The 72,089-nt window shown below is 40.3% G+C and overlaps 2 protein-coding genes across 2 annotated transcripts in view; one reads left to right on the top strand and one right to left on the bottom strand.

The window, feature by feature from the left end:
- The window catches only part of LOC110477952 (sulfotransferase 6B1-like), a 5,928-nt gene extending 3,280 nt beyond the window's left edge, over positions 1–2,648 (bottom strand). Inside the window, exons 1-3 of the mRNA XM_021544215.1 lie at positions 2,447–2,648; positions 872–1,011; positions 91–180 (exon numbers count right to left, since the gene is read on the bottom strand). Of these exons, the coding sequence (XP_021399890.1) occupies positions 91–180; positions 872–1,011; positions 2,447–2,648 (432 nt within the window). The remainder of the gene's footprint in view (positions 1–90; positions 181–871; positions 1,012–2,446) is intronic.
- Positions 2,649–38,096: 35,448 nt separating this feature from the next.
- DACT2 (dishevelled binding antagonist of beta catenin 2) lies at positions 38,097–51,150 on the top strand. The gene is made up of 4 exons (XM_021544197.3): positions 38,097–38,467; positions 44,322–44,454; positions 45,888–46,175; positions 48,576–51,150. Exons 1-4 carry the CDS (start codon positions 38,228–38,230, stop codon positions 50,369–50,371), a joined length of 2,457 nt encoding a protein of 818 aa, XP_021399872.3. The 5' UTR covers positions 38,097–38,227; the 3' UTR covers positions 50,372–51,150.
- Positions 51,151–72,089: the final 20,939 nt, after the last annotated feature.

Genomic DNA, 72,089 nt, shown 5'->3' with positions numbered 1-72,089 from the left:
GATTCTGAAAATTGGCAATAAAGTACTAAATTTGCTTTAAACAAAAATCTGTTGAAGTGTTTGCTTTAATACATTAAAATGAGCACTCACCTTGGCATTGTTTTTGAAGATAGACTTGGGAAGGTTTTCAGGACGGAGATGAGAAGCCAGAAATCTTGGAGAAGGTAATCTAGTCATTCGCTTGAAGATTTGGAAGGAGGAAAATGGCGAGTTCACTTAGTACAAGTATTCTTTTCATTAACCTATGCTAAAATGTTGCTCTGATGAACTTATCAACAGTTATTGGCTGATAGAAATGGTTTTTGGGATTTTTTTGTGAGTGTTGCTCTGGGAGATTAGTGGGCTGTTCTGAATAGTTCTAATTTCCAAAGCCCATGAGCACTTGGAAAAAGACTATCCATTGTTAGTTCTCTTCAGTGATAATTCTCTTCATTTCTGTTAGACAAGGGATAAAATCTAGTGGTAGGATACAGATTAGCTATCTCTGAAAGCTGAAGCCTGTGAAGGACTGAGAGAGGGGATAAGGAGGAAAAGCAAGTAAAAGAGACAAAAGCTAATACTTCATGATTTGACACTTCATGAAGCTGTTCTTAAATACAAAAGATGCTATGTTGAATTTTGGAAATACTTATGTATCTCATGGGTATGTTCCCCTTTCTGTTCCACAGATGTGTTAATTTACCCCTCAGTATTTGACAGTCCAGATAAAGTTATTCCTGAAAAGATGTCACATAAATAGAAGTAACATTCTTATCAAACAATGGGACAATAGAAGTAACATTCTTATCAAACAATGGGACAACTAATACATCATATATTCAGTATTTGAAGCACATAATTTTGATCATTTCCATACATATTCTGTTCCCACCTCATATTTCTTGGCATCTCCAACTTCAAGGTAGGCTATTTCTTTTTGTTCTTCAGCATTCAAACTACTTTCACTTCCTGGTGTTTTCTTTTGAGATATGGCTATCAGGTCAGTTAAGATTTGACTTAGCCAGTTTGTGCCTAAAAGAAGCAAAATACAGAACTGCTGTAAAACTTTCAGAATCAGCAGAAATGAATTTAACAGGGAAATCAAGTGGTGGTAATACTACCAGGTGAGTTACTTGGCCTCCTTTCATATGATGCAATCACATCTGACTGTCTGGTCAATCACCTCCCAGGCTCCTACCTTTGCTCCTCAGAAGGACATATTTCTCCAGCTTGAGCAGTTCAGGACACCATAAATTACCTTGTATATTGTGAACTAACTAATAAAAGAGAAGAACCATTGAGATCCAACTAGGAAAACCTGCATTAAAGTAATAAATTTTATTGTGACATATAAAGGGAAGACTGGGGTGGTAAACCTGTACTTTAAAACCTTAAACATTAAGTGTTTTCTGGTGTGCTGGATTACTTTAGGGAGAAAGATGGATCACACTACTTCAACACAGCAGCAGAACTAGATCTGAAAATTGTGCACTCATTTTCTTTAACAATAGGAAAAAACTCTCTAAAGTGACATTTCCTAGAAACATTTGTTATCTTTTTATTCAAAAGACAACAAAGAGCCTGCATAAACCTCCCATCTCTAATTTACCATTTCCTGACATCTGGACACTGGGTACCTTCATCTTTTTCAATGCAATCTTAGCAACTGCATTCAACTGCATAACATTTCTTCAAAAAGAAAATAAATAAAAAAGCAAAAACTTCACAATCTTGTCAGCTGTGACTATCTGCTGTAAGGCAGTGTTAGCCAATTGCTGGAAGAGAGAAACAGGTAGATTAAAGTGTATATGAGGCCCATCTCATCCAAACTTTGGCTTGCACGTGGACCAGTGCTTTGAGAAAGAAGGAGTAAATATGTGGGGTAAACTTGCAAGCCTAGCAAATATGTCCTCTTGATTTCTCAATGATTAAAGAACACTGCAATCACTTCAAGAACAAAAATATTGTTGGTAACTATTTCCTGACATCTATGGGAAATTAAATAAAGACTATGGAATATTCACCATTTGAAGGTACCAAAAACTCCATTGTGAAAACATAAAGCTCTTAACTTTACAAACATACATGTGGAGGAGATTGTGTAATATCAAGAGATCTAGTTGCCTCTGGTGTAAAAAATTGTATTTAGATTCCCACCTATTTGTGCATATAATATCACAACTATCCAAATAAAAATAACAAAAACCATTGGTTGCTATAGAAAAGAAAATCAGATTGTTTTTCTCAGTCTTTTGGAAAGTTTCCCATATCAAATATTCATAACTAATTTCTTGTGCTTTTTGAGAATTAAATAAGTTTTACAAGATTTGCTGAACATTCTAAAGACTATTATTTAGCATAATATATAATATTGTGAACCATCCAAATATATTGCTTATATTCTGTACAACCCTAGTTACTAACTATTACAGAACCTTGTTAATGCAAAAAATTAAAATGTATTCACCGGATTTTGGGTATCCTGCCAAAATTACATCATCACTTCTGACTTCAAAGGACTCCAAAGCTTTGAATGTTTCAGGACTGCAAATAGTGGTAGGGTAGAGAGTTCCCTTGTAAGAGAAAAGCAGTTCATCACGACGCATTGAGTTGGCAGCTGCCATTGCCTTTTGTATGAAATCTTCAGATATATTCCTGGACTTCTCCATTCTACTTCTCTCTCTCACCACACAGGCTCTGTCGCAGTGTGAACTGCTGTGTAGAAGGAGAAAGCCACAGATTGTCCTTTAAGAGGTGCTTGGTTTGTTGCTCTTTTTTTTTTTTTTCTGGACCCTATGAACAATAATTTACCTCTTTCTGAACCTGCTAAGATATATGCAGCTCCACTCAAAGACCTTACATAATATGAACCTTTGAAATCAATAGAAGTTGAATAAGATAAGCAGCCAAATGCAATTGCATTCCGGGATAAAGGGCTTAGATAATTACTGAATATCATGCTAGAAAATCTGTGATTACAACACAGAGTTTATAAACAGAATATAATAAAAGAGAATGGCATGAATTGCAGACTGGATATTAAATGCCATGATCAAAATCCTCAAAGCAGACATCTCTTTCCAGTACTCACTGCTGGGATTTTATAATTTTTCTTTATTATATAATTTATCATTCTCATCAAAGTTAGATTTAATGTGTTGGGTTTGGGAGAGAAAATGTTCAGTGCACTAGAGACTGAGCTGAGCACAGTCCTGTGAGTGTGGCCGACTGCTGCCTGCAGCTGGTGCCCAGGAGGGCACAGGGGCACAGGCAATCTTTGGGCCACTCATCAGTCTGCACTACAGAGGTCTGTTTTTTTGGTAGCTACAGGAATTTACTCATTTCTACATTTCTTTGATGAACTCAATCATTGTTTAACATCTTATTCTGGTTTGAAAGCAAAACCAGTGAGAAACTTCAAGTCAGAAATACAATTTATTGGGAAAATGGAAAAGAGACAAAGTACATGCAATGATACAAAATGAAGACCACCAAAAAATTCAGAATACAACCTGACACCCCTTTGGCCAGCGTGTTGGTAGCAGTCCAAATTGGAGTGGCTGCGTCCTCTTGGAGTGACAGATGTGGCTTCTGTTTGTGCAGTGGTCCTGTAGAAAAGGTGTAGTCAGTCCAGTGGAAAACCCCAGCTGTGTCCTCTTGGAAACCTGTGGGAAGACTGCTTCTCTGTCTAGAAATCCCAGAATATATCTAGGTGGGAATGCTTAGCTCCTCCCCCCGGGCAGAGCATCTCACAATGGGCTGATGTCATTCTGGTGTGTTCTTGATCACCTGTTAAACAGAACTGGCCTCTGGAGAGTGTTATCTCTGAGTCATGTGGCAAGACATTGAAGGGCTCATTAAGAGGAGATAAGGAAAACTGCCCAGAGGGTAATTGCTACACAGATGGTTCTAGAAAACATCTTGCCTTTCAATCTCAGACATTATGGACCTCTTTTTCTATTTCCATCTGCATCATGATGAAACCGTACACATAGTTCTCACTTAAGACTAGGTTTCCTTGTGGTACACAACGGGTTTCCCCATCCTTCTGCATTACCCACCAAGTGTAACTGGGTCTTTGATCAAAAACAATCCCACGGATGGGTTTGTCTTTGCCTGGGGTGAGATTAATCCAAACTGTCTTTCCTAAAACACCTTTCGTATGTACCACAGGGGTTTTATCTCCATTCACTGACTGCAAGGGTTCAGATTGGGCAGGACCAGCTTGATTGATGGACCCTCGGGTGTTGACCATGCAGGTGGCTTTTGCCAAATTCAATTCCCAATTCCTGAAGGTTCTCCCACCAAGGTGGTCTTAAGCAGTCCTTTTTTGCATCGTTCACTTTTCTGGAAGCTGGTGCATGATAGGGGATATGATATATCTACTCAATCCCATGTTCTCTGGCCCAGGTGTTGATAAGGCCATTCTTAATATGGGTTCCATTGTCCAACTCAATTCTTTCAGGGGTGCCGTGTCTCCACAAGACCTGTTTTTCTAGGCCTAAGATGGTGTTCCGGGCATTGGCATGAGGCACAGGGTAGGTTTCCAACCATCCTGTGGTTGCTTCCACCATGGTCAGTACATAGTGCTTGCCTTGTCGGGTCTGGGGAAGCGTGATGTAGTCAATTTGCCAAGCTTCCCCATACCTGTTTTTCAACCATCACCCACCGTACCACAGAGGCTTCATCCGTTTGGCCTGTTTGATGGCAGTGCAGGTCTCGCAGTCGTGCATGACCTGTGAGATGTTGTCCATAGTAAGGTCCACCCCTTGGTCACGGGCCCATTGGTATGTTGCATCTCTCCCCTGATGACCAGAGGCATCATGGACCCAATGAGCTAGGAATAATTCTCCTTTATGCTGCCAATCTAGAGCTACCTGTGATATTTTCACCTTGGCAGCTTGGTCTACCTATTCGTTGTTGTGATGCTCTTCAGTAGCTGACTCTTGGGTACGTGTGCATCCACGTGTTGAATCTTCACAATCAGCTTCTCTACTCGGGTGGCAATGTCCTGCCAGATCTCAGCAGCCCAAATTGATTTCCCTTTGCACTGCCAGTTGGTCTTTTGCCAGTGACTCAGCCATCCCCACTAAGCATTATCTACCATCCATGAGTCGGTGTAGAGATATAGCTTTGGCCACTTTTCTCATTCAGGAATATTCAAAGTCAGCTGGACAGCTTTAAGTTCTGCAACCTGACTTGATCCACCTTGTCCCTCGGTAGCTTGTGCAAATCCTTGTGTGGGGCTCCATACTTTTCATTCCCAGCTAGTGCCTACAGTTCAGCAGGAATCATGAGTGAAAAGAGCATATTGTCTTTCCGTTTCCAGTAGCTCATTATATAGTGGGGACTCCTCAGCATGCCACTTGCTCCTCCTCTTCAGAAGGCAATCCAAAAGTCTCCCCTTCAGGCCAGTTTGTTATAATTTCCAAAATCCCAGGGCAATTCAGATTTCCAATACGGGCGCGCTGAGTGATGAGTGCAATCCATTTACTCCATGTGGTGTCTGTGGCATGATGTGTGGAAGAAACCTTTCCTTTAAACATCCACCCCAGCACTGGTAGCCAGGGTGCTAGAAGCAGCTGTGTTGCGGTGCAAATTACTTCTGAGGCAGCTTGAACTCCTTCATAGGTGGCCAAGATTTCGTTCTCTGTGGGAGTGTAGTTTGCTTCAGACCCTCTGTAACTCCAGCTCCAGAACCCCAGTGGTTGACCCCAAGTCTCCCCAGGCACCTTCTGCCAAAGGCTCCAGGACAGACCATGGTTTCTGGCTGCAGAGTAGAGCATGTTGTTCACCTCTGGTCCTGGCCTGACTGGGCCAAGAGCTACTGCATGAGCAATTTCCTGCTTGATTTGGGTGAAAGCTTGTTGCTGTTCAGGGCCCCAGTGGAAATCGCTCTTCTTGCAGGTGACCAGGTAAAGAGGGCTCACAATCTGACTGTAGTCAGGGATTTGCATTCTCTAAAAGCCTATGGCACCTAGGAAACTTGTGTCTCCTTCTTGTTGGTAGGTAGAGACATAGCGGTGATCTTGTCGATTACTTCTGTTGGGATCTGACAGCATTCATCTTGCCACTTGACTCCTAGAAACTGAATTTCTTGAGCTGGTCCCTTAACCTTGTTTCGCTTAATGGCAAAACCAGCTTTCAGCAGAATCTGAAGAATCTTCTCTCCTTTTTCGAAGACTTCCCCTGCTGTGCTCCCACACACGATATCATCTGAAATTCCCCACCTCACACAGCCCCTTGAATAATAAGGCTAGCCCAGAGAACCAAGGCTGTGAGGGGAGGAATATCAGGAGATGGTGAAGATTTCCAAAAGAGTCTCTTAACTCTGATATACGTTGGTGCAGCTCTCTTTATTCTGTGATGTCCCAGGGGAGAGTGGGGCAAAAGAGGACGAACAGGAAATGTCAGGGGTCTATATAGCACCTGAGAATGTGTCTATGCTTACATTAACACATTCAAGGCGACCAAAACTTTGAATGTGTGTGATGTCTGTCTGCCATACCTCACAGCTGCTAAGGCCTCTGGGGTTTACCCCCATGCCCAACGATGGCACGGCCTGGAGCTGGAAATTAGGACAGTTGGTCACAATGGCTCGAGCCTGGACCTGTCGAATCAAACCTGGCACATTCTGATGGTAGTGCTGGTGACTCAGCTTTGCCTGTTGGAAGACATCAGGGAGACGTATTTTTTTGACTGGAGCAGCAAGTGAGTCTGCTTTGAGATTCCCTTCTGCAATCTCACCTGGAAAATCAGTGTGTGACCTCACATGCATCACAGAGAATGGATGCTCTCGGTGAGAGATTAAATAAATCAGCCTTGAGAGCAACCTGAAGAGATGTTCATTTTCTATTTCTTTGAGCACAGCCTGCTCCGCCCTGGACACTACTCCTGCCACATAGGCAGAGTCTGTCACCAAGTTGATTGGCTCAGAAAACTTCTCAAAAGCTCTCACCACTGCAGCCAGTTCAGCCACTTGGGAGGATCCCTCCACAAGCTCAACATCAGCTTCCCAGTGCTGAGTCTGTGGATTTCTCCAAGTCGTCACCGACTTGTGGGAAGCCCCAGAGGCATCCATGAACACTGTGAGAGCCTTGAGTGCCCTCTGGCTCCTTTTCTCTTGAGGAATAAGGTGGAATTCTTCATTGAACAACTTGTGAGATGGGGCATGGACTGATATTTGTCCCCTGTAGCTGTCCAGAAATAGCTGGAGACTGGCACTGCTCTGGAGCAAATGCTCAAACATCCCTTTGGTCAATCTCTCAGGAGAGTTCCTTCCTTCTCAGAAAGCCTGACTGGAAGGTGGATACATGCAAAGTCACACCCTGCTAATTCGCACAACCTCACCCTGGCCTTCTGAATCAGCTTTGCTATCAGCTATTGTGGTCTAGTGATAGTTTTGGATCTTTGGAGCGACAGGAAAACCCATTCTATGATTAAGAGGGGATCCTTCTGCTCCTCGATCCATTGGAAAATCAACCCATGCAGGTGTGGCAGCTTTCCTAGAACAATGAACTGGAAAGGCACATTTGGGTCACACCGATGTGCCTGCCTTTCTGACAAGGCCTTCTGTACCTTTTTGATTGCTGTCTTTGCCTCTGGGGTCAGTTCCCTGAGGGAGGCTAGTTCCCTCTCCCCCTTCAATAAATTGAAGAGAGGTTCTAGGTCGTCATTTGTGAGGCCTAGCCAGGGCCTTACCCAATTTAAAGACCCACACAGCGAGTGGAGGTCTGCTAGTGTTCTGGGGTTGCAATTGATCTCCAATTTCTGAGGGACAATAGTCCTTGAAGAGATTTCCAGGGCCAGGTATCTCCAAGGTGGCATTCTTTGAACTTTGTTTTTCTGCAATTGAAATCCAACAGAGAGGTTAAAACTTCAACCACTAGGTCAAGTGTGTATTGGAGTATAGAGTCATTGGGAGTACACACAAGCACATCATCAATGCAGTGAAGGATGATGGCATCCTTTCTCTCTGCAAGTACCAGAGACAGTAGTGCTGCTACATGCTGTTGGTATATGAAAGGACGGGATTTTAGACCTCGGGGCAAAACTTTTCAGTGATAGCGTTTCATCGGGGCTTCCCAATTGATCGGGGCTTCCCAATTGATGGTAGGAACCGAGAATGCAAACCTCGGGGCATCTTCAGAGTGCAATGGAATTTGGAAGAAACAGTCCTTTATATCTAATACAGCTAATTTCCAATTCTGGGGGAGCATAGCTGGACTAGGCATCCCAGGTTGGAGAAGTCCCATGTCCTCTACAATTTTGTTCATTTCTCTGAGATCATGGAGCACTCTCCACTTGTCCTTCCCAGGCTTCTTTATTACAAAGACTGGAAAGTTCCAAGGGCTGTCTGTCTCTTGCAGGTGTCCTTGAGCTAACTGCTCCTTCACAAGTTTCTAAAGTGCCTCTAGTTTCTCACTACTCAAAGGCCACTGTGCTACCCACTTTGGGGTGTTATCCAACCACTTTAGCTTGTGGGCAGGGGGCCCCACAGTGGCTACTTCCAAAAATCCTGCGGTGTCTTAGGAATGATTAACTGGACTCCCCACTGGGACATGGTGTCTCTCCCCCACAGAGGAGCCTTACAGTCTGCCACAAATGGGCAAACGTTTGCCAATTTCCCATCAGGTCCCTCAATTTGCACAACATTTTTTGAAATTTTTGCCAATGTGGTTCCTCCTATGCCCTGAAGTTTGCCTGCCACAGGTTGCAATTCCCAGTGTGGTGGCCACATGGTTTTAGGTATTACCATGATGTCTGCACCTGTGTCCAGAGCCCCTTCCACCTGAAGATGCCCTGACCCATGTGCTAGGTTGCATGCCATAGAGAGTCTATCCTCTCCTACTACCTCTGCCCAGTAGACTTCTGGTGATTTTCCTTCTACTGTTATTTCTACTGGGATGGGAATGGCTTATGCCAGAATTTGCCCCTTTTCTAGGTGAAATGGAGGGTGTAAACAGTGTGCCAACAGCATAAGACTGGATATTTTTCCTTTAGTAGTCATGGGAACTATTTCAGTCTTTGAAGGTGTGTATGCTGTGTTCCCATTAACAAAATACTCACTGTCCAGTTCCATATTGTACGCCTGCAGGTCTTGTGAGCTGTTTGACAGGTCCACTATAATGACTTCCCAATCAGTGGTTCTGAAATGAGATACATTGTTTAAAATATTCCATCCTACTTCCTCATGTCTTCTCCATGCTCCTGAAGAAAAAAACCAGAGGTTACCTCATGGAGTGTATCCTCTCTCCTTGGCTTGGGAATGCCGGCTCCTAATAGCAGAGACTCTTGTTGGTTCTGATGAAATATGGTAGACTTCTTCCTTAAGTTCCTTTTTTAGTTTCTGATGACTGTCATCAATCAAGTCTCAGACTTGCTCAGCCAACCTTGTTTCCAGAGATGAGACATGGGTGTGAAATGGGGTCGTGGCAGTATCCTCGTAAATTCTTAATTTATTGGCAAAGACGCCCACCCTGTCCTCACCTTTTTGCTATTGAAGTGTTGCCAGGTCCAAGCCACGCAAATTTCAACCACATTTGCAATGTGCACTGAACACAATCTGGACTCTTAGGAAATCTCTCGTCTTCTGAGAAAATTATCTCCAACACAGCCAATTCCCTCAGGCATCGGATACCTTGTTCCATGGTGTTCCGTTTTCCTTGGTGCACCTGGAGGTCTTCTTTACAAAGGTATTTGTCCCTCACACTTGCGAGCAGTCACCGCCAGAGGCTGAGAGTTTCTTGGGTTCTCTCGATCCCCTGGTCAATGACCACATCCCGGGATAGTGATCCCAGTTGTCTGGCCTCACTTCCATCCAGAATGGTGTCATTGGCTGCAGCGTCCCAGATGCGGAGTAGCCAGGTGAGGATGGACTCGTTCATCTGGTGGGTGAATTCTCTCCACAGGTCACGCAGCTCACCCAGGGATAGAGAGCGAGTGATGATCTCTGTCTCTTCCACTGGGTGCGAAGGTCCTGCAAGTTGCATTGATAATCCTGATTTGTACATTCAAATTCATATACTGAAAATTAAAGTGCCTTTTTCATTTTGCAAAGGATGTGGCAGGACTAATTATTTTAATGTATCTGGATGACCTATTTCAAATACCACTTTAATCAGCTTAATTTAGCATACTATACGTTTGCATTTTATATTCAGCCTCATTTGTATTGCCACATCACACTTCAAATGATATCATTACTTCTGTACTAAAGGCTCCAGAGCTTTGATTATTTGAGGGACATAGATCAGTATGGGATTAATGACAGGTTTGAAGGTAACAGGACATTAGTGCATTAGCAAGAGTCAGAAAGTCTTCCATAACATCAGTGAGTGTTTTGTGACATTCTTCTTTGCTCCTTCCTCCCCTTCCTCTTTTAACGTCCAGTTGTAGAGCTACACAATGAGGCAAGAGATAATTTCTTGAGGCTTGGGTTCTCACATTTATTCATTATATGAAGTTCTAGCCAGAGACTTCCAGCTTTTAAAATCAATGTTACCAATAGGGTTGGGTAAGATCAGATAAAAAAGCAAGGAAATATTTTTTTTTTTTGGTGTGTCAGAGTTAAATTCCAGCCAGCAACTCAGTATCATGCAACTTCCCATTCAGATCATCACCCTCCTCTTCTACTGGTGGCATGGGGAGGAGAATCAGATAGAGGTTAAACCTGTGTGTTGAGATAAGAGCAATTTTATAATTGAAATAAATTATAATAAAAACAAAATCATATTATTCATAATAACTAATAATTATTCTGAAAAGAAAAAGAGCATAATGCCCAGAAGAAACAAGAGCTGCACAATGTGATTTCTCACCACCCACTAGCCAATGCCCATTCCATCCCTGAGCAGTGATCAGCCCCTCCTGGCCACCTCTCCCAGTTCATTTACTGGGCATGACACTCTATGGGGTATGGAGTATCCCTTTGGCCAGTTTGGGTCAACTCTCCTGGCTGCGCTTCCTCCCAGCTCCTTGTGCTCCTGCCGGCTGGCAGAGCATGGGAAGCTGAAAAGCCCTTGACTTGGGGTGAGCACTAATAGCAGCAACTAAAACATCAGTGTGTTATCAACATTATTCTCATGCTGAATCCAAAACACAGCACTCTACCAGCTACTGGTAAGAAAATTAACTCTGTAATCACTGAGACCAGATAATGGTTGGGGAATTTGTTAGCATATATATGACATCTTTAGGTTGGTATAAGATTATTTCTCAAGCATTGTGTGTCATGACATTATCTGTATCTACTGGCTTATTCTTTCATACTATCTTGTGTAGAATTAATGGGAGGGAGAGGGCAGTTAGCAATTCTTTCTCTTCTTTCTTTCTTTCTTTCTTTCTTTCTTTCTTTCTTTCTTTCTTTCTTTCTTTCTCTCTCTCTCTCTCTCTCTCTCTCTCTCTCTCTTTCTTTTTCTCTCTTTTGTTGTTGTTGTCACAGATGAATGATCAGAGTCTTAAGGTACCTCATTGAGTGGATCAATCTTAATGGAACTATCCAAAAACTGGGCACCAGCTTATTTTAGAGGATTAATTTATGGAAGCCTTCTCCAGAGTTTTACTGAGATAAATGCAGATCACAGAAATAAATATAAAAACATACCTCTTCTTATTTAGCACTTGGGAGCACATGTTTTGAAGCTTTCATTTTCTGAGGTTGTTTCATTTACCAAGGAATGGATCTGCATGAGCAGATCAGTGCAGTATGTAAGGACCAGCTGGCACTGTCCTGTAGCTATCACAGAAATGTCGTCAGCCTGCTTTTGCCAAGCTCCACCATCAGGGAAGACCAGGTCTGGTAAGCATGGGAAGTCAGAAACCTTCAGAGAAACTGTGGTGGCTTGAACAACAAATGCTACCAATCTGGAGATAATCAAATCCTTTAATCTGTTCTTAATCTCTGTATTTTGAAAGCTGCTTCTTAGAAATTTTAAATCAAGTGATGCTTTCTTGTCAGTCTCTGGGTTCACTATTTAGCAGGATCAGAGGGTCGTGTATCACATGGGTGGAGCTAGGTCCACTCCTCCTGAAAGGTAAATTTTAAGGAATTTAGAGATTGTAGAGGAGCTAAGATTTTAGCTAGAAATAAGCCTTACTGGAGTTAATTTAAATAAATGAGTAGGCCTTGATGAAGTTAAGAGTTAGTAGTTAACTAATAATTGATTGCTTGTTAGCACAATGTTTAGTTAGCTGGGTTTATAATGAAGAATATAGAAACTGACAAATAGCTTTTAGGAACATAAGACAATTGTGGGCCTCCTCTGTTCTGAAACCAATTGAAGACAAGGAATGGGAGTTCTACCAAGAGTTCATTTGTCATATTTGCATTGAAAAGGTAGAAAGGTCAGAACAAGGAAGACTTCATTTACTTCCTCATTTTGGGACCCCTCCCCATGAAAGGGACCACTGACCCCTTTCAAGGAACAAACTGCGCATGCGTAATAGCTTTTGAAGTGATTAGTATACAAAGCGAGGAATGGGATGTACCAAAATTATGAATATGTATTTGTATTTTGGGTATTCAATACTTGTATGGATAAGAGGACTCTGTAATCACCTGGAAGGTGTGGTGTGTATTTGGGAGCTATCCCACACGCTGCTCGGCGGCGAATAAACATACACTTTCTAACTTTATACTGTTAGAGAGTTTTTGTCCATCACAGTTGGATATCGGTACTAGATCAATATCCGTATTTTTTTAATAAATCACTGAGTCACTTAAAACTGTCTCACTGACACCATTCCACTTAGAAACCCATAGACTCCAGAGGAAATATAAAGGAATATGTTTTTAATGACAACTCAAAGGACAGCTAGCATGCATCTTATGTTTTTATGTGTCTGGCGTTTATTCCAATCTCATGATTGTTAACATGGCCTCTGACAGATGGTCATTGAACAAGAGATAATTAAGGGAAATTAGGCTTAATACTTTACCTGTAAATGAATATAACATGGCTGACTAACCTGGGAAGAATGTGGGTATTTTTCATACACACTGAGAGAGGAGATTCAGAATACCCCATATGTGACAAACAACGTCAAGACTCTCCATTGATGGTCTTTTCAATTTACTTTTCAGTTTATTTCAGCAACACCAGAGTTTTGGCCTGGGTATGCAGATCAAGAAATAGAGGGTCCAGAAGAAGGGACAAGGCAGCAGAATTATCAGCATGCTGACAGGGTCCTGAAAAGAGATTTGATGACTGATAAAATGGACACTCATTGCAGTGTCACTGAGGGTCAGATCTCTGGGTCAGTGTGATAAAGGAAGCAGATTATTGGACTCTAAAAAAAGTGCTCCTTGTTCCTTTTCAGACATCTGCCTTTTCCTAAAAAGTATTATTAGCCTGAATAATTGGGAGCTGGATTAAATTATCATTAAAGTCCTTTTCCAACCCAAACCATCCTATGAACTAGTCAGCATTTTATTGCCATTTTAGGCAAATAAAATATTAGGCATGGAAAGGTCATGGGAGGTCCTACATACAAAGACGGGTAAGCAGTTCTTTTTTCTCAATGCTTATTTCTGTAAGCAATGATCCATATTTCAGTGTTTTAAATGGTGAACTAACAATATGAACTGGTATTTTATCACTGGAAGCATTACATAAATGAAGATCTGCCATACTAGAAGAGGAGTCATAGCACTTGCTACATTCTAAGAGTATGTAACCAGTTCAGGCAAAACCCTGCTGTAGCACACTGCCTTAAAGAAGCTTTCAAACAGCCTTATGGAGGATAAATTCTTAGAGGGCTGTGAAATATAAGAAAATCCAGATTCAAGATGTCTTTGACTAGGAAACAATTCTGAGTAATTGTCACTAAGTGCTGGATATTCTGTTGTCCTTATACCTAGAACAAATAGCTAAATGCTTGTACCTAGGACTCATGGCTAAATGCTCTATGATCCATAGTCTTTAAAGATGCCATTTTAAGTTGGTCTCATGTCGCAGGAGTCTAGCCAGAATCAATATTTATCCTGGAATGCATAAATAAAATAACTAATCTAAAATATTGCTTAAGCTTCTATATGTGTTCTATTATGCAATGTTTGATTTAAAGTACACAGTTAAGCTCATTCTCAGGTTGCAACTCATGAAAAGATCAGTTTTCAGGCTTTTATTTCACTTTTCTATTTGCTTAGCTGACAGTTATAATTAAAAATAGAGAGGTTTAGCCTGCTCTAGGTGGATGTATTTATAGGGCCTGTGAGTATTTTTTCATATAATTTTATGAAGAATGGATCATGTAAATTCTGTCAATCATTCCAAAGCCTTTCAGGCTAAGAATTTAACTTGTTGCCACAGGCTATATTTTTATGAGTATTTGAGTGAAAATGATCTTGCCACTTTCAAGTATGTGAAAAAATGGTTGGGAAAATAGTTTGTTCCCTCCTTTTTATGGGCATTATGATTTGTACTTAATTACTGAAGTCATGACTGAAGCCTTGACTTACTTAGAGCTTTAATAATCATGGTATAATTCATATGAGTTTATCCAGTTTTATTTTTTTCTGCGTCCTCAACAAAAAATTTTAAGCTTCACCCTAGTTAGAGATTTAATGAGCATAGTATAAAGCTCATGAGTTTTATCCAGTTTTATTTTGTTCTCCATGCTTTAAAGAGTAAAATAACATTAAAATTTCCTGTGCATGAAATGGTATCATTATTTGTTATCTAAATTACACAAATTTAGCAGAATGGAAACAACAGCTACCACCAGCCTGCTGTTGCCTTACTTTCATAGGCAGCTGAGCTGAAGTTCATCATTGGGCTAAGGAGCAGAAATTTGACCTTGTTATTTGTCATTCAACACATGACCCTGCATAAAAGCTCAGGTCACTACAGGATATGGAACAAGTAAGGAGCAGAAGAGCTGAGTCCTGGCTTCTGATAATGCTGGGCAGAGTTGTAATCCCATCAGAAGTAACATCTCCAGTCACATACCTGGTACTTAGCAAAAAAAGGGAGACCTTTGTTCAACAGTTCAGCTGCTGAAATATCCAGGTAGCAGCAACATGGGACTCAGGCATTTTAATGACAGATATTTGAGCCAATTCAGTAGAGGAGATTTTAGCCACCTTTGCCCACACTGTATCACAGAAACACAACATGCCTGCAGTTGAAGATGTCCCAGGAGATCATTTAGTCCAATTTCATTGCCAAAGGAGTTACCTTTGGTGATCTCAGCACGAGGCTGAGCAGGACTGTGCCCCACTGGCTATGGAATCTGACCTAGGCCAGAGTTCCTTGTTCAGATCATCACCATTTGATGAATATAGAGTAGACTTGATATATATTTATGAACTCTACTTTGATGTTTACATAATCTTACTGCCATGAATCACAGCAAAATTGCTCCATGTTTATAGGCAATACAGAATGAAACACACATTGTGGAACATACACACACTGAATGTATACCTATTTCATTTATGAGAACTTAGTCTGGAATGTAGAAAAAAATATAATTAGGCTAGTAACATGGTTTTGATGAATTTGTATGTAAAGATAGAGAGGAAATACTATAAATACATAACTGGATCTCTGGAGACTTTTGGAGTACTTTCTGATCAAAAATTTTTTTTCATCAGAAAAGCACTGCTGACACCTTAAAGGAAAGTCAGAATACAGATGACACATGACATGAATCTTGTATTCTGAGAGGGCAAATCTACCTGCTGTCCTTCATATTGAAGACTGTGAGGTTCTAGAAAGATTTTGGCAATTTGATTTTAAAAAGAAGTTGAGATGGAATAGAACCGAGAATACTGCCTGATCCCAAAGATAAAATTCTAATGAACCTATTTTATGGGAATTGAATAATTTTATGAGACACTGCTGATAAAATTAGGCTTAGATTCTTTTCATTTACTGCACTTACTGGAAACCAGACTAGTTGAATGATTTTGTTTCAGCCCATTATTGCTCTAAAGCAATAATTTTGTTGCAATAATTTTAAGAAAAAACAAAGACAAAAGGACAAAATATATATGAAAAATATTACCATTTTAGCATTAAGGAAATAAATTATTTTATCTTCTTTGCTTTCTTAATTTTTAATAATTTTTGCCCTGAGGCCACAGGTTTATTCCAGTTTAAATGGTAATCCAATACAAGACCTTCTCTTAACAAATATTATTTATCTATATATGATATATGAAGAAGGCCATAATAACAAGACTACTACTAGCCTTATCAAAATTCATCTGCTAATACATACCATCCAAAAACTTCAATTTCAGTAATATCATCACAATTTGCATCACAGTTCAAAGGGGTGTTCTACTGGCATGTGTGGACATTTCTATCTGTGGTAATTTCTCTTTGCAGAAGGGAGAATATTCTCATTCTCCGTGACTTTTCCTGGCATTTTTTTCTAAAACCAGAATTTACTATTTTCAAGAATGATTTGAACATCTTTCCCTGTTACTAAGATCAGAAGAAAATAAATCAATTTCTTTCTTTCTGGCATTAAAGATTTTTTTCCTGGTTGGACATACCAGTTGCCAGAAATGTGTTTAACAGAGGTATGGGAAATTCAGTTAGATAATCCAAAACATTTTCCAGTAGTTTGAATCTTCTAGTTTGATATCCCTGCTCTTATAACTGTGCAAACAGATGTTCAGAGATATTAATGAGACTTCAGCTCAGAAGTGTGGAACTCTCAATATTTGTTTGCTACAATGGAAGTGACAAAGTGCCAGCACAGTTCTCATAAACTTTCTCACGTGTCTTTCAGGAACTTTCAAAGCTTATCCCATTTTACTCCAACCTCTTCAGAAGAAAACCAAGGCTTTCCACCAACAGAGAAAGCACAGAAGAAAATGCACATTGGACATCCAAGGAAACTTCAGTCTCCTCTTTCTTCCAAAAATTAAATTAATGGTTGCCTTGCTTTTTTTTTAATTTCCTAGTATCATCTAAATTGGAACTGGGAAAAGGGGTTTTCTGCAAGTTTCCATCATTTTCACTGCACCTTAGTTCATCCCAATCTATGTCTATGCATTCACTCCACTTCCAATTTTTCCTTTTTTTTTTCACTTACATTTGATTTCCTCATATGTCCTTCCCAATGTGTTTGTTTCACTTTGTTCACTGTTTTCAAGATTTTATTTCATTTCATGAAATGGAATTCTTCATTTTAGGAAAAGAAATGAAATCTCACCTTTTCATTGAGTATAATTTCTTGAAGTTTTGGGTAATTTCACTGCACCTCATTTCATTCCATTCCCATTCAAGAATTTAACTTGTCCTAAGAATTTTATTTCTTTACAATCTAATTTCCTTGTATTTCCTTTCATGTCTTTTCATTTAACTCCATTCCTTGATTTTTCATTCTTTATATCCATGAAAGGAAATGAAATATTGAGATTTCAATTACTATCATTTCATGAAGTTGTGGCAAATTTCACTGCACCTAATTTCATTCCATTAAATTTCTTTTTTTATTTTTTTTGCTTTATTTATTAATTTTTCAATTTTATTTCATATCAGTTTATTTTATATTTTAAGTCCACAATACTAAATTCAGTATTGTATGGGCCCACATTTATAAGTAGATATGATGGATAACTGTCATTCAGGAAAATCCCTGACTGCATTTAGTATTGCCCTGGCTTCAGTTTTGTCCCAAACCTTCCACTGCCATAGGCAAACTCATTCTCCTTTGCTCCCTAGCAGTCTATTTATTGTAGGAAGACTCCCTGTTACCTACCCATCTTCTGCAGAAAGCATTTCACAATCAATCTACTTCCATCAGTGCTCAAAATACAGATTTCTTTTGAAGTCCAAAAGGAACAATTAAGTATCTGGTCTGATCACTTGTACAAAATATGAAATGTTAGCCATTTTCCTTTGTTAAGACAACTCACTTTGAAATGAATTGCCTTTTTCTTATTTTATTTCTCCAATGCACGGTTTTCAAGACCTCATTCTGGACTTCACTGCATTGGAGTTGACTTATTCTCCTGCCTTATAGCAGTTCTGTATCAGTGCTTGAGAGGCAGCAACAGCTGATTGCCTGAGGATGGATGTACTTATAATTAAAATACAAGTAATTCTGTCTACTTCCCATTTTTTAAGTATAGCAACTATTGGTTGCAGACAGACAAATTATTCATATGTCTGTCTAAGTTTTTCAGAAAAACTAAGTGCAAGCTGTATTTAAAACAAAACCATGCCATTCTAATGAAGAAAAGCAATTACAATGCGAAGTAAAATCCTTTATTGACAGAGACATGCTGAAGACACTTCTATATTTCTTATTTGAACCTACATTTGGCAGACAAATTTATTCACCCCTAACCAGTAATTAATAATAAAATATCAGTGAGTATCTCACACAAACTATGTGGAAATGAGTGTCTCAAGAACAGTGGTGACATCTGTTGTGGGTCAGGTTTCTCACATGAATTTCTTAACCATTTTCAGGAGAGAAGCTGTAAAAGGGGGAAGGGGTGGTTTTCTAGGTGAATAGGCACAAAGGAAGGTGGTTAATAGCTCTGGCATCACAGTGAAGTAATTTGGTGCTGTGCAGACAAAAGACGTTGATCACTATCCCAGCTCCCCCTGCCCAAGAAACTGAGATGAAGGAGAGATAAACAGGTCCAGCAGCCAAAGAAAAAGCTTCCTGACATGGTCCTGCCACATGACTGGGAGGCTAGTCCAAGTCTGTTTTGGGAACATTAACTTTTTATTGCTTATTTTCTTATTTGTGGCACCTTAATTATGTATTAAAGAAAATACATTATCCAAACTCACATTCACAATTTCAATGTACTTACATATTAGCATTCACTTATTAGTAGATTACATTATTTTTTAAATTTCATCTCTTATTCCACTCCTTTCCATTCAATTGCATTTCAAATAATTCCTGATCACTTCATAGTACTTTCACTTGAGGCTGAGAAAAATTATTCACCAGATTTAGCATATTCTGCTAATCACCATTCTTGACTTCAAAGGTTTAAAGAGTTTAAAAATTTCTAGCGGCTTATCACAACAGGGTACAAAACTCCCTGGAAGAATAACATCAAATTCTCTGGGGACAGATTAGCAGAGGCATGTTTACATTGTTTACATGTCAATGAACTTCTGTTTGGCCATTTTTTATGTAAACCTGTGAAAGCTGTGCTATAAAGGGGTACCTGGGTTATTTGTTTCTCAGGATTAAGTAAAATTTGCATGTTTATTTAAGAAACGTTAATAAATTGTGGATAGTTTTGATGAGTTGCAACAAATTAATGTGATTTTGACCCCTTTATCAGGAGGGCTGGCAATTATACAACTCCTATCCTTGAACCGTTTGCATATGGCCATGCAAGCAGTTGTCAGCAAATGCTGAGCAAGCCATCTATCTCTCTTAATGGAGTAGGGTGCAGTGACTCCCTGACCGGTTGTATAAGCAGGAAAAGCAAAAATTTATCACCTCAGATATGATCCTGCACGAATGATTTTGGCTACAGTCTTGTCTCTGCACTAGCTTGGGTTAGAACTAGTTGGTTGCTAGACAGCAGGGCTGTCCAACAGCCATACATTCTGGAAGATTTAGTTTTCCTCCAGGTGGGTTAGAAAGAAAACACCTGCATTTTACCAGCAGCTTGTTGAAATGAACACATTATTATAAAATGGTTACACTGGAAAACTTGTTGGATTTCAGATAAAATTTGTTTCAACAAAAAAATCTCTGCTTCTGACAGCTATCCAGCTCCTCTTTTTAAAGGTCCTCTCCTTCCCATGTATGTCTGCATCTTGTACTGTTTCTCCCCTATAATTTAATCCTGGGTATTCGCTATCCTTGAAGCTCATTTTCTCACTCCCAGCTAGTTCCTGATGTACAGACACAGTCTTTATAATATCTGGTCTCTTTTTGGTTGTCTCTTTTAAAGATGCCACCACTTTAAAATGCACCCACTCTTCAGCATGCAAGCAACATCCCTAGCACATCTAGTCCTCCTTCTGTAACTACTATTAATTGCCAAGATCTCACCTTCCTCTGTAAGGAGCCTGTCTTTACATGTCTTTACAGACATACTCACATCTGATCCCTACCTTGGCTCAATTTTGAAATCTTCAGGTGCCTTTTCTGGAAGCACTTCCATCTATCCCTGATAGTGCCTACTCTTAGCTTTCCATAGTTGGCAGCTTACCAAAGTTTTTTCTCTCCACCTTGTACAACCAAGCCAGCCTCCTGATTTCCTTCCTGGCTTTGTTCCTGATTTCCAACAGTCACCATGACCATATCTGCCCTCTCCGTTCTTCCTTCCTGCACTCCAGAAAAGCCCTTGACGAAGTGCAGATACTCCCCTGCAGCTCACTGGAAGTCTCCTACCTCAGAGCAGTATTATAAGTAGCTGTTGCCAGCTCCTCAGAGAAGCAGATAAGTGATTTCAGAGTATGAAGAAGTGCTAGGATCAATAGAGTGTTTTGATCCAGAGCAGAAACTTTTTCATTCCCTTCATTTGAGCTGTTTTTCTCTTCCAGCCACACAATGGTGAGAGATCATTTGGGGAGTCTGTTGAGTCCTTCAGACTGACTTATGTATAAGGTCATGAGATGACAGCAGCTGTGTGGAGCGCTTTAGATATGCCAGAAATAACTGGCAAACTCACCAGCTTGAGACAATGAGTAGATCCTGTGTGACTTCTTACCCCCAAGCCCACAATCTAGAGACAGGGGCTGGAGTAGGGTTGGAGTGCTGACTCCCATGTCCCAAAAAAGGAGAGGAATGCCATATTACCCTGAAAGTAGGGATTCATATAATCAAATCTCATAGGGATTCACTTGCTCCACCAAAACAAACCTAATTTTTTTAGGTGAAGTTTCTCAGCTCCAGAATTAAAATTTTAATGGGGAGAGACAGAAACAGACTAGCCCACCCCAAACAGAATAATGACTAGGACATCCAAGGTACAGAAGAGAATATGGAATGTACATAGAGAAAATATAGAACAAGGATTTAGGGGAGATCAGAAAGAAAGGAATCAAACACGCCTTTACTATAACTTGGGTGTGGGGAAGCACTACATAGGAATATATTAATGATCTTGGAAAGCTCTCAAGGCTTTGTTTCCTCTCAAGACAGAGGGGAAAAATTCAAACCTGAAGGATACAACAGCTAAAAATAAACACAGTGGGGAAAGCTACTAAGGTGTAAGTGGGGTTATAATGCTTGTTATGTTTGTAAAACACTGTAATCAAAGCATTTTAATAGATAGCATTTGCAGACAATTCACTTTAAACCTGTTGTAAGTGGCACCCATATAGACTGCATTTCTTTAATTTCCTTTCACATATTAGGATCCTTTTCTTCTTGTCATGTCACCCTAAAGTCTTCTGGAATGTGATCCCTAACCTGGACCTGAAAACACGGGAGGTTATCTGATGTCTTTGTGTCATCTACAGATCTTATCAGTCAACTCACAGCTTTTTTTTTTTTAATTGCACAGAGCACCAACTAGTTTTCATAGAAAGGTTGGTTATAATTCTATTGTCTTGTTCCTAAGAAGTAATAGTGGCTCAGAATCCCAACTCACTATTTTCCTTTTCCATTTTTAATCCCTCCAACCTCCAATGACCTCCAACATCTTATTCAGAATTTCTCTAAATTATTTCCAACCCTTTAAACTTTTTAAAACCTTTTGGTTTTAAAACGGTCCAATACTTAATTACCCCAGCTTCAAAAAAGTGTATCTTGTATATGATGATATCAAGATATGATTATCCCCAAATGTAATTTTTTCCTCTAATATGGATAGGGGCCTTTTAAGAAGCCAACACAATGGCAAGATAATGTTCTTTGTGTTTCCACAAAGAGAGCCTAAAGAGCAGTTTGTGAATTCCCAGGCTACTCCCTGGATGTGAAACTATATATATAATTAAACACCTTCTTCAAAGATGAAGAAAGGGCTAGGGTCTAAAAATGTCATCTTCAGCAGCTGGATACCAAACTCTTTGTGAGATAAAGGCTCCTTGCCTGAAGGCTGGAGATGTTCAGCTGAAAGCTTCTTTGGAGAGCAATCAATAAGCAGTAAAAGGAAGCTTGAGGGTATCCAAAACATTACTTTCCCAGATATGCCAATTTAATAAGTATCTAAGATACTGGATATTAGGTTAAGGTGACATGGTCACAACAGTAACTCATTTACCTTTAAAATTACAGACCATTCATACTTTCATTAAGATAAGGAAGTGATTTCCCAGTCAGAGTTCATACACTCGTTACTTCAAGAAAAAAACAAAAAACAAACAAACAAACAAACAACAAAATTAAAAAACCCTAGCTTATATTCAGCTTGCTGCTTAAGTTGGAATTATATAAAAAAAAAAGGGAAAGCTATTACTGGGCTTTCATGTAAGAAAAATGAATCATAGGGGAGAGAGCAAAAGTGCAGCTAGAGAAATAAATTTCTGACAGTAACTAATACTGGATTATTTCTTTCTCCTATTTATACATCCATTATTTAACAATCAGCAGCTGTGGGGTTCTGAGGTCTTGAGCTGATGGAGGTACTCCAACTACATTTAATAGTCACCAGTGGACCAATCCTTCACGGATTTTCCAGATCTTCTTTTGTCTAACTATGTGAACTTTAGTTTCCACAGACTCCTGTATCAGTAAGTTCTGCAGCTTGTACTGTTTCTCCCCTATCATAAGTATCAATATATTTTCCCTTATAATCATAATAATAATATATATTACCCTATAAAGACTTTTAGGCAAAAAGGAGTAACTAGAAACTCTATTTCCTAGTGTAAAACCTGCAAAGAAAATAATCCTTTGGGAAAAAAATATGTATACATGCCTTTTAGAAATCTCCTTTAAGGAGAAAAGCTAATTCCTTTTTTCTTGATAAATTATACTTACATATTTGCAAGTTTAAAGGATTGCAGGAAGAAAGCCACTTTCTCCCTGGGTTCACCATATGCTGCTCAGCATTAAAGTCAGAACCAATCAATAGTCATTGATATGTCTTAAGTGCAAGTAAGCATTGTTTTGCTTTGTTAATTCATACTGGGGATGAAAAACCTACCTAAAAACTGTATGTGTGCTAGTGCTGACACTCTTTAAGTGTACTGTGCACAACCTACTTACTGCATTTATACACCAAGACACACACACACGCACACATACACAAGTGTATAGATAAAATGCAGCTAGATTTTTCCTTTTAATTTGGCAATTCTGAAATTAATTTCAATGGAATATCATTCAGTGTCCATTACTGCAAATAAAGCACCATCAATGTAAGGTAAACAGGGAAACAGCTGTTATCTTTGAAACTTGTCTTTAATAATGTCAAAAGTTTTCTTGATATTGTTTTCTATTATTTATTATGATATATTTTATATGTTGGTCTCTTACACTTGAACACAACACAAAGTATTTTTTTGCAATATTAATTAATGGTGCTTTTACTGGTACCTAAAAGGGAGTGGACAGATTTCTGATCTAAAATTTTCACAGTCCAAAAAATGATGTCACAACACACAAGTGGTTGAAAATATTTTATGGAGCATATTTGACTAGAATATATTATTTCTTGCAAAAAAATTTCGTTGAATCTTGTAGCTTTTTTAATAGGGGAGATGTGTATGGAAGTGGTACATCACATCAAACTCAAAATGGAATATTTGGGATTTACTCCTTTCTGGAACGTTGTCTTGATTTCTTCCTTTAATACTGTTTAGACTTACTGATAGCTTGTTAAGCTAATACAGTTTGTAAAATATTTTACATTTTAAGAAGCAGCTTAATGCTACCTTTAGACTATTTCCCAGCTTTATTTGGGTAATATATATATATCATAGTATGGCTACAAATAGTGTTCAGTTTAATACAGCATATATGGATTTTTACCCCTGGCAGAATTTACCTTGCCCTGTGAAATAATAAATGTTTGGCAATCCCAGCTTTTTCTCCACTTAGCTCTCCCCAGACGTGGTGCAGTCTGGTGTCATGCCATTAGATGTCACCATGGACCACACAAAAGAAGATGAAAGCATGAACTAGCATCTTCCTGTCTGCAAACAGTAACCCCAGTTTCAAAACAGGTATGCATCTTCAGCGACTGCACCACACCTGAGTGCCCTCTCCCATGTGTACACCTTGGCCTCCACCACCACATTCCTCTGCAGCTGCTGTTCTGACACAACAGCACACAGTGGAAAGCAGGGCAGGCACCATACAGCAAAAACCTGCTCCTGTCCTCCTTCCATTTCATAAAGGAACAATTTCCAGGGTCCATAGCACCATGAAAAACACAGCTGTGGGGTGCCTTCTGGAGGGCCAAAAGGCCATGATAAGCATGGTGTCTGAGTTCAGAGCAAATAAGTCACCAAATGAGATGTATGGTGGATTGGATCTGAAGCAAAAGGATTCATATTCTATTGCTGCACTGGATTTTTATGGCTGTTGGAACTCAAAATGTCCCTCAGACATTTTTGGATGTTCCAGGTCCAGGTCAGAAGCATTTGAGACCCTGGCAGGCAGCTGGAAGCTGCTGTGATTTTGGGTTTAGAATGATTTACCAACCTTGCAGGAAGAACAAGTCACAAAAGTTTAGATATTATAGTAGAAGTAGTCACAAAGTAAAGGGAAGAATTTTTGAGTGCTGTACAGGGGGGTTTTAAGTCCTGTACAGGGGGGGGTTTGGTTTTGTACATGGGGGTCAGAAGTTTTAAGATGTTCTGTCCTCCCTCTTTCTTCTTCCTTGCTTCCATGTTCTTGGTGATGTTGGTACTTACAGATTGGTTTAGGCATCATTTAATATAGGCTATAGGCATTGGGGAAAAACTATAAACATGTAACATGTAATGTACCATATAAAAGATAGCACCAGCCCTGGGCAGGGGGAGAGAAGAAGAAGACGAGACAGAGAGGATGTCGGGGTGTGTGTGCCTCTGCCTGAGCTGCTGAGCAAACCGCAGCAGCCTGAGAGGACAATCTTTTAGATATCTTGCAATAAACAGCCATGAGAGCAAACAGCAAGAGACTGCTGAGCCTTTCTTTGGAAGCATGGTTTGGAGGAGGGATTTTTCCACCACATGGAGCCACCCTTGACCTAGAGTGAGCTCCAGCATATGGCCTCTACTTCCTTTAGTCTTTTTCATTGTTTGGTTGGTTTGCAGTTTTTTCCTGACTGAGTTGTTCCCAGTGAAGCATTGCATCAGTTTGCTGCAACTGCCCCAGGGGAACGGAGGGGTGATGGTGACCTTGATCTCTGGGGAGGCAGTAGCAGTGGCAAGGTGAAGTGTGCCCACATCTGTCAGGTGGATTCTGCTGATGTTGAAATCCTGAGACAGAAAAAACCCACTTATTGACTTCTTGTGGCAGCAGGATCACAGTCCAACTGCAGTTATGGTCTTTCTTACATTCCAAACCATCCAGGCTTGGACATCATGGTATTTTATGCATGAACTGCAGAGAGTAGAGCTGCTGTGTCGTAACAGGAAACATTTTTAAGGTTCCCAGTTTTCCTGCTGATATGACTGTACTGGACACCGTAGCTGTGGAGTTTGGGGCGCATCCTGGAATTTCAACCAAATTGAAAGTACTGCTTGGGGTAAGACTTTTGCCCATTGCCACATAGTTCCACTAATTCTAAGCAGCTCACAAAAGCCAAAGGTGGGGCATCTTTGAAGTACCTTGTAGTACCTAATTAGGTACCTTGAAGTACCTGATCAGATTTATGTCTTTTTAGGCAGAGCACCTCATATTTTGCAGCAAGACAGGGTTGGATTAATTTAAAAGGAAATTAAACAAAGGATTATAAAATTGTAGAGGTTATTAAAGATTCCTCTTTCTGATGGCAAAGGCATTATTCCCTCTTAGAAATCACACAGCATACACACAGAGGTGGAAAGCCAAAGGAACAGGGGTTAGGGTTATAAGATCTGAAGTAAAATTATGTAAGTGAAATTAACTTTGTCTGAAGTGAGAAGCATAGCACTGCCAGGCCAAGAGCTCACATACCAGATATTACAGCCTTCATTGGAGAACTTAGCCCAGAAACTAGTTACATAGAGAAGAAATTCTTATCTGTGCTCCAGATATGAGGACACAGAACACAAATTCCTGGGGTCATGTCATATGGCTGTGCTGTTTGAGGGCATTCCCAATGTGACTGAGACAGACAAAATGACAAGCCTGAATGGAAACATCAAGGAAGCAGGAGTGCTGCAAAAAATACTGGAGAGTACCAAGTCCAAACTGATGTGTAAATATTGATATCAGCATCAGGTGGGGAGTGTACTTTGGGTAGGAGTAAAGCATTTCAAACTGAGGTGATAGGAAACTGATACCTTTTATCTTCTGACTGTTACTATAACCTTAATCATTACAGGGGACAAGCTACTGCTCTAAATGGTGGGAAAAGAGACTGTTAAATTTGCAAACCAGCTGTTCTCCAGAAAACCTCCTCTAGAATTCACATGGTGTTCTTGAAGGCTCAGAGGGTTTGTCTAAGGCAGTTACTTCTCAACCTGGAAGATAGCAAATTGAGGCTTTTTGTCCCACCTTCATTCTCTTCATCAATGTGAGAAAGAGAAGTGAGAACTTTCTCCTTCGTTACATCTCAAGTCCCAACTTCTTTTCTCATTTTCCTATATCCATCTAGGGACAACCAGAAACATACCCCAAATCTTGTCATAGGATAACAAAACCTGAAATCGCCTCTGCACTTCACCTTATGTGTTGGAGAGATGTCATGCATTTCTTCCAAAGGACTGAAAATACAAAGATTTCCTGTTGCTACCATAATTTGATGTGCTGAGAGGGCTGGATTGCTATCCTCCAGCCAAGGTAGATTGGCAACAGAATAAGCTAATTAGCAAACAAAAATTTACACAAAGCAAATTTAAATTTCTGATTTCTCTCTAGGAAAAGCTTTACAGTATTTGCACAAGAATTTGCTTACTGTAAAGGAGATTTGAATATCTAATTTTAAATATCCTATTCTGTGAAGATACAATATTTTTTTGGGTGCCCACACATGTGGAGATGCTTTGGTTCTTTGCAAGTGCTTCCCCTTAATCTGTACTACAGCTGGTGAATCAGTGTTATTTTACAGGTATTAAAAATATTCAGCAGGGTAGCTGTTAGCTAAGGTTTCACACTCTAGATAACAGATGGCAGATGTTCTTCATTGTAGCAATGAGGATAGCAGCTGCCCCTGTGTCAGAAAAGAAAATTAAGAACTTGATCCACACTAGTGGCTGAGAGAGCTGATCTTAGTGTTTCTGGCATTCCTAGCAAGGTTTAAAAACACACTTAAGGTCAGAAGAAGATGGAAAAAATATCTACCTTGCTGCTAATATGGGTCTAGTCACTTTTTCAAGGAAAATTTCAGGGTAAGGTTTTCTGCCATGTATCTATATTCTGTTGAGAAACAGCTGTTGAAGAGCTACACGTACACAGGAGAGAGAGGAAATTTATTGGTGCAGCAGAGAAGAAGAATCTGGGAAGCAGAACTGGAAGCAACCTGGTGGATAATTTCAGCTCAGTAAAAGAGAAGGCAAGAGTTTGTGCTACTTGATTCTACTTTTCTCATGCTGCTGCAGAAGGCATGGATGTGAAAGAGCACTGGTGTCTCTCAGGCAGGCTTGTACAACATTCCCAGGCATGCTCCAGCCATGGCATGGAGCCATGAGCTAGCACTGCAATTACAGACTGGCCACGCCAGGGCAGTGCTGAGGCACAAGGAGCTCAGGGACTCCAACACAAAGGCAGCCCTGCCCACAGCCCTGCTAGGACCTGAAAGAGCACCCCTGTACACAAACTGCACTACTGTAGCAGCTCACTCCAGATCTCCAAAACAGCGCAGCGCTTCCATGGTTAGTGACAACAGAAATAGCAGCAGTTTCCTGAGAGTGAAGAATATCAGATCTGAGAGATGAAGAGCAAAAGTGCAAATAGCATAAGGACAAGCTAGAAAATCCAAACTTGAGCTGAATAATTTTTGGAGGCCCAGTTAATCAAAGTGACTTCAGATTTCCTTTTTTTTCTCTCCATGTCATTCCGGATTCATGACAATGTTACTGATATTTTTTCTATGATCATTAATAAATATCTAGCTCTGGAAACACTTTCAAATAGACACTGCAACTGCAAACCCCTTCTCCGAGATCCAGGTTAAATTAATGTAGTAGGGCAAGCAGTCAAAGCTTTGGCTGAGGTCTAGAAATGCCTGTCCCTTGATGACCTAAAACCATGGCTGCTTTGTAGCAGTGCTATATTTTTCTCATTCTCACACCAATGAATGTGGCAGTGTACCAGTGCACCAGGGCCTACAGTTTTATAAACTTAGCAATAACCAAAAAACCCTTGTGAGGGGTAAATGCTCCTCTGAAATTCTTTTCCCAACTCTTTGGTACTGGTATTTGAGGGAGCACATATGCCCACAACACTCCTTCAATGGGAATTTGCTTACAGAATTGACAGTGGCCACTGTCAATTCTGTAAGATCCTCTACTCCTGTCTATTGAAGCAATCTCTGCACAATACCCTCTGTGGGTGAGTATGAGAATATTCAGCAGGAGGTGAGAGTCAAGATACTTATTTTATAGCTGACACAGGTGGGAAGAGTACCTTGTATCTCTGCAGCCAAAAAAAAACAGCAAGACAATTAAGAGAGGCCTTGTATGTTCACATTCTTACATCAGAAAAACATATGGAGAAAGAATGAGGCCATGTGAGTTTACTGTGGTGAGGGATAAGATGTTACATGTTAGTATGTAGAGAGCGTAATAGTATATATTTCACACAATACCAAAACCTCTCATGCCCAGTTAACTTTGTCATATATATTTTTGCAATCAAATTATTGCAAATTCAGGATTACTTGGGCATGGGATGCTTATATTAATTTATAATACTTACAGTGACCTTAAGAACTCAGTATTTGATAAAAAATTTTAATTATAATTTCTTGGTTCTTGTCTTTCCCAGGTGTTCACATGGTAACATACTTTGCAATCAAATTTGTTTAATTAAAAAATACAATTAAGAATGTAACCAAGGCATCTGATATATTTGCTGAAGAGGAGTAAGTTTTAAAGATGGTGATATGTCAAAATCAGGCCATAGATAATGCGTATGTGTGCTTGCATGTGTTTGTTCACAGCCTATTCACATGAAAATAAAATGTGAACAGAAATGTTAAACAAAGCATGAGCTCCACAGCCTCAGTGGCTGAGGAATTAGAGACCAGCTATGCATCTCCCATTCATCTTCCCCATCCTGGAATGTGCAATATGTGCTTTAGCCCATCCCATTGCTGAGCACACAGTCAGCGTCTCAGCATGCTTACACATTTTCCATTTGTTTTTCCACAGCTCGCTAATGACTTGTAACTGCCCTGTCACCACCCTGCTGCAAAGGTGATGATGAATTCAGCAGACCCAACATGCAAATGGAAAAGCACGGAAAATATTAACTGTTGGTACTGATATGCAACTGGAGTTTTGCAAACCTGCTGGTGTTGCATAACATGGTGAAAATGTAGTCTCAGAAAATAAGCACCATCTTCCTGCCAGCACAGGTCTTCTGCAATATGCCTAAGAACAAAGAATCATTGTAAAGTAATTCAGTAGCTAGCTTAGTTAACCTTTACAGGAAAGAAGGACATGCAAAGGAAATAAATATCACTATTTTAATTTGCCACTGCTCTTTTTAGACATGACAAAATGAAGCAAAGACTTTACTGATGAGAGAAGTTTGATATCACATTGCTCCACAGATGCATTTAGCAATACCGCAGTGTTGTGGTGTACACCAGTAAACTTTGCCAATATATAATTCTGAAGCAACCTCTGCTACGGTTCTCTTAATGACTTAGCTATGGGGCCAAGATAGGCCCCAGCTTTAGGAAATGGAGACATAACTTTAGCTCTGTGAATAATTCTTTCAAGGTAGACTCATCAGGAAAGCACACTCTCATGATTTGCATATATCTGCTCCTTCTTATAAACAGGAGCAAAGATTCACAGAAACACAGGATTCAGTATATGGGTTTTCTTATACATCCATCATGGTGAAAGGAAAAGGATTTAACATTATCAGAATGAAAAAGAATTTGATAAAAATTCTACTCCCATCTCAGATGTTGCTGACAATGATGTGCTTTTGTGGGGAAATGCACATTTGCACTTTCTAAAACAAGTCATTTGAGTGAAAACATTTCCCAGTCACCACAGTGATATGTCATTTTTATATGCCATCATACAAATATTCTTCGTTCACAAAGCTCTTAAAAATATTCCCCCTAACCATTCAGGTCAGTAGTCAAAACTAGATCAGCCCCATTTTATCTTTCCTAGAAAAGAGAATGCATTTTAAAGCATGCCAAATAAAATCACAGTCCTTGCAAGCCAGCATGTTTTTGGCTTTCTTTTTAGTGAAAAAATGCAAAAGGAGCATTTCTGTGAGCATCCAGAAAGTTAAGGGTGCAGTGTCTGAATGTATTCAATGCCTGTTAGTCAATAAAAATACATTACTATGCCCTCCTCTGCATTGCAGTCTAACCCTCACTACCTGCACAGCTCTCCAAAGCAAAGATGAACACTAACTAAATCAGCATGCTGTAAAAACATAGGAAGAATTCATCTTTCTTTCTTTTTTCTCTTGATATCCTTAAGCTAACTCTTTTTATTAGAAGATGTTTAGTTCTGAATGCTCTGTTGACCCAGAAATTAGAGGTATATTTGGCAAGATTAAAATTAGTGGGTCTTTAGGCTTCACTTTAGTGAGCTGTTGAAGCCTGTGTCAAAGTTTAAGCATGGAAATAGTGCTTTTGACTTCAGTGGGACAAGTCACCTATTTAGAGTTAGGTGAGTGTTTACACATCTTGCTGAATAGGTGCCTTGGGGCCCTCTAACCTTATGTCCTGAAACCTTTTGCCATCCTTAACTAAGTTTGTTACAGTGCCATGAAAGGACCCTTTTTCCTTCCTCTTTTTTTTTCAGGCATTGTGTTTTGTTCTCATTGCAGAAAGACTCTTTGGGGTTTTTTGGCACTAACTAAACTTTAAGTTACATCTGTCAAGGAAAAAAGATAGTGTCTTTCCTTTATAAGGCTTCAGAGTTGAATTCTGCAGTAGGGCAGGATTTATACTTTATGCTCTGGAACTGCACACTATTTCTTTTGAAAACACACTCCTTTTTTGAAGTAGACTTAGATCTCATATGTAATAGGATTTGCTTTATGTTTCAGAAAAGTATGGAATTTTGAATACAGAAATATCAGAGAGTATTATACACACAAAGAATGATGAAAAGACAAATCCACATAAAATGCTGGTTAAGAATGTGATGTGAAATGTACAGTGTTATAAAAAGCAATGGAACAACAATTATGTAATTGGCATAACTAGGGCTTTGAAGGATTAATTTCTTCCTGATGTTGGGCAAGTGAAAGAAGAAAATTATGATCCCTTGGACTAGAGTAAAATTAAAATCATAAATGGATAAATCAACCAAACAGCACCATGATTCAAAATATTTTTAGAAGTCATCTGTGCAATCCAAAAATATGTCCTATAATAGCAGAAAAGGCCACAAGTAAAAATAAACTGTGTATGTAAGAATGAGAGCAGACCCGGAATGAAGAATTACAAATCACTTGGTGTAACCTGGCATACAAACAGAAGAAGTGGCTGCTTGGATATGCAAACATGATCAGCTATATTAAAAAGCCATTGAAGAGAATGAAGTAAAAAAAGCAATAATGAAGACCAAGAACTGAACTGGGAGGAGGGTCTGCAACTCTACTGCAACACTGATGGAATTCACATTTAATATTAACATACAAGAGCAATCAAGAGATTATAATTAAATCTCCATGTGATGTGAACTTGCTAAGCATTATAATGACAGCAGAAAAATATTGCTGCAAAGCCAACAGGAAATTAGGATGACTAGAAGAAAGTGGGGTTTTCTGGGGAAAAAATGCAAGCTGCAATTGGTGGGAAGAAACATGGAGAGCGGGGCAGCTCTCCATGTGAGAGAATTAGGTACTAGTATCAGGACTGACTAGTAGGCAGTTCTGAACTTTCATCAGTATGCCAATGAGTGAGACCCATAGGTGTTAAAGAAGGCATCACCCAACATGGAAAAACAATCATTATTCTTCCTGGATTCTGACAGAACAGTACCAGGCAGATTGTGTCCTGGCTTGGTGTGCCTGATTTGTGCATTCACCTGCAAACTCTTTTTAGCAGGAGCTGAGGTGGAAAAAGGCAATCAGCACCAAGTGAGCACAATCTAGTGCAAGGCTACAAGCCACCTCAGAGGAGGGTTGGACAAAGCAAGCCAAGGCTACAAGGGCATCAGAATGGTCATGCCTCCATTTCCTCTTTGTCTGAACCCCAGCCCAAGCAGCCAGCCTGGCTCCTTCCTTCAGAACTGAAAAGAGGTTTTGAAGTGATCAGAAAGGTCTGTTGTACCTCTTGGCAGCAAGTTACTGATAGTTCATCTGTGGGACAGCCTTCTGGTCTAGTTCCTCCCTTTAAAACTCTTCTATCACATGGCAGAAGCACCCACCATTCAAATCTGGCATCTCATTCTTAGAGACGCCAAAATTAAACTTTCCTTTATTTCCAAAGAGTCTTACACAAACTCTGTGTCCCTGAACACATGAAGGTGCAGTGGCTCTCTGACCACTAGCCCCAGACCAACTGCACCCAGCCCATGTGCCCCCCAGATACCTCTACTATGATCTATTACAAACATCGATCTTTTCCAATTCAAATTATTTCTTAGTGCTTCACCTTCTTCCCTGCTAATTAGGATGTCAAGGTTTTACAATAACACCAAATTGTATGATGTTTTTTCTGGCTTAACCCTTAGACTTGTGTCCTTAGCCTTATTCTGACTACTGCATGCCACTCTTCCTGCCTGACTGATTCCCTCCATTCTCCTGCATATTCTGTGCTTCTTGAGGACCCCATCTGTTCAACACTTACTCATGTGCCTTCCCAATTTACCTATCTATCCACCAATTTATGGAGAAGCACAAATTTTTACAAAATAAAGACTTTTAGCTACAAAGATTTCAGTTGGAGGGCATAAACTGAAGAGAGACAAGAATAAGCACTTTCATGCTAAGCTTGTGACAGTCCTTAGCAACACCTCCTCCCTCCTCCCTTCCCTGCAGCCCCCACCACTTTGCTGGGAGTGTCACAAGAGAATCAATCTGCAAGCCCATGAAAAATAAACAGAAATAAGCTCAAAAACAGATGGACATGTCTTAATCCCTTGTAGCTGAAGACAGGATTTTACTCATGTTTTTAGAAGATTCCTCCTTCTAAAGATTTCCATCAATTCAAATCAGGTTTTCTCATAGAAGCTGTATACATGAGAGCTACACTCTTACTCCCTTTTCCCTATCCATCACTATGTAAGCTATAGTTCAAAAAGTAATTTTTTCAATCCAAAACAAATCCTCTGTATTCAACAAAGAGCTATTTACACCAGTGATTTTCTTTTTTCTAATTAAATAATCCTCAAGACATCAGACCTTAAGAAGAATGTTTTCAAAGGCAGCTGTTCTGCTAATTAGACAAAACGCCTGAATGATGGCAATTTACTTAGAGTCACCTCACAGAGGGACACACACACTATGATGTATTCCCAGGCACAGAACTAACTCTACTGTTTGTATGCAGCCTAAGGGTTTACTACACTTTCAGGATATTCTTAATGATTGAATTTAACATTTCCAAAAGCTGGCAGAAGGCTCCAACCCACATTTTAACAGAAGCCTGTACTGCTGAGCAGTGCCTCAGTCCTTTTACATAAAAGGATATGCTCAGTACATGTCTTGGGCATACAAGGAACAAAAGTGACAGGTAAAAAAAATGCACTATGCCTTATCTTAAGTAAGATAATGGCTTGTGTTAGACTTTGTTCAATCCACATGTGACTGTTCTGCATCCTCCAACTAACCTTCTAAATATCCACCAGATGTCAACAGCTCAGAAACCCCCTTAATCATACGGGTGAGATCCCCCGCAGGATCACTGGTAGAGTAGAACAACAGGACAAGAGGACAAAGAGGCTGGCTACCAAAGTTAGGATGCTGGTGCATGCACTGAGTTTCTGTCATGTCAAGTAACAGTCCTAAACAAATAGATTAATCCTCACCTACTATCACACATGACAATGTCAATACAGTCTGAAAACAACTGAAATACAAGGAATGAAGCCTAGGCAGAGAAACTTTATATCCCTACCTAAGGAAATGTTGCTGAAAACACCCTCTGGGTGCTGTGAATTATTTCTCACAGCAAAACATAAGCAAATGTGGGAAGCCAACTGCTATTTAGCTCTTGAAGTTGTGTGGTATACCAAAGTATTTTGTGTTCTTTGGACTTCATCCAAAGCAAACATTCAACTGCTTTTTTTTTAAACACATCTGGACATCAATAAATATTATCCTTTCCCTAACATTAGTCTAACACAAACTGTCTAATATACATCCATGAAACAGGGAGTAAAGTAATATCCATGGTCACATGAATTATCTGGCTTCAATTTCAATTCCTGACATAGATTTCCTGTTTGATCCTGTGTACAAGGGTTAACCTCTTTGTACATCTCCATCTGCCAAAGAGGGTAAATAGCACCTGCCTTCTTTCTGATAGTTTATGAGGCTCTGAGGCCATATTTCTACCACAGGTGCAGGCACACCCAAGCTGTCTCCATATGAGGTGCACTAATTGTATTTCTCATTTTTCTAGGGATTCAAATTAGAATGCCCAGTATTCAATTTACCAAAGTGCTGAGTGCTCAGAGCTGGAAAAGAAGTTAAAGGGAACTCTGTTTGGAACAATGAGATGGATATATGTCAACCGTGTAACACTAAGTATAGTGGAAAAGAAGGCCAAAGGCATCTCCAGTGGGCACTCAAAATGAATGAGCATTTCTGTAATGAAACACAGTGCCTCAGGTCTTCTCTTCTTAAACAAAAGCAGCTTTATACCTTTTGGGATGTTGTAAAGACACCTTTCATTCATTCACTCATTCATTCATTCATACTGTAAGGCACTTAATAGCTGGAATGCTAAATATAGTTTTAAAACACAAAAAATTCTATTTGCCAAGCACAACTTAAATGACCTGCAGTAAATAAGGCATAGGTTGGAGCATGAGGACAGAGAATGTTGAGCAGTATCTTTCATTCTATACACTTATTGAGGAATAGACCTATGGAACAACACTATGTAATAATATCATATGAATCAGAACTTAGGTTATGTAGACAAATTGCTTTATTTCCTACTGTTTTGGTGTCTGATTTTGTAACAATATCTTTCCTTCACTACAGCTTTTTTCATTAAATTTCTTTAACTCGGGATCTGTAGGTGGAAAACAGAAATTTTATTCCAAGTCTTACATAAATTAAGAGTAATGTTTCTGAAATTAATGGAATTAAAGTAATGTAAATGAAAAGTAAAAACTTCTGGTTCCTGAAAAGTGCAAGCAATATATAAGCATTTGGATTCAGTGTGCTAAAGCTAGGCAACAAAATAAGGAGTTACATATAGACTGCTTACTTTTTCCAAGTAATTCTTAAAGTCTAGGACAACTTTGGAGTATCAATATTGAACATTCTTCTCTGTAAGTAACTAAGAGTAGCAGAAATTTTCTAAGTTCCTGCTATGAAACTTTCACTTTTACCACAACCCTTCCCCCACATAATCACATAGTTTCAAATCTGGGGGCGATTCACACCTTATTATGCTTTCTCCCAGAAATCAGATAACACGAGGTATTTGTTGAGTATTCTGAAAAGATTAAGTGAAATCATAAGGGTTCTATGGAAGAAAGTAATCAGTATAACAGAGGGGATAATAAGGAAGCTGATTAGAATAAAGATACTGCTGTGATATAGCCCATTTGGGATTTCATGTATCAAAAGATAAAAAGATGAAAGAAGAGGAAGAACAAAGAGCAAGGGATAACAGTTCCTTGGAAGGGAAAGAAGAAAAAAAAGAAAAATGTATGACCTTATAATATCTAATTCTCCTAGCAACTATATACTAAATGGTAGTTGTGTTGGTGACTCGTTTTTGGTCATGTTAGAACACGGTTTGAATAAAATAAGGAACTATGCTGTACATCTGTTTTAACAAGTGCCAAGGCAAGTGATTTACAAAAATGCTTCACTCCTCATACCTACAATGGCATTTTGAAAATTCTTGCCACATGCCGCACAGTGATGGTTGTTTGGTTCTTTGCCCCCATCCATCTGAGAGGTGGCAGAATTTCATGCTGTCTTTTGCCAGCACCTTCAAGAGTATCTTAGCATTGAACTCAGTTTTTCTTTTGACCTTGTAGATTAATTATTCAGTCATCATGGCACTGAGGCATTGTTCTGCACAGGTGAGCCCCATGAGAAGAATGGGTAAGGAAAAAAATCAAAAGTATTCATTATAGAGAAAAAGAAATAAAAAACAAACCAAAACAACAACAATAAAAAAAAACATTACTAAGATGATGTCATACAAGTCATACTACATACACACTTTAACTAAGAACTGTATGATCACCAGTCATTCTTGTTCCATCTGCAGCTGGAGACATTTGTGAATATTCCTACATAATTTGCCAGAGTAGGACCTCTCAGGACTCCTTCTGACAAGCTCAACTTCAAAAGGTAAATATTGTTCTCAAATCTTCAAGTTACAGGAAAACTGTTGAAAACGACACAATGAAAGCAAGGCTTGGGTCTTACTGAGACTATCAAATGTATTGCACAGGACTCTGAATAAACACATGAATAATTTGCCCCTCTGCCCCCAGCCAGGGGTGGATTTGGCATTGCTCTATTACTTCTAATAGTCCTAAAGCTGGAAACTGGTACAGGAAAAGATAAACTGGCTGCAGTCTCAGTGGTGGACACAGCTACCCACACATGGCATTGAGAAGACACTACCTGACAAACAGATGACAGAGCAACTGGTTCCCACTCACTCAACTCCTATCCCAGCACAAAGACAAGTAGCACTCAAATTAGAGGTGCTAGCTTTTAAAGATACACCAGAGACTGAAAGCAGGATAACCACGGACAGATGGGCTTTGCATGTGATCTCTGCTTCGTGGAGAATAATACACCTTCCCTGACATTATGTCAATCAAGATCCCTGTGGCATACAGGGATCTTGGGATTTGTAGATGCCTCCTATTTCTGTGTAGGCAGCAGAAAAATTATGTCTCCTTATGTAGCATAGTCTCTACTGTGTTCATCAGACTCTTGCTATGAGGGCTTCTTGTCCCCTGCTGCATCACTACAGATTATTCATTCTATGTTTGCTGCCTGCTAAGCAGCTACCTCTGAAGAAGCTGCAGCTGCCAGTCTTGGGAACTTTAAATGCTAGCATTTTTTGGTAGGAACAGTACCATAGTCTTGAATTTCCATGGCCAAATGTATTTTCATGTCCCATTCCTGAGCCCTTCAAATTACTTTAGGGGGAATGAACTGCATCTTGACCTCACAAGACAGAATTCTGCCCTGCTTTCAAAGTGCGAATCAACAATTCAGTACAAGACAGAGAACTTGTGCAGTGTGATCCCAGATGGGTCGGTTTCTGGAGAGCAAGATGAGTGCCAGCGCTGTGCCTGTGCCTGGCAGGAGGCACCACTAGCCAGAAGAAGGGATAGAGTTAAAAGCGCCACGTTCTTGCGACGGAAGCGTTGTTGTACCCGCGAGGTACAACAGGACGACCGGCTCGGCTCCGGTCTCCGCAGCATCCCCGGCGCTCGCTCCCGGCCGGAATGGGCGCTCTCACCCCGGCGCTCAGTGCCGGCTCGCCGGCCCCTGTCTCTGCCGGGAGAGGGCGGGCACCCTATCCCTTTTCGCTGCTGGGGCGGAGGACGAGGCGAAAGCAGCCCCCCGGGCAGAGGCAGGGATGGGGATGGGGCAGGCAGGAGCCGCCCCCGCGCGGGGCGGAGGGAGCGCTGGGTACTGGCTCCTCGCCCCGCGTATCCACCCGAGAGGTGGCCCCGGCGCTGCCTGGAGCCGCAGCCGCTTCCCTTCGCTCCCGCCCTCCCTCTCTCCCTCCCCCGTCCCCACCTCTCCTCCAAAACCGCCGGAGCCGCTACGGCTCCGCTTCACTCTCTCCGGTGCCAGCGGCGGAGGGGGGCGAGGGGAGCTCAGCGCAGGCACGGCCCGGGCCGGGAGCAGCCCCGCATCCTCCCCGCCGCCCCCCTGCCATGGCCGGTGTCGCGGCCCAGCCCTGACGATGCTGCTGGGCGCCCCACGGTCGGGCGGCTGGGATCGCGGCCGGGTGGGCGAGAGGCTGCAGGCGGCCCTCGCCGGCCTCCAGGAGCTCCAGGTGCTTCGGGAGAAGCAGCGGGAGCTGGTGCGGGCCGCCCTGGCCATGCCGCAGCGGCCGGCGGCGGGCGGAGAACAGCAGCCCCTGTCCGCCCACAGCAAGGAGCACCGTCTGGAGGTCACCCTCTCCGCCTTGAAGGAGCAGCTGGTAAGGGACCGCAGCGGGACGCGCCGCTGCCCCGCTGCCCGGCTGGGCTCACAGCCGCAGTGCCGAGCGCGGGCGGACGGAAGCGCCCCTGGGCTGTCAGATGCCCGGCTCCCCTTCGGCACCGGGGGCAGGCAGGGCGCTGCAGCCGCGGCCCCTGCGCGGTGCCGCCCCGCCGGCCGCGGTTCCTCCGCGGGCAGGGGCGGGCGGCCGGGCCGGGGGCGGCCGGGGCTCGCCCCGCCACAGCCGCTGTAGAGGGCGGGTGCTGCCGCGGCTCAGGCGGGGCTCGCCCGGAGCGGGCAGCGCTGGCGGCGGGCGCCGTGCCAGCGGGAGCGCTGGGGAGAAGTTGTTAACCCGGCACCGCTCAGCGGGCCCGAGGAGTAGGCGATGATTAACTTCAGTAATACAGCGCTGGGCTCTCGATGGCAGCAGCCGTTTGCATAGGAGATCAAGAGACGCGCGGGCTGAGATACACCTTCATAAGCGCCCGGGGGTTTGGGTGGGTGTGTGCGCGCACACCTCTGCGCCTCCAGCTGTGAGCGCGCACCGCTGTGTGCCCGCGCGGCTGTGCGCCAGTGCGAGTCGATCTGCCAGGAAACGTTTCGTGGGACGGGAGTACTTTGTTCTTTCCACGGATTGCGTGATCAAAAGGGAAGAATAACTGAATGCCAGACCTTGTATTTGAAGTGCTGCACCGGCCACTTACACAGGTGGTTGGTTGTTTGGTTTGGTTTTTTTTGTTTGTTTGTTTGTTTTTGGTGTTTTTTTTGTTTGTTTGTTTGTTTTTGTTTTTTTTTTTTTAACTAAAGAACAATTCTGAATTGTAGCTGAAACACGTTTTATGTGTGAGACAATAATCAAAGGGTAAAGGGCTTTAATCTCTAGTATAGGCAATTACACACTTCAGTAAACTCAGACTTAATTCAGAATCCTTTCCCTCACTGTACTGGTGCGAGTCTTGGCCATCAGTTATCCATCAGGTGTGAAAACAGAATGGTTATTCACTCCCCATAGGCAGCTTTCTCCGGCAGCATCTCAGGATAAAATGGGCTTTAACCTTCAGGGAAACCTAGCCACCACTGTGTGAAGGCACAGAAGCGGGCATATCTTGATTAAATTAAGAAAATACAAGACAAATGGACAGTCAGCCACTCGATTACCCATCATTGATAGTGTTAACTAATGGCTCTTTTTTTTTTTTTTTTTTTTTTTTTTTTTTTTTTTTTTTTAAATTGAGGAAAAGAATTGAAGGCATTTATTGCCTGTTTGAGGCCAGCGGGGTAACAGAATCACACAGAGCTCTGATCATAGTGACTGTACTTCTTTTCATGTCAGCTGTTGTGCTGTAATTACTCATTTGTCATCATATTTTTCAAATAAAATATTAAAATAGAAGATTAATTTGTCAGGATTTTACTTGCACCTTACAAGGCTTTCCAAGAACGTGGAAGAAACTAGCCATTAAAGTGGAAGGAAAAAAAGACTGCCCTTTAATTGCTGCCCTTTAGAAATGCAGGAGTTGAGTGGACTCAAAAATAACTCTGCACACCTCCAGAGAGGGACAGATTTCACCGGTAGGTGCCAGTGCAATTATAGGAAACGTATCTCTTGGGATGCCTGGGAGGGAAGTGTTCATAAAGCTTCAGAAGAATGACTCAGAAGTACATAAATCCAGGTACAGGTTCTTCAGCGAAAATACAGTTGTGTGATTGCTTAAAATAGTAATACAGAGCTCTTCTGATTGACTCATTGCTGCTGGAGGCTTTTCAAACTGTACTGTTCAGGCCTCCTGGTAGCTTTATTGGTTTTACCCCCCTGCAAATAGCAGATGTGTATCTGAGTAGAGGTGCATACCTCAAATTTTCTTAATAGCTAAGTAAACCCAGTTGAAAGCAGGCTTTTCACAGTCATTTTAGAAGTAGTTCACAGATCTAGGATCTCAGTGACCACAGGCTGAAAACTTTCCCAGATACTCATGAGCAGTGTATTGCACTTAAAACCCATGAAAGTTCTGTTCACGATTGCAGGAAATTAAAAGGAAGTTAAAACTGAAAACAACAGAAAATGCAAAGCACAGCATTGCTCAAGGAGTGATATGTCTTCATCAACAACAGCAGCTGTTCTTGTTGGCTCATAGAGGGTACAGTATGTGATTGCTGCTCTATAAGGTTTCAGATTGAGAAACTCATTAACAGTGTAAATGTGACTTTTCCTTGCAGTGCACCTTGCTCCAGATTTCAAGGAGGAGCTTTAGTGTGGTCACAGTTTAATTCATAAAAAGTTTTGTCTTCACAACATAAAATGAGAAAGCTGTGTCAGCTGAAAGTGGCTCAAGGCATCTTAGCAATGGAAACAAAGCAGATAAAAGGTCAAGACAGGCTTCTCGTATAATGGTAGGGAGAGAAACAGGAGAGCAGAGGCAGAAACCTTAAGGACTTGAGTGTGACTAGTGGGAATAATAGAGCAGAGCCATCAATTGCCATAGGCACCACATGTTGATGCCATTCCACAATCTCAGTCTCTTCCCCAACAACACTTACCAGAGGCAGTGATCAACTGGCCTTCTAGGCAGTCTGCTACCCCTAACAGTCATACACTTTTTTGCCCTAACCAGTGGCTCTTTTTGGTGGCTGAAGTATTTTCTGGCAACTGCAAATTGCTATAGTACAGGTGGGGTCAATTCTGTAGCAGAAGAGGAGCCAAGTTAAGTGATGCCACCCACTATCAGAGATCCTGAAAGTGCTAAACTTCTCTTAGCCAGACTGTATCATGGTGACAAAGAGAAAAGAGATGCAAATTCAGGCTAATGCAAAGGAAGAAATCTATGATTGCTGTCAGTGTAGGTGGATATCGAAGGCTGCAACATTCACTATGTTCTCAGCTCTTTCCTCAGAGGACATATTTATAAACCTTATTTTATTTTATTAAATCTGTTTTTTTTTTTTTTTTTTTTGCAAGCTTTCAGGTGATTTATGATGTTATAAAAATGTGAGAAGGGACACATTATACTGAAGAGATAAAAACAAACACTTGGTACCCTGCATTTTAGACTGATTTTTCTCCTCTTTAGATAATTTTAAATAGAAGAAAACATCTTTTAAATCAGGGATTTTATTTTTCTTTTTTAATAACAAAATTTTGTCAGCTGAGAGAAAGAGGTCCTTCTGCAAGGAATTTACCTTGCTCTATAACAAATGTCTGGGATAGATTATAGTAATTTCCCTCTGAAACTGGCTGCTTTGCACCATCAGTTGCAAAAAGACCCATATGTGGGCAAAACTAGAAAAGAGTGCTATGTTTTGTGCATTCCAGAAGGAAGTCAGTTAATAGAATTATAGAATGCTAATCTACAACCAAGAAGTGTGAACAGCTCCCCTTTGACTTTGAAGAGATTAATAGTTGAGAAGAATAGTCAAGTATGACCAGTGGGTTTTGGTGCCTTGATTTGTGGGGCCCACTTGTGTTGGTGTAAAGGAACCTGAGTGTTCTTCCTTCAGAAAAATGGGTGGTATAAAGATACTCCAGATTTGCCTCCCCAAAACTGTAGTCTATTGATAGTACATGTTGATTGGGAAAGTTTGGTCCCACACTGTGCAGTGTCCAGAAGTCTTCACAGCTGCATTGTCCAAAGCAAACAGATGGTTTTACCTGCGAGGTTTTGTCACATGAAAATTCATGTTGTGAATAGAGAAAGAGTGTATTTAGAGGTTACTGGTTTGAGTGCTGTCCAGTGTGGGTATTGGAGCAATAACAGCTTGAAACAAACACACCAGAAAAGTCATTCTTATCCAAATGGTTTGAGGAATGCCTCTCTTCTTAGAATGCAGAAGTAGTTAACTGAAAGATCAAAGCTGGGCCAGTGGCTGGAAACATGAAAACCCAGTGGTGTGAGGCACCATAAAAGGGTTAAAAACGATGATGTAAATCATGTGTGTTGGTTAAAATGCTGTGAAAGCGCAGACAGAACCTGGAGGTATAATAAATAATGTTTGAATACCTGAGAGCCTTGTGGCCTCTCTGTCATTAATCAGAAACCACAGACGGAGGGATTGGCTGGCCAAACATTAATCATTAAGCAATTAATTCCAGCCATGGAAACAAAACTTTGTGATTTCCTGAGTAGCTGGGATTGAAGAAGGCGCGGCATGGTTTTGCTTTTTTACCACTAAATAAAGTACTGAGAAGGTCATACATTCATCATTCAGATGGAATTGAAAATCTCCTTTATTATCCATTTCTTCCCTTCTTTTTTCTTTATGTGAAACAGGAAGAGGGAAAATCACTATGGATTTCCTTAGAATGTAGTAATGAGTCTCTTGAGTTTAAACCTTTCTAGATGTGTGACTCCTAACAAAAAGGGGCTTTATTTCTTGTGTCTTATATGTTCCTCCAGTCCTCTTTAAAAGCATGCTAAAAATAGATGTTTTTTTTTTCTTCTCAGCAGCATCACCAGCCTCAAGAGTTCTGTTGTGAAACTCAGGGCATCTGTGGGGTTTTTTTTCTTACGGTTTCTAATAGTTTACTAATTACCTTAAGATCTTATCTTTCTTTTCTTTTAGTATTTATAGCTATGGAGAAAGCTATGCAAATGTTAAAAGCTGTATAACTCATACAAAAGGAAGGAGGCAAAAACATGCACATACTGCTCTTGATTTTTTGCATGTAATTTAATTTTAAGATACTTTAATTGGTTCAAGGGACCTAGATTTTTTATTTTTATGTATTTGAGGTTGGAAATGCTGCTAGAACTGCCACTTGTGTTTTTAAATATGAAATGTACACATAAAGAAGCATCTTAATAATGTTTTTCTTACCATTACTGAGTGGAAACCCATCCACTTGAGGCCTTTGAGCACAACTTTACAACCAACTTCAAGAGACCACCTTTCTATAAAGTACTGTAGGATGGATGGTGAGGTGTGATATAATTAGAAGCAGCCTAAATAATGCAGGGCTTTAGATAAATTGCCAGGTGCCACGTGGGAAGTTTGTGACAGAAACCAGCTATGCTTCTTTGGCCAGTACCTCACACCATGACCATCTACCTTGCCAAGCTGACAGCATAAATACTGGGGCAGCAACTGCAGCAGCTGTTACCTCAGATCAGCCTAGTCAATGATTGTAGTAGGCAACAGATCTAGTTGCTACTTTCTGAAGGATTATGCACAAGCTTGAAACACCATTTATTTTAAATACAGTAATTTCCCCACCATATTCAAATACCTTCTCCTTCCAGGAAATGGGTGGAGATATCTGGCCACAAGATAAGCAGGGAAAACCTGCAGTAAAATAGATGTCACAATTCTTGCAGCATATCCTTTCAACTATGAAGATGTGTCATCAAAGCCGAATGTTTTACTGGAGTGGGCATGCTGCCTTTACTTGGTAGGGCAATAAGATACCTCAGCCACAGTGGTTTCCTTTCATCTGGCAGATCTTAAGAGTTCATGCAGACAATCCATAATGTTTGTCTCCTCTTCTGCTCATAGGCAGCATATGGCAAAGTGCAGTGCAATAAGGATATGTTAATAAATTAAAAGATTTCTGTCATATTTAGAGATATACAGTTCCTGTCATGGGTCTAACAAGAAAGCCAAAAAATAAAATAAGTATCTTTAGAGTGAGTTTTGAGAACATGTTTAGCTGGGCAGAAAATAATATATACTAAGAAATGAAATGTTTTTTCCTTGTCTATCAGGTCAGTTTCGTTACAGAGAGCCAACTGTAACAGTCCCTAGCTAAGGAAAACACTTCATGAGAATAGAAACTTGCTGGCATAGATGGCCTGAATTCATGCATTGCTGCTGAGATTCTAACTGTGATTATTCTTCATTTCCTCCTTCTTCCCTTGATTTAGTCTCGTTTGAGGAGACAGGATGTCGGCTTGAAAAGCCATCTGGATCAGCTAGACCAGCGAATCAGTGAGCTGAAGTTGGACGTCAGTAAGACCTCCAGTGAATACTTGGATAGTGACAGCCGGCCCAGCTCAGGTAATGTGCACTTGACTATTTATTCCCAAGAGTATGGTGCTAGGAGAATTGAAGAGTGTCAACTGCTGAGCAAAACTGTCTGTATTATTTGGGCAGAAACAGTGCCCCATGGCCAATGTGGGTAATAGTAATCTGGCACAGAGTGGGCTCACAGAGCTGCTATGAATTTTCCTGTGAAGTTTATTTAGTTGGAAAGTGCTCTCTCATTCAAGCAGTATTCTTTCTGGATTATTTATTTTTTTTTACTTAACCTTGTAGCCACACATGAAAGGAGAAGGAGACATTTACTTATTAATTACCTTGTGCAGTGTAGAATGACCATTGGTAAAATGGCTAGAATACTTAAAAGAAGTGGAGACCAACATCAATATCAACGCTCTGTTTGAATCCAGGAAGGGTTTTGAACCTCACTAAGGCTTTGAAAATCATTATTGCAATTCTCCTGTCAAATGAATTTATGTAGAAGCAAAACAGCACTATTAAAAGACACTGAGGAAAACTATGCCAAGAGAGTAAAGCTCTCATGGACGGAAAGATACTGAGTATCAGGTTTCTGGTCTGATTCACAGAGAAAGCTGTACTGCAGACTTTTATAGCTAGGATGTCTGTCAAAACCAGTTTCTGTTATCTAGTCAGAGACAATTAAAGTAGTTCTTCTAAACAGAATTTTTGCAAAGCCTCAAGTCTTCAGTGACAAAAGGAGATTTTTTTTTTTCTTGAATACAGTATAAAGATTTGTAGCCCAGTACTTAGAGAGCATGTAAAAAGTGCAAGTTTCTGTTGTGAGTTTAAGTTCAGGAGTTGTGCGTTTAGGCACATGCACATAGTTCAAAAGAAAATATTCCTTCTCTGCTATAGAGAGAAATAATAAATTTTCCTACCTTGAATTTCTACAAAGCCTTTTTTAATGCTTTCACAATTACTGGAAAATATCTCAATACCTGGAGAGGGAAGATAGTCTCCATTCTCTGTCCTTAGGCATTCCAACCATCATAGATTTGGCAGCTCTGATCACAGGCTAGTTTTGCTCCATCCAATCAACTCATCCAATCCATGCTTGTATGCAGCTGGTACAAGTTACAACAGTGTCAGAGGTCCCTGTCTTACACCAGTTGCATCATAATCCCCAAAGACATTCCCCAGTGAAGAACTGGGCATGATGATGCAGCACTTCATCTCATCCCACCCTCAGAACTAAGCAGGCATGTGTGTGTGTGTCAATCTGGCTCAGGGCCTAAGTAAATATGCAGAAGCCCAGTAAAGGTTGGTTGAATTTGAGTATACCTCTGCTGATGTTACCTTAATAAATGATCACATATTTAGGTTTGTGGCACATAGCAAATGAAGATTTATTTTATTCTCTGCACTTTTCTTCTACAGAGTATGTTTAGTTGCTGTAAATATGACATACCCTATTTATTTTAACTCTGCAGGATTCTATGACCTGAGTGATGGTGGTTCTTGCTCACTGTCCAATTCTTGCACCTCTGTGTACAGTGAGTCTATCTCCTCCTCCCACACCAGTCTCTTACACAGCTCTCAACACCCTAAAGCGAGGCTCAGTGTGTTTGATTACCGACCCAAGTCTGCAGATGAAACTACTGTGCACACCACCAGCTTCCAGCAGCAGGGAACCTATATCAGCGATGGATGTCGGACTGCAGCTAGCAGAGATGTTTCTGGGACTCCTGCCAGGTCCAGACCAAGGCCAGTTTCCACAGGTAATTGATAGCAGAACTTCAAGAGAAGGGCAGATGCCTGGTTATTGCTCTTAGGACCTTGTTTAGTCATGTGTAATCAATATATAGTTCTCATTTTCAATACACAAAGTGAGAGTGGATCAAAACCACAGAGCCAAACCATTTACTGTCCCACTTCCCCATGTCTCCATACTCCAGATACTTTTAAACAGTAACAAATACTAGAATGAATCAATAAAAATATGTGGATGAGACAGTAACAAATACGAGGACCTATGCATTTAGAAATGGAAATATACTGTAGTGTATGAGATAAAATTATACAGATTGTTGAGATATTTTTTTAAAGTTCCAGTATTTGAAATACCTTGTGTTAAAGTGCAGGGATGTATGAAAGATTTCAAGTAAACTCAAAATTCCCTATTTACACCAATTAATGTTGACTCACACAATGACTCTTTTTCATAACTTATGATGTACAGTTAGGGACAACAAATGCCAAAAGTTTATTGACTATCTAGAGAGCAGTCTTGAATCTTAAAGTGGATCAGCCATAAATTTGCATCATACTTTCAATGAAATGGACAATTCCAGATCTCTTGTTCACCATCTGTAAAGTGACATCATATCACTTCTTATCATGGCTTCTTCCATAGCCTCAAAGCAATCTGATGTTAGAGGGATCCAGCAAGATGGGTAGCAGTTCCATTATAGAAACAGGGAAACTATGGGAAACATCATTTCAGGTACTGTGCCACTCTGGCATAATTGCCACAGATGCTTGACCTGAGCTTAACTCACCTCTGGCTTGCTTGGAACAGAAACAAAGACCACCTATTCTATACTTAGGTGTGTAGACACACCTGAAAGGATGACAGTAATTACAGCATAAAAGCAAAGTCTTCTCAAGGCTTTTCAAAGGCTGGGGATGAAGCTGAGCTTAATGACCCATGGCTTCCATATTCAGATTGCAGACATTTTGCTCTCTCAGAAACTTTCCTTCCTTGAAACATGTTGCTGAGACTCCAGGGGATTTATGCTTGTTTTTTGTTTTTGTTTTCATATAGACTAGCTCAAAAAAGGATACTGAGCAGGGGTGTGGGAGAGATACTGCAGACCTCCTTCAGCCCTTCTTCCTGGCTAAAGCCTATTACTTCCTTCATAGTGAAAAACAAAAGTAGTGGGGTAGTAGTGGGTATAGCCTTGAAGAAATAATTCTTATAAAGTTGGCCACATTGCATGAAGTGAAGCAAGATTTTACTTCAGAAAATTATCTTTTGGAGAAGGGAAGAAATTTCTCTTTTCCTCTCCTTTGAGAAAATTACAAGTACAGACCTATGGCCTTTTTCATTGGCAAGCAGAAAGCTTGCTGAGACATTGCAAGCACAACATGCTTTTGACTCATTCCTGGTTTGTTTGCAAAAGAGCATAGCATTACACACTGCCAACAATTTCCTAAAGAATTTTCTTTATGAAATTAGGTTGTTAGGCTGTCATCCTAACCTTTGCTGTGGCAGGTCTGTGCATAGATAGGACACTGCAGACCACCCCAGAATTTTGTGGTCTTTTAAAAGCTGGCTGTCACAGGACATAGATAGTCATCGTGTGACTATTCACATTGTTTGTGAATGATGTGGTTGAATGTGATGGTTTGGTTTCATGATAGCATGAAGCACCTGGGAAATTGCTTAGCTAAGGAGTTGTTGGCACTGAAATCTGTGTTGTAGTACAGAGAAATCCAAGCTAACTGGTTCCAGAATTCTTGGTCCCAGAGGTAACACAGCACCATAGTGCTCTGTTGAATGATATGTCTGGGTGGAACAACCTTTCTTTGCACTAGAACACAGCCTCTCCTCTCTGTGCACAGGAGATGCTTCTGGGAGGAGGGTGCTGCAGTCAAGAAGAGTAAATTACAGCACCCTTGACTGTACTCCAAAATAGGAGTTGTTGTCTATAAATGTCATCTTCAGGAACTACACTTTCCACTTGCCTGAGTAGTTGGCCTTAGATTTTTTTCCTCTGTGACAATAAAGATTCTTCAGTTCATTCTTCTATGGCTTCTCTGCTAAGAAATAAAAATAATCCCTTGTTTTTGTCTATTTGGGTTCCTGCTGGTCTGTGACATTTTAGAACTTTTTTGTATATGCACAAGTTTACTTTCATCCAAGTAGTTTAAATTTCCTGCAAAGGTAGGAGTTTTATTATTGGCATTAAAAGGCATTTTAAATTCTGTTATGCTTAGGTGATAAAAGCTCTAAAGTAATTCATTTGCCTTGGAAGACTGAAATTACTTTCTTTATCCATGCTACAGATTTTAGTAAAAGCTATCACATCTCTCTGATATAGCACTTCTAGCATGAACCAGGTTGAATGTAATTGCCTGTGATTTAATTAGGTTGTTTATTTTCGTCCACCATATAGGTGACTTGGAAAGACTCGTTCCAGCGGACACTAGATTTCAGAAGGAAATGGATCCCAAATCCATGTTGCCTCTGTGCCATAATGGAGACCTGCACTTGCTTAGCATGGATCCCAAATTCCAGAATGACTTGGTCTCCAAGAATGGCATTGATGTGTATCCTTACCCAAGCCCCCTCCATGCAGTGGCTTTACAAAGTCCACTTTTCTCCCTGGTGGGAACATCCCCAAAATCAGACTTCCAAGCTCCTCCCAGCAAATCTGTGCCTAGTACAACAGGTCCCAGCTTGATTAAGACTAGGCCAACCATTGAGGTCAAGCCAGGGGGTTACATCAGTAAATTGCTGCAGCTGACGAGATGCAAAGGGAGCAGTCAGGCTGAGGCCAGTGAGTGGGTTTCACCAAAGAGCCAGCCAGCCGCAATGCACCAGAGACTCATTATAACCCCCAGCCCTGGTGGAGTGAAAATTAACAGCAGCAGTAGCCAGCTGGATAAACAGAGTTCTCTGGAGAGTAACAAAGCCGGAGGGAAGCTGTCAAGAGAGGTGCCAGAGGGGGAATGTGCCAAGCAGCAGGAGACCACGAGTTGTATGAATGAAGAGCAGTCATCCACTCGGCCTGACACAGAGCCATCAGCTGTGAATAGTTGTTATCCTGCCAAGTCAGCAGCAAGGGGCTCCCCTCTGGCAGAAGAAACAGAGTGCAGCATGGAGCGCAGTTTGTCCTACTCGCAGCTGTGTCAAGAGGACTCTAGCCCAGACACCTGGAATGCTAAAGCTATCCCATCCAAAAAACTCTCCATCAAAAGGTGTGGGAATGCCAAGTTATCTTACCCTGGTGGTCATGAACGAGTGGCACAAGCTGAGTTTGTCCATGCTCAATTTGTCCCTGCAGAATCCCATCAAGTCCGGGTAAAGTTTGCCAGCTCCAAAACAAAGGCAGTGAAGATAAAGAGAAGGAGCAGTGAAAAAGTCATTCGGCCTGGGAAGCAAGCCTTCTGCATGGAGAAGGTGAGAGGGTCTCATGGGGCCACCAAGCTGCCTGTTGAGTGGAATCAACTCCAAAGACCACAAGGAATGAAGAGCCTCATGCGGAGACCTTCGTATTCTGGTGACATGGCTGGCAGATCATGCTCAGAGTCGAGCTTGTTCCCAGTGCAGGTCAGGCTCCCCACTGTGCCATCCAGGCCAGAGCTCTACGGAGCCTCTGCCAATGCACTGTATTCCCTGGAAGCAGCTGCTGTAGACACAGCCAACAGGAAGAAGCAGCGCAAGTGGCAGTCCACAGTGGAGATCTCTGCCAAGGCCCACCCGGCCAGCCTGTCTCACGGCATTGGCCTGGGAGCGCCAAGGCAGCCAGCGAGGAGAGCCGGCATCCCACGCACTGTCAGCATGAGGAGTCACTCCAAGGGTCAGCACCACGGAGATTGTGCCAAAAGTGAGTCGGACCACTCTGAGTACTCTGCAGAGTGCGCTTCCCTCTTTCACTCCACCATTGCAGAGACCAGCGAAGGGGAGGTCAGTGATTTCACAACCAACCGGTTTGGGGACAGTGAGTCCAGTGAAGGTGACTGGGATGGCAGCAGTAACAGTAGCAGCCTTGCTCTTGACTATGATGAGGGGGATGAAAGTGAGCTGATTTGGCCTGAAGGTTCAGTCAGACAATCTGTGACTGTCCAGGCCTCTTCCAAGCATCTTCCTCCAGTGCCCAAAATCTGTCGCATCAAAGCTTCAAAAGCACTAAAGAAAAAGATAAGGAGGTTCCAACCTGCCTCTTTGAAGGTCATGACCATGGTGTAAGGGAGAGCAAGTGTCTATTTCTTTCATCCTGTTGGCTCTCATTTGCAAAATAAAAGGACTTATGTGCAGAGAAAAGGACTTTCTTAAAGGATCTGTGAATAATCCCTGAGTCTACATAAGGGATCTCTTTGTCAATGCCTGGACATAAATATCACTGTATGTAATTCCCTCTTTTGCCATTTATTCTGTAAATATGAAACTCTTATGTATATTATGTTATGACTTTTTTAATTGTCCAGAAGGGTCAACATGATGAAAATGAAAACAACCTCTGCTGTATGATTTTACAGACAGCCCTTGGTAGTTTTTTAACCATATGCACCCACAGTATCAGTCCAGACACAAAGACTTGCTAAGGAGAAAGTGTACTTCCCTCTTGCTGTCTGAAGTCTGTATTAACCATCTAGCTGTTATTGTGGTCATATGGAAAAGCTGTTTTCGACAGTTTTACTTTATTTCAGATCAGCCATCCCATACCTTCTCCCAGACATCAGGAGGGTGAGTCTGTTCTTCCATAAAAGCATAGTATGCTTAATCAAGAAGGCAAGTGTATTTGTGAATAAGAACAAGACTTCAGTTTGCTTCCTTTTTTTTCGAAATAGCATAGGGTTGTTTTTTCAACCCCCCTCTTTATGCTGTTCATATTGTTGTTCATTTGTTGAATGGATGAAAGAACATGAGGGCCACATGCCACAGAGTGTCATTATCTGGGACTGAGATAATAGCTTTGCCCCTGAAATTGCAAACTCAATAAATACTATTTAATGTACTTCTGAAAATTATGCTTTGATGTCTGAAGAAAATTATTCTGGTCTCTGATATGAAACAGTTCTGTGTTTTTATGATCACTGTGCAGAGGGGTTATTTTATATTTTCAGAGGATCACTGTAGTTCTATCAGAACCAGGGTCTGCTCACCCTCTACCTCAGGAAAGCTTTTTCAGCACCTGCTTCTAAATGAAAGGATTTGAAAATTTTATTGAAGACAGGGTAGTGTTTAACTGATGCACTTAAACTGATGCAGTTTCTTCAGAAAAAACTCTTGATTTAAAACATATATTTATGTATACATAATGTGTTTTGAATGCGTTTGAGGACACTAACGTGAAGCTTTGTATCGGTGTCTAAATTGAAGAAGTCCATTTTTTTTGTGTTCAGATAAGCAGTCCTAATTATTTCCTCTGAGCACAGCAATCTAGAATATTTGAGCTGAGGTTCACCCTGAATTTACAAAAGAGCAGGTACCCTCCTACCCTATTTCAGTGCTCAGTCTGAGTACATACCCAGCCTAGGAGATGTAGGCATTACCTCACTCAGCTGCCTGAACTGGATCTGAAACAAAAGGTAAGTGCTTTGCAGAAACTGGGTAAGAGAGTGGTTGTTTACTTACTCCAAGGATTCAGTAGCAAACAGAAATATTGAAAGACAACTTTCACACAATGCCTTCTATATAGAAGCTATTTTATGTTTTGAAACCACTCAATTTTCAAATAATTTGTGGAAATTGAGGAGAAAAGTAAGAGGTATGTAAAGTAGTTTAATTTACATATTCTAACTAGCACATAACATCATCCTTACTGTAACTAGGAAAACATTACATTTTAGTTAGTGGAATATGTTTGAACACTTTTTTATTGTTCCAAGAGTATTGGACATAATCATTCTGGTAGGATTAATTGGAGAATTTCACAGGTATGGCAGTCAGCATGTCTAGCAACAGAACAAACAAAATAGTGATTTATGCTTTGTTGACTTTCTACACCATGAAAGAATTCTTTTTTCCATTTACACAAAAGGCTTCATTTGGGGGAGTGTGTCAAAAATTACATATGATCTTTTAATCCAGGGATTTTCTGTGTTGGGGTGGGGTTTATTGGTTAGATAGGAATTTTGAGGGTGTTTTTTCATGAAGGAGGAAATTGTTCTTAAGTAGAAAAGTGCTCTGGGTAGGAGTGTTCTGAAACCTGGTAAAATGTGCCACCCAGTAGCTCTCTTCCTTTTTATCAGAGTAAGCTCAAACAATAAGTTTGTGGTCCCACAACTCAGTAAATCCTGCTTTAGGGCTGTTAATACTCTGTCAGAAATGTTGCCAGACACATGATGAAAGTGCTGATACAGAATGAGCTCAGGCTGCCAATTCAAATAAAGAAAAGTTATGACTTAATTTTGTACTGACGGGTTTTTTTGCCAGATGAGGTATCATTGCCTCTATGACTCACGCTTTCTGCCAGGTCAGATACTGTCTCTTCTCCCAGAGCCAGCATAAACCCAACATAAATGCATAAAGCTGGCCCAAACATCATCTTGTGCTTTGGCTAATTTGACAGAAATGCGATTATGTGCCCACAGTTGATCCAGGGGAAACCTGTGGTGCTGGAGAACCCCAGCAATGCAGAGAACCTGCTGTAAGGTGTTGAGGCATTGCTGTGTGCAGTGATGCTACTGAGCTGTGACCTTTTCGTAAGGGTGGTGCTTCCCCTCTGTACTGCAGGACATTGGATGTTCTCCCTAGCACTGCCCTTTGGAAACACTGCTTTTGTCTGCTGGGGCAGAAAATGCACTTGGACCAGAGCTCTGGAGGAAAGAAATAGGATAGTGCAAAACAGGGCAGGAGACTTGAGTGGCCAATAGTTCAGGTATACTGACACAAAAACATGATAGTTCAGTGTACTGTAGTTTTGTTGCCAAGTACACCAAGAATTTTGGTAACCACTGGGTAAAAGTGTGATGCCTCTGTTCATCAGAGATTGGGCTAGCTCTGCAGACAGGACCCTAGAATACCTGCCACCTAAGCAAACAGAGCTGAAACAGACTTAAAATCAACAAATGTCAATAAATATACTCTGATGTGCTATTCTTTTGTGTGTAGGTACTAAACATCATAAAACTACCACGAAAATATCATGCCCAACCATGGGATCATGGCCATACAAAATAGAAGTATTCACTGTTTGTTTTCCTTTTTAGGAGAAATCTACAAAACCTCACAGCATCTTGTACTATAAAGGCCCAAGAGAATGCAAAAAATGTCAGCTGGTGATACAATTAGAAGTCTAGCACCAAATCTGATAAACTTTGGCAGTGAGAAGTTTAGCACTTTTACTGTGACTTGATTAGCAAGTGTATAGATCTAAAGGCTGCTTCAGAGCAACTTTATGCAGAGTTTCTGTTGCAGGAGCTAACATCTGTCATCATCACTCCAAGCCTAGTGAAACAAAATTATCTACTGCTGAAATCTATGTGCCAGATCAGCAGTTTCCTTCTGTCCTAGGCAGACATTTACACTTCAGTGTAGGAGCAAATTGCTCCTAGACCACAAAGGAAAGAAAAGAAAGTAAAGAAGAGAATAGAAAGGGAATTAAGGAGGCTTTAGGAGCAATTTGCAGAATAGATCATAATTATGATTTTAAAAACTTTTGTTAATCCTTTTATTGCACAATTTTAGAACTGGATAATTACCAGTTTTCTTGGCCTTGGCACAATCTTAGATTTTGCAGTCCACATTCATGACCCAAACCATGGGATAGAGTCAGAGAACTGATGTTTTGGCAGAGGCACCATCCTTCAAACCTTCATTTGCAGTGACCTCTGGTCAGGCAGGGCAATAGGCAAAAGAAAGGCAGCAGTAAGTCTCAAAATCAGCTGTGGATGATTCTCATGCTGATGAACTTGAGCCCATTGAACATTTTAAGGCTATGCTGGAGTCTTTTGTGCTTTCTTCCCCATCCTAGTCTGAAGTGCTGAAGGAGAGAGGTGCTCCAGGAGCTGCTGAAAGGCAGGTGGTAACTGCAGCTCTTTGGGGAGTGAGTTGCTGCCAACAGGATGAAGCAGGCTAAACATGGCACCAAAGGGCTCTGGTGGTTCCAGCCCCACCAGCCTTTGCTGGGTTCTTTAAGACCCTCTTAGGGCTGTAACGCAGCCCCACCACTGCTCACATGGCAGTGCTGTGATTTGGATGCTGCACTTGAAATATGGGCCACCAGCACCCAAAGCTCACCACAGATCCATTACTCATGAGCTACAAGATACAGGAGTCCAATCCAGAGGCCTTCCAGACTACCAAGTACAAAATCCCCAGATATGGCAAAGAAGTGTACAGCAAAATAATGCATCTGTGACTGCTGTCTGACAGGGAACAAGACAACAGCATGCCAGGGAAGGACTATCCTACTGCTGCTCTTCTGAAGCAATAGCAGTGGCTTTCATTTTGCAGCCCCTTTTGAGCCCTTCTCAATTCCACTGAGGCTGAAGGATTCACTCCAGCTGTGCTCAGTAAAAGAGAGCAGCTCAGCTTTTAAGTACAGCACCCCCACCTCTGCCCTCACACCACAGCAAAGCCTTTGGCTCCTGCAGAAATGTAGTTCCTATTGCTCCCTCATCACAAACTCAGTCCTCCTCATTGAACATGCTCCCAAGGAAGCTGCCCTGACATCAGCAGCTGGAATGACCATGTGAAGGGAAGAACATCATTATTCTGGAAAACAAGGAATCCTTTGTCTGAAACTTGCCTGTGAGGAATGCAAACATCCAATGACACCAATACAGAATCCAGGCAGTTTTCCCATGATCGATCTATCTATCTATCTATCTATCTATCTATCTATCTATCTATCTATCTATCTATCTTCATTTCTTTCTTTCTTTCTTTCTTTCTTTCTTTCTTTCTTTCTTTCTTTCTTTCTTTCTTTCTTTCTTTCTTTCTTTCTTTCTTTCTCTTTCTTTCTTTCTTTCTTTCTTTTTCTTTCTTTCTTTCTTTCTTTCTTTCTTTCTTTCTTTCTTTCTTTCTTTCTTTCTTTCTTTCTTTCTCTTTCTTTCTTTCTTTCTTTCTTTTTCTTTCTTTCTTTCTTTCTTTCTTTCTTTCTTTCTTTCTTTCTTTCTTTCTTTCTTTCTTTCTTTCTTTCTTTCTTTCTTTCTTTCTTTCTTTCTCTTTCTTTTTCTATCTTATAAGGAAACCTGGAGTTCCACCATTAGCTGCTACTCTGTACACACAACTACTGTGATACATCACTACAGATGAAGGGTGATCAACAGGAAAATGCTCAGCTAAGGCTTGATTTTTGGTATATATGCTTACGTATTGAAGCCATCACAGTATGCTGCTTATATTGCAATGCAGAACATCAACAGAATAACAGCTGAAATGAGCAGAAGTCCAGCTTCTATCAGTTCTATTAATTCTGTGTGTTATCATGATAATAAAGCCTGGAGACTTTCATTAACTAATACTGATTTTTTTTTTTCCCCATGCATTCTAGTGTTTGTCCAGTCTCAGCATTTGCATCTAGGGGTGGAGCGCATCAAATTCACCCATGACACAATGCCTGGGAAGTCACTAGAGCTGTTCCACAGATTCATTTATCTTCCTCATACTGTTCTCAGGATGTCAGCAAGCGGGCTGATTGGCATAATAGATGGAAAATAAGATTTCAGACCTCACTTTCATTCTTGAAGGTGTTGCGGTCCTTGGAAATAACTGTGTTTATGGCTGTCTTGGCTGGGGAGAATGCTATTTCCATGTCACATCTGTGTTAGTGATGAATCAGGGAAATGGTTAGGGCTTTGCAAAGTGATGGAATTTCATCTTTATTCTGGTTTTCAAAACACAAACTGAAAGAGTATCAGCAGTGTGCTGATCCTGTAAAGCTACAAATCAAGAGGAGAAAGGCCACAGATCAAACTGACCAGGCAGGACTAATCAGGTAATGTTGAACCCAAATTGTAGTCTTAGAAGCCCCCAATGAGGAATCTTAGTTCCAGTAGATTTGGGCAACTGAATCTGCTCAAAAGCTCTTTCAAATCATTCTGGATGCCTACTCTTCAGCCCAAGATGGATATGTTAGGCTAGCAAGTTGCTCTGAGGAAATATGCATTAATGCAAACCTTCACTCCTACATTTACATGCAATATTTTCTCTCCACTCCTTTTTGTATTTGTATTTTGTATTTTTTGTACAAAAATAACTTTTGGTACAAAAAGTTATTCTAAAAAGCTAAATCTTCTGACTTACGCAGTGTGTTATTATGTTTAAGACCCCACCAAATTCTTCTACAATTTGCAAGATGGAATTATATGAATACACTGACTCTGTAGACAACAAGATGTATGCTTCATCAGGAATCTAGAAATTAAACTTGCACTCTGTAAGACAAGCTGTAGCATCAACAGTGAAGCTTTCCTCCAAGACTGTCCTGACCACTATAATGCCAAAACACAAATAAAATCTTACATTTTCTAAGATTATTATCTCCTTCACTAATGAAAGCCAAGAAGTTCAATTATGAAGAGTTTAACCACTGTCTGAGTGTACAGAATTTGGCAGAAAATGCCAGTAGTATGGGCTTTTATGCACTTTCCCCTGTTTTCTACTTAACTTTCCCTAAAGAATACAATTAAGGGACCCAGAAGTTCATTTTCATGTTCTTTATTAGAAGTGTCGTTTAACTTGACACACAGAAGAACAAGAGCAGAGACAGTTGCAGTCAGGATGAAAATTGGTTGTATCTTAAAAATGCAATGCAGAAAGCTACTTTTTAACCTATTCAATGGCAAGAAAGTTAATGTCTAGGGCATACACAAAGTTTCCTATTCTGAGATCATTTGAGTTAAACAAATTCCTTATCTCAGATGCAATTTATGGCTACATGAGGGGCTACATGAAGATAAACCATTCCCAAAGGGAAAATTGTCTTGGTCCTATACCAAGTGTGCTCACTAACTATGTTGCTCAACGTAACCAAATTGGTATCTTCTGTCTCCCTAGTATTTCTATTCCACTGTGCTTTAGTGGAAGAACAAGGTGCTTATCAACCTCTGACTGATCAGAATTTCACCTTGGCACAGAATTCTCTATTCTTCATAAGGACTGAGGTTTATGAAGTTATTGCTTGAAATGGAAATTTGCCATGCATCTTCCTAGCATTAGATGTATGTATAGATATTTGGGAAGAGGCAGTTCATGGAATGGATGGATATGATTATGTCCACAAATGGAATCAAAGCAGAAAGGGTTTTTGGACTACTTTGTGTCTTGTCATTGACTCTGACTGTATTTTCCAGAGAAAAAAGGTCACAAAACTGAAGAGTTTCTAAGAATGAGATGTTGATGATTAAAATTAATACTGTGACTATTCCCCTTTTTTGTTTGAATCACATGTGCTGAAGCTAATGTCTTTGGGGATGGTTTTATTAAATATGTCTTTGGAGTGGGCTGAGTTTCTTGAAAATAATTTGGTGATTTTTTTTGTTACACTAAGATGTTCAGGAAAGCTTCCTCTGTGCTTACCTTATTTATACCTGAAAGCTGATTAATCATCTGAAATGTACATTTAACTCTCTGTTAGAAATTTGTGACCCTTTTACTCCCTCTAACAAAAAAGTGGGCTTATGTTGTACATGTCCAAATTACCTCTAGTAAAATGGATATGATTGCATAATGGCTTTTCTAACTCTTCACACTACATTTAGATTCTATGATTTTGATTATGTTTCATCCTGGGTTTCCTTGTTGTCACTGGGGCACTGAAATTGATATAATACTTGTATGTCTACAACCCCAGCTTTATAACCAGTATTTATAGAGCACAGCCTACTTCTAGAAGGTTAAATAAAGGTAAGTATGAATAGCAAGCCTAATGCCAGCAGGCCTAACTACACTGTACCACCATATGAATTTACATTACAAATTTTTAGAAGCTCACAAATCACAAAAGGCTGAAAACCCACATGTTGTCTCCTAGGTGCCTGAGATGAAAAGAGCTTCAGAACAAATCTACAAAACCAGAAATAGGAAGAAAACCTGGAGAGCTGAGATGAGAGGAAAACAATTTCAAAGTCTGATGTTAAGTTACTACAAATCAAGGGGAAAAACTCTCCACAGATGATGTTAAATAAATACAGAGGACTGACACAGGCTGCAAGATAGGAAGGGAGGGTGATAAAAAGGGACACTTTGAAGCTCTGTTTATTATAGGAGGATTAATAATTTTCCAACACTGTGGTTAGCATATAATCACAGCAGCCTCCCACATTAAGTAATAGCATGTGGTTGTCAGGAAGGTGTGTGCACCACAGAATCATGCCAGGGTTAGGAGCCAAGCATCCCAAATGCATTTGCATCATCTGCAGCCAAAGGCACTCTCCCAAGCCCAGCCTTTGGTGTCAGCTGCCTGGGGGTCACCTTCCCTCTGGGCTGCTCCTGCACCCCATCCCCTCCACCCAGCCTTCATCACCTCCCTGCCTGCCATATGTCCTGTGCCTGCAGTCAAGAACTTTCTTCCTTTCCTCCTGAGGAATTTTTTTTTTTTTTTTTTCCCCAGAAGAATCATCAAGTTATAAAATTTAACATTAGAGCATGCAGAAAACTTTTTATGAAAAAATGTTTGGCCACCTCACCACAACCAGCCTGCAGAAATGTACTGTTATAGCCCATGTTCATTAGTATGGTTGTCTTGGGTATATGTAATCTGGGGACACTTGATGTTAACTCCCTAGAAAGCAAGGAAGCTACTGCAGAGAAGGATGCAGCTGGGACTAGAAATCAAACTTAAAAGGCAACAGACAGGTCCTCCACTGTCCCTTTTTTCAAGTGCAATCAAATACCTCATGCAATGCAGCCACCAATCTTGGCTTGCACATCTTGGGTTGCACAGATATCTGGAGCAGTGTAATGCAGGGGAGAATGACCCCACTTAACACCATCCCAAAGTGTCCTCACTCACTACATCAGTTCAGCTCTTTGACAAAGGTATGTGTGATCTTCACCTTTACTAACTGGAGGAATATCAAGCCCTTTTTCTTTGGTATGAGATGAAAGCTCCACAAACATCCACAAGAAAGAATAGAAACAAAATACATCTATTTTGTACAAACTGTCCTCTATACCATTACTATAATTACATACTGTAACTCAAGAACTAATTTCACCCACTTTCCCCTTTACACAATGCTTTTCCAGACTTTTCTGAGATGGCCCCTGCAGGCTCAGAGGTAAGAGCATGCCATGTGGAACCAGCTCTGTGCCTTCTTGTGTCTGTCTATCCATCCCAACATGTGCTAATAAGCAGAGACATGACCTACAGTTTCCTTTGTGACAGCAGACTTTGCTTCTTGAGTGGCCTCTCTCTAAATTTGAGGTTGACACTGCCTGATTCTCTGATACAGAATAGTACTTTTTGCATATTCCAACACTAATTTAGCCTAAATTGCACTGAATAAAATCACATTTTATAATAAAATTCATTGTAATAATTTAGTTTGCGGCAATGAGCCACTGTTTGTATTTCCCTATGGATTCAGATCACATCAGCTTTCCAGGTATACGAAATTTTTAGTCTGTAGTCTGTATGCAGACTACAAAGGCTATACTATATATATATATATATATATATATATATATATATATATAAAAGTGTTTACTGTGTATAATGTAAGTATACAGACTTACACAAGACTGAAAGGAAGGCAGCTAGGACAATGACTGTCTTCACTAGACATATATTGCCAAGAGGAATACTACAAATAAAGTGTCTATTGTAGTAGATAATGCAGTTATTGTATGTTTGGCCTGAGTAGCTGCACAATGCTACCGTCAGTTTTAATTGCTTTCGCTTACTCAAATGCCCGTAGGAAAAGCGTCTTGTTCCTGTAAAGCTAAAGGGCTGTCTTTGAGATACAAAGTCTCCTATCTATGATTTACTTGGCTTCCATCAATAAAAAGCTGTAGATTAGGATTGTGGTTTCCTTTGAATATTCATCTGAGAAGTTAGAAAACTATGTTTAAAAAAGCAATCAGATAATTAAATCTTCCTCCAAACAAACCTGATTTTTAAAGAGACCTGGAGCCAAAATTATCTCTGTGTTTTACACTCTAGCATTTCAGTAAACATTTGTGAGTTCAAGCCAGATCAAACCAAATATCTAGAAGAATATATTGTTTTTTCTATAAAGACTATAAAGTGAAGTTGTATGTTGTCAGGAATTTGACTCCAATGAAAATTATTCCATTATTGTATTGAAAGACATCTTTTCTTTAAAAGTAACACTTTCTATGTTGTCATTCAGAAAATAAAAAAATCTTTATTGTCTCATGTGTAGTCTGTGGCTTGAATATGCAGGAGGTCAGACTAAATCCCTCTATAATCCTTTTGAGCTTTAGTCCATGAACTTTTTGTTTATTCTGTTTCCTATAAAGTATTTCCGTTTTAAGGGAAGAGCAATGCTTAGATAAGAAAGCAGGTTTAAAAACTTCCCAGCAACCTAGGGGAAGAAGTCTCTTCTAATGCCTTAAAGGCAAATAGCAATGGATTTAGGAAGGAATTTGTTACATCTGTCTAAAGGCATCTGAAATTTAGGAATCTGAGCTAAACCAGTCTCCTAGGGACCTCATATTGCCAGCAGAGTGAACAGCACCGACGCCAGTAAGGAAATTACCTCATTCCAAACAGGGTCTCTCAGATAGGTGGGCTGAATTGCTTTCGGGAAGGACTGACTGTGGGAAGCCAAAATGACTCAGTTCGGCAATACCTGACTTTTGAATAAGTAACATCAGATTAGACAAAGGTGATTTCTGAGGGTGTGGATAGCTTCTCTCGATTGTATATGGCTGTCACTGAGCTATCTAAGGAGTTGTTAGAAGAAATGAAAGAATATTCGGGAGGATTTTTATTAAGAAGCTACTTAGAGTGTGTTGGCACTGCTGGTAATAAATTTCAGGGTAGACATAGCACATAAATGTACAGATGATACAAGTAAGGGCAAGCCATAGTATATGCACAGTATAGAGCTGTGATGCTGTAAATAATCTCCAAATCCTAGATTAATCTAAGAATAAAGAAATAAAACAGGAATCTATAAATCAAAAATTGTAACATTAAAAAATCCCTTGGACTTGTGCTTTTCTTTCTTCCTCTATTTTTGCAGAGATAATGAAGTATTTTTTACTTTAGAAGACACTATATCTTGAACAGACTTGCAAAAACTCAGTAATACTTAAACATGTCTGGAAAGTTGCAGCATCTACCTTTTTAGACTTTAGCACATAGTGCTGTGTCCCTCTCTCTTTGGGCATTTAGTTACTGTTTTGCTCAATAGTCTGTTTAAGAATCAAATAGGCCAGATTACCATTCCTGTGAACCTTATGTAGTCACTTAAATCAAATCAAAGGGATTTTGCACATAATTGGTTTTCACAGGCTTTGAAAAGCTCAGCTGATTTTTAAAATGGGTGTTTCTCATATGACTTTACACTGCTCCAAAACAAAAGGAATGAAAACTTCCATTCTTTCCTTAGGGGAAAGAAGAAATTAAAAAAAGGCAAAACACACTTTCTCTCTGAATGACTTTTAAATACCAGACATCCTTTAATTCAGGGTAAAAGGAACAAAAAGTTAAAAAGAAAAAATCTCAGATTTTGATTTTTGTACAAAATCCAAGGCATGACCATTGCGCCATTCTTTACCTATATAAAACTGTTCATTGGAAAGGGAAAGTATGTCTTTGGTAGCCTGGATGTCTACTAGTCCCATATATATTCTATCAACAGGAAAAGTATCTATTTTACAGTGACTCCCCACAAGTATGACTATTCTTTCACATAACAGCTCTGTTTTCATACTGTTTGCAGTAGTCTGAATTACCACCTGTAATTTATCTCTGTAGATTTACCCAAACACACAACTGCATGCAGTGAACTCAGATTTCCTATTGCAAACATCCATGTGAAAAGTAGACTTTAAGCATGAAGTGCAGTATCTCATTTCATTTGCTGATACTAAATGTGTAAGTAACTAAATTTACAATAACGTTTACTCTGGTATGAACACACACTCAGTTTTTGAAGCCCTATGATGTAATTTAGAGTAAAAACAAAAAAGCAAACCTTGAAGAAAAGAAGTTTAAAAGGGAGAAGCTTATGGGCCCACAGACAGGGATTTTACCAGCAGGATACTCCCTTGGGTGGGCTGAATAAAGGTAACAGACATTCTTTTTCTTTAGTAAGAGGTGCACTTTCCTAACTTGTGAGGGAAATTGCTGAATAGTTTTGAGTGTTGCACTGCTGTGTTTGTTTCTGCTCTGCAATGTAATTCGGATATTGTTCGAGAGTTAAAAAAAAAAAACAACACACTTCAGAGTGAGTTCCTGCAAACTCCACGAGTTTCTAGTGTACATATGAATGGGAAAGGACAATCTTCCTGCATGCCAGAGGAGAAGGACAGCTTTTGATGGCAGGTCATTCAGCTATAGGGTGCCACAGGAATTAACTGTATCTTATGCAAGAGATAGCTTCCTCTGAAAGCTCCCACCCAGGGGGTCTGGCAGGAATCTCAGCAGCATTACTATTTTGTTCAGCAGTATTTGGTTGACCTGTTCAATTGCACCTGTTTTCATAGAAACTGTTCTCTTTGTTCAGTGTACATTCCAGCACAGTATTAAAAACCACTGAACATGGTCAAAAGGTCACTGGTTATGTCTCCACATAGCTTATGTTCCATTCTATGAACTGATTCAAAACTGCTATTTCTCTCCAGCCTGCTGTAGAGCATCTAGGTAATAATAAGGAAGCTGCACATACTTGCATAGGAATACTGGGGAAGAGCAGTTTTCCAATCAGTTTTACCATTGTACCAGATGCAGAGTGCCTGGGATAACCAAACCTCAGACCAGTCAGTAATTTATTGTCACATTATAATTATTCCTCAGATGGCTTTTTTGGCTATCTGTTGACAAAGTCCCTGCTCTTCTCCAGAAATGTTGCAGCTGGTGTGATTTCATGCTAAGGGTCTGACAGATTTTTTTCCCCACACTCTCTTTCCCATGACTGGACAAACCTGCCTTTGGTTTAATTAGAAGCTGTTGGATATGCCCAGCCTCTATCATAGTGCTCTATGAGGCCCTGGTAGACTCTGTGTGGCTTTAATTGCATAGTCAGCAGGAGTGGGAGCAAGTCTTTCCTGTATCCAGTCAGGGCTTGGATGTGTTTTATCCCTCACTTCCTCTTCCCGTGTTCTGCAGCTACAAAGAATTCCATACGGCAATAGTCTTCACACCCAGCTCAGTGCTCAATGAGACAACAGAGTTTGAAAAGGCTAAAGTTAAAAGAAAAAGACCTAATAAAACAAATGACAGCAGCCAAACTGCTGTGCACAGAGACTCTGTATTTTCAGAGCTGCTTTGGTAGCTCTGCCCTACCCAGAATTTCTCATGCACTATGAATAAGACAGCTCCTGCTCTCAAAGATCTGTAGATCTCAGCTTCCCTCAAATGCTTGCTAACCTTTTGGCATCCTCTACTTTTCTCATGCATTTCCCTAGCACCTGCCAAGCTTCCTGTGATGTAGTTGGTGCTGTAGGGCAGAGACCCCCTATTCATCTTTGCCTGCATCTACTTCTGTCTTCCTGGTTTTGCTTGTGGCTGGCACATTCCTGCCATCACAGTTTACATCCATGTAATAAAAATAGTAACAACAGAGATTTGATGAAGGGTGAAGAGGCGCTGTAAATGGAATAAACAAACTTAACTAGCTTAGATCCAGCTTGCTGCTTCAGTAAAACTAGCCCTTTGCTGGCATAATAATTTGTATTTCATACTCCTCCTGCACTGCATTTGGTGTGTGAGATCTGAGATAAGTGGAAGATCATTTGTTCACTGTGATATGCTCGATTACCTTGGTTTGCATAAGAATGTACTGGTGTGTCTTTGAAATGCTTATTTGCTTACAAGGTGATAAGGAGGTTGAGATTAGAGTCCTGGGTACGTGTATCTGGTCTGCTTGCTGCATCTCAAAAGAAGAGACTTAGAAGCTATCACAACGACCAGACTCAGACTACATCTGGAGAGTCACGCCTGCAAGGAGAAGGGGGGGGATAAAAGGAAGGTTGGGACAGAACATTTTTGCGCGCCGTTGGTGGAGCAGGAGACTCCCCGGCCGCCCAGCGCTGTGCTTTGCCTGCCTTACTCGCTTGCTGTTTTAAATAAAATTGCTTTATTGAATTAAGACACTTCAAATTGCCGTGTCACAATTTATAACAAGATCTATGTTCTGAAGAAAAAGGATCCAGCCACAGCCTGTTTGTACTAAGCTACCAAGAAGCTTCAGAAATCCCATTAATCATTGGACCTTTGTTCCATGTCTGCAGCATCCTGAGGATTCATGCCTCACCTATAGTATCTTCACTTGCTGTCACCCTCCCACTACAGTGAGGAAGAGGACTGAAGTGTCCAATAGTCCCGTTTTGACAAACTGAGGGATAGAAAATCCTTTAAAATAAGTCTAAATATCCAAGTGCGCACAGTCTACCTCTGCACTGTTGCCAAGACCCGCTCGGTAAACACTAGACAGCCCCACCCCAGCTGGGAAAGAAGGGTTCGAAGCTTTTAATGAGTGTCATGGCCATTCCTTCAGGGGCAAACCCAACGTGTTCCCTACTTTGTATCGAGCTCACTGTAGGTCTGCATGGCACAGAGTCTTTTCCAGTGCATAATGGTATGCCTAAGTGGATGCCTGGTTGTTGCTCGTAAATTAAGCGTCTTTTGTTTTTCCACCGGGAATCTTGGAGTGTCGCACTGATTGTCTGTTATCTGTCAAGGCATCAGTCAGCAACCCAGCAGCTCTCTGCTGGAGACTGCCCTGCTTTTACAATTAGCAATAAAAAGCTTTTGTCGCTGCACAATGATGCTTCTGAGGTCTGGTGCAGGGTTTTAGGAGGGTTTTCTTAATCAACAATAAGATAAAAAGCATACATATTCTGTTTGCTTTAACAGTGAACTGGAAAAGAAAATATTTAGCTGAAAGATGAAGAAACACTTCTACATTCTAGAGTAATTGTACTGATGCAGATGAATGAGGTTTCTCTTTTCTTACCTTTTCATGCATTGCCTCGATCTCTAATAAATTTAATGTGAAATGTTTTGAGGTACACTTCTACAAGATACATGAATAACTGAAATGTTAATTTACAGTTATTAATTTACAGTTATTATTATTAAGTTACAATTTAATTTTAATTTTAAGTTTAAAATAAACTTAACCAGAACAATATCAGCTTCCCTTCACTGTGTTATTTATATAAACAACTCTTTCAGAAAAAAAATCAAGCACTTAATAGACAAACTGGACACAATTAGGGTCACTTGATCCTCCTCCTAAGCAATATTAAGGCCCACACATACTAATCATGAATCAGTCAGGGGATAGCAATGTTGATCCTAATTATGTATAGCTTATTTGAGTACATTAAAACTGCAATTTAAGGCTACATCTGTCAGGACAATTCTAGGTACATTACTAGTTTGTGTGCAGCATTAAGCCTTCTCACTTCTATCAGCTGTGGTCACAGGATCTTGTATGTGTTGAAATATAAGTTATGCAGACTGTAATTCTGTCTTTAAAGAGCCTCTTATTTTGTGAAGGCATAAATTTGTATTAGATATCTGGGGCTGAGGAGGAATTTGACAAAGAGTAGTAGACTTCATTTTCTTGTCCTCTCAATGCCATATTTGTGCAATGAAAAAATTGTGAGTAGAGTGTGTGTACTGGTAGTGTAAATAATGGGAAAAGATGTAAAGAACAAGAATGAGGAGAAGTAACAGGAAAATTTCATGAAGATATTGATAGTATATTGCACCTCATAAAATGGATAAATGGTAGGAAGATGGGAAAGTGCAGAAGAGGAAAGACAGTTTAATTTAGAAAATGCTACAAGACAGAACTCGTGAAAATAAAAAAAAAACTGTCATACTTTTTTTTTTTTACTTTTGTAATCACCTACAAAAGGAATAGATACAAAAAAATTACATAAAACAATCCTTGAAAATCTGTCCCTTTTAATGGGTTCCAAATTCTATCAAAAATCTGTTGCATTTTGTTGTAATAGTAATAGAAACTCAAGTGAGCAAAAAAAGTGTTGGAGTGCACTGCAGTTATCCAAATATAAAACACTCTGTCAGGATTATAATGAGTTTCCAACAAATGCTGCAGCTGCAGTTTTTAAATCAGCTTGACAGGAAAAAAGCTTTTATTAAACACAGAAAGTCTCCTATAGACAATATACTGCCCTTTCTGGGTGAGAGCCATCACTCATTTTTAGCTTAGAATAGTTACATGTACATATATATACAGACATGTGTATGAGGTCTGCATTTTAACACTTAGTGTTCATTGACCCCCCCAAAATTTGTATAAGATTACTAATAGTTTTCAATGTATTTGTATATGTAAGACAAGTTTATAGATACAAACTACATTTTGTTTACTTACACAAAGATTTTTCTCCCCATGTAGTGGACATGGGGCAAGAAACATTTGATGCAATCAACAAGAAAAATAGAATGTTTAGAGCATTCAGCTGTACATAACAAAATCTCTGTTTCAGTGAAGCTGTGTATTAATTTGGTTTAATTTATTATGTTTTGCCTCTACCATTTGAATATGTAAGTAATATAAATAAGATTTTTCTTACATAGTCTCTAGTAACTTTCAGTCATGCATTGTATGTGATATTAATAGTCAGATTTCCTATAAAATGTACTGTCTAAAGAATATCCTTGGTAATTATGTTTCAGTAAAACTTACTCAAGCCAAGAATTCTATCATTAAATTAATTTCCAGCTTGAAAAGAAAACACCTGATCTGCGTCAGGAAAAGACATGCAAAAAACTCCAACTAACTCATATCAGTATGCCAGTTTTGGGGAGCAGAGGATGTGACCTCTGAGAGTTAATGATTAAAGAGAAGCAGCAAATCCTCAGCTCTGACATGAAAATTGGCCTGACATACATATGCAATCCATACCTATGACCATCTTCTCCTCTTTCCTCACCAGTACTTACCTATCCTTATCTGTTTCTTTTCATTTGTCCTTGATTCACATTCCCCCTCCCTGACCCATCACTGACATGCGTTTCCATATGGGAAACGATTCTTTTGTGTTGCATGTGTGCCTCAAGCACCTGGGGGTACACCACTACTGCCAGCTAAGTGTGGCTGGGAAGCTGCTCTGCAAATTGGCCTCTTTGAAGATCTTCAAGACCTCACCCAGCAGGATGTCTCACCTTTAGCCCTCCCTTTCATGGGTATATACATGAACATATGTATATATGAACATGAACATACAACAGTGCAGTCCCCCTTTTTACTCACACAGTGTGGCAAGGGCACATCCATTTGAATTTCCATGTGCTCTGACAGTAAATACACCAAGGTCTACTTTTCCTACAAACAATGTGGATCCTTAGAGCAGAAGCTGCAAAACCAGGGAGGCTGTCAGCAGTTTTAGACTTGCTTTCCATGTTTGGGTGCAAAAGTTAGATGAATGTTTCAGGCCCTTTAGGATGCCTGCAAGTAGAGGCAAATTATATTGATGACAAGTGCTGATGAAGCAGAGATGCAATGGCCAGGCTCTTTACCTTGTATTGAGCAGCTTTAAGGTAATTTAATGATGATGTGGAGGTGTAACCATGCCAGGGCTGACTTTGCAGCTGGGATTTCCAATGCATTTTTTACAAAGCAGAACTACCTGAGGCTTCTAGTAAATTATTAACTCATAACTGAACAGCAGTTTTGAAGTAGAAAGGGATGATGTTGTCATACATTTTGAGGGAAAGCCAAATGAAAGGAAATAGGTAAGGATCAGAAAAGCAGCTTTTTAATTTTGACTTGGCCTATTAAGAGATCATTGTGTATGTTAAACTACACAGGACTCCTGAATTTAGAATCAATTACTTCAGTTAATTAATATGGCATTAAATTCTCAGTCCTCTCTTTTGTTTTTCTTCATTTTTTCTTCTTTTTAATCTAGTGTAGCAAGACATTTGTGCTAGGTTGTCCTGAGGGTCACAGGAGACTATTGTCTAAGTTCTATCTTTCAGAAATTCCTCTCTCAGATCAATCAGATGTTTTTCTCCAGTAAACAAATAACCTCGTTTATTTTCTATTTCCTTGTTCTAGTCCTCCTTCTGAAATTCTACTGTCTAAGGTTACCCCTGAAGCCAGAGTTTTGGAGAAAGCTACACAAGGATGCTCTGATTTGCCAGGGAAATACTGACTGTGAAGAAGTGGTGTCTGAGAAATGTGTAGAAAAATGAGGTGCAGATGCTGGGTCTCAGCACTTCCCTGCAACCTACCCATAGCAGAGATTGCCCTTTTTTCAATCCAGTCCTTAAACAGATTAATTTATGAGGTTTGCTTGATCAAATATGTCCCATGGTGTTTCTGTGTTGCCTCTCCTCCTGGCTCCTCCTTTCCAGCCACATTCTGCTCTAGAGGGTATTCAACCCCAGGCCAAAGACTAACCAATATTTGTTTCACGTAATTAAATTCACTGAACCACTCTGTTCTTGGCCAAGGTGAGCACTGTCACTCCTGAGTGCTCAGGTCTTCTGCAGTGTTTCTCCTACTTTCTCTGAGCTGAAAATACTTCTCTGTCACTGATGTCCTGAAGAAATTTAGCTAAAATAAGTCCATTACAACATAAATGTTTTGATAAGCTGGCATTTTCCAGTGGAAAAAAAAAAAGTGTCATTGTCACTTATGGTGAGAAGAGAACCTGCTAAATGCAAGTGTAGCCCAAGGTACTGTAATAGTGCACAAGATAACTTCATTTCTCTGTTCTTCTTTAGCATTTGTACCATGCCTTGATCCTGACTGCAGAATTGAGGCTGTGCTGAGCTCCGTAGGAACGCATTTATCTGGTTTGAACATAGTTTTATTGCTTAAGGCATTAATTATATTTGGACAGATGATTATTTTGACTGTACTTACATTGATAGACTCAGTTGCTCTTCAGATTGTTTGGTCACTCAGAGGAAGTGTGCAATATATTTCCCAACGGTACTGTGCTTCCCTTGCATCCTCATTCATGGAGTGGTCCGTGGGTTTTGAAAAGCTTCTACCCTCAGGAACACCTACAATTAAAATGTCTGATTTGGTGCTTATTTTTTATAATGCTTCCTATGATGACCCAGATACATGCAAATACTTCAGCCATCACTGATCATGGATGGCTCTCATCTTCCTCCTTGGGAGTATTTAGGGTCTCAGGGCACAATAAAACAATGAAGCAATTCTTGCAATTTATAACAGAAGATAATGTCCCTGGCATATCCTATGAGATTATAGCCTGTTATTAAGATATTACAAAGAAGAGATATGTTCTTGATATATTCAGGCTACCTTCAGTAATAGTCTCAGACCTTGAAAAGCCTGTGAACTGCACCCAGAGAGCTTGCTGGGAGGGAGAACAGCAGCTATGGTCTGTGGAAACACTTATTTATTCTGGGGAATTTATGTGTTTAATATTGACTTATTTTACTGGGGATTTTTTCTTTCTGCTACTAATGTTTTGTAAGTGGAAATGGAAGTTGCCTCCTTCTACCCTTCATTTAAACAACTGTGTATGAGTTTTCTACATGTCAAATCAACCTAATAGATCAGTGTGAAACTGACTATATAAACTGGATAACTTATCTTTCCTATAACACTACAGCTTTTAAAGAAAGAATGCTCTTTCTTATATTTTTCTCTCTCTGCAGAGAGAAGATGCAGAGGAGTAAAGACTGGGCAGTGTAAGGCCTCATGATAATAAAAATGTGTGTGTGTAATTTGAAGTTGTTTACAGAGTGACGTTGCAGGAGCACAGGAGCGGGGCAATATTCACTGGATTCAAAGTCCAGTTCCTGGATATTGCATCTATATCACCGTATCATCCCCTAGTGCTGTGCAATGTTTCCTCTGCTTCTTCCACACAAAGCTGTTCCCCCTGGGTACCTCCTTATCACTACTTACCTGGTTTGTACATACATGTCCTTGTGTCAATATTGTCCTTTTGTTTAAAGCTTAGAGGGATTATATCTAGGATTTGGTCAGTCTCTCAGATTTCTTTGAAAAAAAGAAGATAACTGTGAAATTCTTATTAAAAATAACCTGGATCAATCGCATTATAATCTTTTAAAGCACACATGGAAGGAGACCTTCCTGAATCAATTATAAACTCTTCTATGGCTGTGAAAGTGTTTTTAAGTTCCTATTTGTGGTCAGGTCAGATTATACCCTACATAGTAGTTAATATTTTATATAAACCTGTGCAAGGTCAGTATTTCTGCTGTTACATGATGCACGCCTTTTTTTTCTCTTCCTCCCCTTTTTTCTCTTCCTCTCTTTCAAAGCAAGTCAATAACAAGGAAAGGAAGAAGGGCTTTAAGACATTTTCCTTATGTGCCCCGTGCTGCTCTATAGCAGAAAGTTTACAGGACAGGCTCAGGTTTCCTGGCACCACCAGATGGATGCCTTGTGTTGTTGGGCTGTGTGATGCAGCCAGGATTTGCTCTTGCATCATCCCTTGTCACTGGTGCCTGCATGCACATCAGTGAGCCAGGCAGGGCCAGCACACTGGCTCAGGCGGAGGTATGTGCATATCAGGCTTCCCAGCTAGGCTTGTTCTCATGCTGGTCAGCCTCTCTTAGAAGAGGGATGGACACATTTTGGGGAGGCAGAATGGGCCAGAGTCTGTTCCAAATAGAAAATTCAGACCTGAAAAACCATTTAGCAGTAGAGGAGTTTAGCCATATGGCCCCAAGCCTTGTGTCCTTTTTCTGGTCTCTTTAATTCACCTTTGAACTATAGGTACTACATTCAACTAAGTCAACATTTGTTCCATCAGCTAAAAAAGTAATTATTTTCTAATTTATGGCCAAAGTTTTGAAAACAGCTGTCTGATTCCACAGCTGCACCTGTGAAAGCCAGCAATGTGTTTCATGCTTGGACACATCACTTTTGCAACCATCTGAGTTTTGGAAAGCATGAAACTGCCCTGAAAGGTTAATTTGTGTTTATCACTGTCTAATTGCAGGCACAGATGTGAAACACCAATTTGCAAAGCTATTCACAGGGGTCAGTCTGGAATGTGCTGCCTTCTGCTACATAAACCTGCAAGAAAACGAAAAGCAGGCCATGTTACATTGCTGAGGGTGCCGAGTGAGTAGATAGGTCAGACACAAGTTTAAGACAACAGTGATTCTTTAACATCTGAAATTATTCTTCACATCACTGCAAACAGCATGAAATCACTCTTCATTCTTCTCTTTCTACATAATAACACTCATGTTCTTTTAAAGTATATATGTACTAAGAGAAACTCATCTGAAATATGACTACAATTAGTTGGTTCTGTTCTTCTGTTCCACTTTATTTAGAACCACTCAAAACTTATAAAATTGTGGCTGAAATCCTCAGCTAGGTGTTCATTACATCACATAATTCACGCACATGAATTTTCAGTACACAGTCATGGTGGTATAGATTTTAGCTGCTTTATATTCTCATCTTCTCCCATTGATCCCTTCACACTGCTGAATTTTGCTGTTAGTTGCACACAGCAATAACTTATGCTTGCTCTAGTGAAATCAGTCATTCTATAATTTCAACAGTTTTCCCTTAGCTGCAACAAGATAGATCTTTATTTGAGAGATGAATCCTTCTGAAAAATTTCAGCAGCAAAGTTCTTTGAAACTTCACATTTAGAGAGTAGTCAAGGTAATCTAGAAACTCACAAACTCATGTGGTAATCTATCTGTCTGAAATTTTTTTTCTGATCTGCTTCCAACCAGAGCTGCATCTGAAAGCCTTGCAAATGTTTCTGTGCAAAATCTCATTTTTTGGGGAGGGATTATCCTTCTTTTAGAAATAAAATGCCCTGGGTGTTTGGATGGCAGAAGTTTCACTGTGTCCAC

The sequence above is a fragment of the Lonchura striata genome, chromosome 3 (genome assembly GCF_046129695.1).
Source record: "Lonchura striata isolate bLonStr1 chromosome 3, bLonStr1.mat, whole genome shotgun sequence".
NCBI classification, from domain to species: Eukaryota; Metazoa; Chordata; class Aves; order Passeriformes; family Estrildidae; genus Lonchura; species Lonchura striata.
This window is presented reverse-complemented; position numbering and strand designations above follow the sequence as displayed.

Excerpts from the sequence above, each read along its gene's own strand:
- DACT2 (XM_021544197.3), top strand. The coding sequence starts at position 38,228 with ATGCTGCTGGGCGCCCCACGGTCGGGCGGCTGGGATCGCGGCCGGGTG. Across the intron at positions 38,468-44,321 it reads CCGCCTTGAAGGAGCAGCTG|TCTCGTTTGAGGAGACAGGA; the intron begins GTAAGGGACCGC and ends CCCTTGATTTAG. Across the intron at positions 44,455-45,887 it reads TGACAGCCGGCCCAGCTCAG|GATTCTATGACCTGAGTGAT; the intron begins GTAATGTGCACT and ends TTAACTCTGCAG.